Source organism: Spermophilus citellus (assembly GCF_964194105.1).
Source record: "Spermophilus citellus genome assembly, chromosome: 9".
Lineage (NCBI taxonomy): Eukaryota > Metazoa > Chordata > Mammalia > Rodentia > Sciuridae > Spermophilus > Spermophilus citellus.
The window spans coordinates 44622219-44694307 of record NC_138191.1 but is presented as its reverse complement, the minus strand read 5'-3'; positions in this window follow the sequence as shown (position 1 = coordinate 44694307).

The following is a 72089-nucleotide window of genomic DNA, read 5'->3' as shown; positions in this document are numbered from 1 at the left end:
GCCTAGTACAACCGTAAGGCACAAAGTGATAAGTTAAATAAACCTGTTAACAAAAATAAACACCTGTGAATGTATCAAGTTAATCAGAAGCACCTAGATGCATGGGCATCAAAATCATATTGGCAAAACCAGGCCCGTGAGTTAGTTAAACATATCAGACCACTGAATAAAGCAACCCTCTCAATAGAAGCCTATAAAAGGAAGAGTCACTTCAGACGTGGAAGTACGTGGACCACCCCATCACCTAGTCCCTTGTCAGGAGCCTGGCCTAAGAAAATTGACACAGCCATGAACTTCTGAATCTCTATCCTCAGATTTCAGCAGAAGATGGTTCCTCCTGCACCTGATGACCATGCACAACCCACTCTAAGATGACTTTCTAACTTTCCGAAACTGCCATCCATTCAGAACTTGGCCAAGAATAAGTTCCTGTGTTTTGATGTCCCTTCAAACTGAACAAGTATGTCAGCTGGTTTATATCTTATCTAACCAATTAGTGACATTGCATTTGTATTTTCTGTCTGCCTTTTTATTCAGTTTAGCCTCCCCAAATTCTATAATTGCCTTAACTCCTTCTTAGCTTTTCTGTATGTATGTGTGTGTGTGTGTGTGTGTGTGTGTAGTCAGTAACCTCCCATATATATTTATGTATTTGTGTGAAATGTGAAGCTTGATTTGAATGTTATAGATATTAAAAATTAAGGTTGGAATAAAAGAACCTGTGTTTGCCTAATTTAGGACTACTAGGTGATCCATAAGTATTCAGTTAAGTACCATTGATTAAAGTAGTAAAGCCTGTAAATTTATTGTTATTCGATATATTCAGACAGGTGAATAGAGACAAATGTGTTTGGTCTATGTTAGTGACAGAGCTTCCTCACCAGAGATAGTATCAAAGGTACTGTCAAAGGACCATGAGATAAGGAGATTAGTATGGATAGAAGAAAGGGAAATACTATTCCTCAGGACAAAGGAAGGCATTTCCAAGACCATGGACCTTTGAGGCTGAGATTGCCTTCCCAGGCCAAGATTGCCAGGACATTGAGGTCAGAATGGTGACAGGAGAGGGGCCCAGGACATTCACGGAACTTGGAAGCTTACTGACTAGGATTAATCAACTTTCTGCTCCACACATTTCAATACTCTTTAGCCACCCCAGTTGGAATTTGGATCACCATTCTAGAGGGAACAAATGGTAAAATCTTGGCTGGATCTATGCAGTCCTAACTGCAGGCAAGCAGAGTGTGTGAGCTGTGGAGATGAGGCTGCCTACCCTTAGATTTCAAAGGATACCTTGGAAAAGACTTGTTGCCCAGGCAGAGAACTGCCAGAGGTGAGGCACAGCCATAGAGACCTCACTAGGACAATGCCTAGTGGAAGTATGGTGTTAGGATCACCATAGCGAGTACTCACTAGAGCAATGCTTAATGGAGTTATGGGAGCATGGATGCTCCCAGGTTCCCAGATCTGCACAGCCACTAGACTTCAAGGCCAACCAGAATCAGAGGTAACCAACACCAAACCCTGAGAGCTGCTGTGTATAGTAATTTAGATGTCAGGTGTCCCCCAAAAGTTTATGTGGGAGACAATGGAAAAAGATTTGGAGGTGAAATGATTGGGTTATGAGAATCTTAACCCAATCAGTGAATAATCTCCTGATAGGGAGTAACCAAGTGGTAACTGAAGACAGGTAGATTACGGCTGGAGAAGGTAGGTCATTTAGGTCATTGGGGGCATGCCTTTTGGGTTTATATTTTTCCTCTCTCCTTCCTGGTTCCTTGTCCTCAGCTACTTTCTTTCTCCACACATCTTCCACCATGATGTTCTGTCTCATCTCAAACCCCAAAGAATAGAAGTGGCCATCTATGTACGGACACCTCTGAAACCATGAACCCCCAAATACATTTTTCTCCTCTGATTTTTCTCATCAGATCCTTTGGTCACAGCAGCAAAAAACGCTGACTAAAAACCATGTGTTTTGTGCCCAGCAAATCCAGGGGAGGCAAAGTCTCCCAAGACTTCAGAGTCCCAAGGTCTGCTCCAGTTTGTCCAGAAGGTGGACTATGGATGAGACAGAGATTACCCACAGGGACAAAGAGCAAATGTATTCCTGTACCTAAACTCATGGATTTATAATCATTAAGATAGCATTGTTTTGTCCTCTCCTCTCCCACTGTAATTCACAGCTTGTTAACTAACAAAAATCTACACATATGCTTTATCCACCTACCTCCTTTAAACAAACTTACTAGTTTTAAAGATCAGGTGAGTAATGTGGGCCAGAATGCTCTTGCCAGGACTCTCCAAGGACAAATAACAAAAACAATAAGAACATTGAGAAACCACCAGAAAGGCAAATTCCCAGGGCCATTAAAATGGTACATACCATGATTTTTATTGACTTCCATTTTCCACTTACGTGTCCCCTTTAACAGATAAAGCAAATCACCTATATTAAAAAACAGATCTGTTTATGGAATAAGCAGCAGGTATATGAAAAAAAAAAACCTAATAGTTATTACCAGTTGACCTACTGACCATTTCTTTCTCTGAGTTAAACTGTTCCCAAACAAACAAACAAAAAATACACCTGTGAAACATACCTAAAGCCAATTGATATTCCTAAACCTTATTTTCCATTGCAAACAGCCCTTTCTTAGTTTGAAGAACCAGCCTGACATTCTCCTATAGGTGCCGTGTATCCATTCTTTTAATAGAAGCCCTAATAAAAGCCTTGCCTGTGTGTTTGCTGATTTTGATCCTGATGGGGGTCCAGAAGGGATCCAGCCACTTGACTCTCAAATGAAGAATTGAGCAAGACACACAGAAATAAACAGGCAGAGTGTAGATATATTGAAAGTGAAAGTAACACTCCTAGAGTGGAGTGGGCCAAGCAAGAGTGGCTCAAGGACCCAGTGTCTGGGTGAGTTTTGTCTGATATGCTGAGCTGTGCTTTGTTCCCCTACCCTCAGGACCAGATTGAAGATTTTGCACAATTTGTTCGCATTGATTACCTTATTTTCACCTAATTAGCATACAGTTTCCATTGATTACTTTTTTTTACTTAATTAGAATACAGAACCTATCGCAGGAGTTGTCATGGCAATAAGTTTTCAGTGGCAAGAGTTGTCCTGGTGATAAGCCCTCATGGGAGGTGTCATGGTTAAACTGGCTTTTCTACTGTTATAATCATGGTGGGCAGGTGCATTTGTCTTACAGCTCTCTCAGCTCCACAGCAGGCCACACCTGCTAGTGTTACCATCTAGCATCGGACTGATAGCAATTATTTTCCAGGTTTTTACCTCTTGAAATCAAAGAATAAAATCCACAGACAATGGAGAGTGAGTGTCAAAGAATAAGATTTATTCAAGTGAAAAGTAAAGAAACAGCTTTTGCTTAATGAGAGGGGCCTTGATAGAGGTTTGCCAAGAAAGGGTACCAGTAGGGACATTGCATTAGATTCATGCTAATCAGGAGATTGCTTAGGCTATGGGTCCTAACTTTTATGATAATTAAGAGTCTGGAAACTGACTTGATGTGGCCAGTGTCATTCTGATTGGTTAAGCCCTTTCAGTTGTTGAGTTTGAAATTTTCCGTATCTCCTACTCAGGTCCACGTTATTTTCCCTTTTCCACTTGGCTGGATCAGAGGGTTTTGGCGGTGGTTGGAATATTTGAAAAGTTTCTACAGAACAATCCATTTTGAGTCTATTGCCCTAACTACCTGCCTATGTCTTACTACCTGACTATCTTATCTACTTAATGATAATTGGGCTTACTGTAACAGGGACAAGATAACCCACCTCTGCCTTGTATTGCCGCTGGCCCCTGCTTCTACTTTCTTGACATCCCTAAACCACTATTTATTTTTTTAAAAATATTTTTTAGTTATAGTTGACACAATACCTTTATTTTTATTTGTATGTGGTGCTAAGGATCGAACCCAGAGCCTCACACATGCCAGGTGAGTGCTCTACCATTGAGCCACAACCCCAGCCCCTAAACCACTATTTCAATTTGAGTTATTTTTGTTCCTACTGAAAGGTTAATAAAATAGGTACTTGTCACTCCCTTTTTCTGTATGCTTAACAAAACACTGTTGAAATCTTGAGAACTGTTTGCTAATCTTGTTCCCAGAATGTGCTGTCCCCAACTGCCAATCTGCAGAATGCACTCCCTCCCTCGGTTGCAGGCAAACCGCCCACTCGCCCTGACCCATCAATGAACTTCCCTCCCTGCCCTCTCCAAGAAAAGTATATAAGCTCTGCTTAAGCTGTTCTCAGGGCTCTCTCTTCTCTATTCAAGTGAGCTCTGAGCCCCAGCATGCTGGTCCCCCAGTAAACCCCTTGCTGTTGCATGAGACAGTCTCTTGGTGGTCTCTTCCTCCGACGCTCGCCTGACATTTACTCTACCATTATCAAGTGAATATTTCCATTTCCAGCATCATGGAGAAGATTATTGTCAAGGCTAAAGCTTTAAGATTGTTTGCTTCCCTGGTGGCACACACCTGTTATCCCAGCAATTTAGGAGGCTGAAGCAAGTTCAAAGCCAGCCTCAGCAATTTAGTGAGACCCTAAACAACTTAGTGAGACCCCGTCTCAAAATAAAACATAGAAAGTGCTGAAATGTGGCTCAATGGTTAAGCACCATTGGCTTCAAACACTGATATTTTTTTAAAAGAAAGAACAAAAGGAAATTTAGTGCCACACAAAGTAATGATTGGAAATCTCAGAAAGTTATTGAGTTATGAGGTCAGATCCCTGCCCCGCAATGGGAGTGGAGCCCATATAAAGGGTTTGAAGGAATAGTTTTTCTCTATTTTGCTCTTGTGCTATATGAAGACCCAGCATTCTTTCCTTTCTGTCTTTTCAGCCAGTTGAGGTCAGCATGAAGTTTCTGGTGCTGTGATCCCGGATTTGCCAGTCCCCAGCACAGTGAGAAATAAGTTTCTTTGTTTATAAATTACCCAGTCTTGAATAATTTTGTTATAACACCATAAATAGACTAACAGATCCAAAACTAAGATTAGCAGATTACTAAGTATAGTTTTTAGTAAGATATTTTTAAACATCTGATTTAAAAACTGAATTTAATCCCTCTTCTAACATTTGTCATATCTACAACGGTAGAAAGTGAATAGGAGAAAATAGTCAAGAAGTTGTAATTTTCATATACATTTAGAGCAGCTAAAAGTTAAATTGAATCAGTATAATTTCTGTATTCTCTTCTTGGTTTAAAGTCTATCAATAGGACTATATTTTGAATTTTGTATTATTAATTCTAGTCAAGACTTAAGAAATGAAATATCCGCATATAATGCTTAACATTAGTAAAGTTCAAATATTTTATCACTTTAATTTTACAATATAGAAGTCAAAAGAAATAGCAGAGATTATCTTAAAACATACACACATATTTATATGTGTGTGTATGTGTGTGTGTGTGTGTGTGTGTGTGTGTGTGTGTATACATATATATGAAGCTGAAGTCTAAAGAGAAGAAATTATTTTTCTAAGGACCATATAAGCAGCAGTCGAAAAACTCTATCCACTGGGAACATCTCCTTGTTTCTACTATTTTGAATACCCCCCACCATGTAGTCCTTTTAGGACTGTTGTGAGGGGATATAACAGGGCTTTCTTTTGTTCTCATGTCTCAACATAAGATATTAATTGCAGCTTTAGTAGACATTTATACCAACTAACTTGTTATTGAATGAAATGGTACCGTTACAGAGCATGGGCCTTTCACAAAACTGAGGTAGTGCGGAGACCCCTCTTCCTCTGATACTTAACAACCAGATTAGAAAGATTTCAAATATGTTTCTCACCATTAATGGGCATGAGAATGTCCCTCCTGCCCTCCAGTTTTACTGGGATCCCAGGGAAATTTCCAGAGTTCCAGCCAAGTCCTCCTTCTGATTTTTGACTGACAGCATAGAAACTTCTTGGACCTCTTTCAAAGAGATGGGGTGGTGTTCACAGAGAAAATTAAGACCACTCTACCTGGTAGGGTGTGATACTTTTTTTTTTCTGGGGGCAGGGGTATCAGGGATTGAACTCAGGGGCACTCAACCACCGAGCCACATCCCTAGCCCTATTTTGTGTTTTATTAGAGACAGAGTCTCATTGAGTTGCTTAGCACCTAGCTAAATTGCTGAGTCTGGCTTGCAATCCCCCTGCCTTTGCCTCCTGAGCTACTGGGATTACAGGCATGCACCTCTGCACCCAGCAGTGTGATAGGATTTTGAAGCAATCTTTTTCCTCAAGGTGATGTAACTATGGCTGGGGAAGATTTCAACATGTCGTTTTTTTTCTCCCCTGCTCACCCATTCATGGCTGACTAGTTACCTAACAATAGTATTAATATTTCTATTTATAGTGCCCTAAATATTTTTGATTTGGAGCAAATAATTGAAAAAAAAACCTGATCATCTCAAAATTTTGATTTATGTAACAATTGGGATGTTCCTAAAAAGGAGCCTCCCCTTAGACATATACATTTTTCCAAAAAGTCCCTTAATATTGAATATTTAATTCCTTTATTTTATACAAAGCAATCTCTGCAAAATAGAAATAGGAACATAATTACGTGCTGACATTTTTTTATGTAGATAAAAATTCTGAAATATCCTTAATACTTGCAATATCAGTCATGTTTAGTATCAAATTATCAAATTATTACTTAGGACAAAGCTTGCTGTAAATTAAAATACTTTCAAGAAAATTACATGTAAGTTCTATCATTCAAACTCTTTCACTAGCTTCTATGAATGTTGTGTTAAATTATTATTTGAATATCAAAGAACACATTTTCTCTATTTACACAGTATATTAAGATCCATAAAGAAGCTCTGATTCCTTGGTAATAAACAAGGAATACATAAAATGAGATTGTTGCTTAAAAAATAAAAACAATCATTCCATCACATTTATAGTTCTAGCAGTTCATGCAGCAAAGGTTGAAAACTTAGATTCTCAATATCTCTTAAAATAAATGGTAGAGGAGATATTTTATAACTAAAACCAGATGAATTTATTTTCTCCCAAACATAGGGAAGTGTTTTATAAAGAAGAAATTCTTCTTTTAGAAAACACAGGGAGCATTCTCATTTTTCCACTCCTATTTCTTTCATTGAAATTCCATAGTTCTTGGAAAGTAAAAAAAAAGTCTTTAAACCATCACTTATCTGAGTTTTTATATGAACTCTCTCCATTTTATTGGAAAATGAGTTTAACCTTCAAACATTCCAATAATTTTTTTTAAGGTCCACAGTTTTGTTTAAAAATTGGATGTCAGGTATCCTGGATTATAATTTTCAAATACACAGTATGCTATTCAAATATTTTCAAATCCATTCTCTTTCTGTTCCTCTGTTTTGTTCAAGCACTCTGATCATAAGTATAATAGATCTTGGTTTCCTAGCCTCAATCTTGCTAGCCGCAGATAGCTTTGCCAACTTCAAAGAACTCCCTCTACTGTTGTTCTAGGTATTTCAGACATATGCTATCATGTGTTCTAAAATTTTCTGGCTCTTCCCTACTTTTTTTTTCTTCTTTTTTTTTTATTGATTGTTCAAAACATTACAGAGCTCATGATATATCATCTGTCATACATTAGACTCAATTGGGTTTTGAACTCCCATTTTTACCCCAAATACAGATTGCAGAATCACAACTGTTACATACTCACATTATTACATAATGGCATATTAGTGACTGTTGTATTCTGCTACCTTTCCTATCCCCTACTATCCCCCCTCCCCTTCCCTCCCCTCCCATCTTCCCTCTCTACTTCCTCTGCTGTTGTTCAATTCTCTCCCCTTTTTCCCCCCTCCCCCTTGCCCCTCATAACCTCTTATAATTTTGTGTATCATTGAAGGTCTCCTACCATTTCCATATGATTTCCCTTCTCTCTCCCTTTCTCTCCCCCCATTTGTCTTTGTTTACTGTTAGTCTTTTCCTCATGCTCTTCCTTCCTGTTCTGTTCTTAGTTGCTCTCTTTATATCAAAGAAGACATATGGCATTTGTTTTTTAGGGCTTGGCTAGCTTCACTTAGCATAATCTGCTCTAATGCCATCCATTTCCCTGCAAATTCTATGATTTTGTCATTTCTTAGTGCTGCATAATACTCCATTGTGTATAGATGCCACATTTTTTTTTATCCATTCATCTATTGAAGGGCATCTAGGTTGGTTCCACAGTCTAGCTATTGTGAATTGTGCTGCTATAATCATTGGTGTGGCTGTATCCCTATAGTGCGCTCTTTTAAGGTCCTCAGGGAATAGTCCGAGAAGGACGATAGCTGGGTCAAAAGGTGGATCCATTCCCAGCTTTCCCAGGAATTTCCATACTGCTTTCCAAATTGGCCTCACAATTTTGCAGTCCCACCAGCAGTGTACAAGTGTACGCATTTCCCCACATCCCCGCCAACACTTATTGTTGTTTGACTTCATAATGGCTGCCAATCTTACTGGAGTGAGATGGTATCTTAGGGTGGTTTTGATTTGCATTTCTCTGATTGCTAGAGATGGTGAGCATTTTTTCATGTACTTGTTGATTGATTGTATGTCCTCCTCTGAGAAGTGTCTGTTCAGGTCCTTGGCCCATTTGTTGATTGGGTTATTTGCTATCTTATTGTCTAATTTTTTGAGTTCTTTGTACATTCTGGATATTAGGGCTCTATCTGAGGTGTGAGGGGTAAAAATTTGTTCCCAGGATGTAGGCTCTCTATTTACCTCTTTTATTGTTTCCCTTGCTGAGAAAAAACTTTTTAGTTTAAGTCCCATTTGTTTATTCTTGTTATTAACTCTTGGGCTATGGGCGTCCTATTAAGGAACTTGGAGCCCGACCCCACTATATGTAGATCATAGCCAACTTTTTCTTCTATCAGACGCAGCGTCTCTGATTTGATATCTAGCTCCTTGATCCATTTTGAGTTAACTTTTGTGGATGGCGAGAGAAAGGGATTCAATTTCATTTTGTTGCATATGGATTTCCAATTTTCCCAGCACCATTTGTTGAAGATGCTATCCTTCCTCCATTGCATGTTTTTAGCCCCTTTATCAAATATAAGATAGTTGTAACTTTGTGGATTAGTCTCTGTGTCTTCTATTCTGTACCATTGGTCCACCTGCCTGTTTTGGTACCAGTACCATGCTGTTTTTGTTACTATTGCTTTGTAGTACAGTTTGAACTCTGGTATCGCTATACCTCCAGATTCACATTTCCTTCTTAGAATTGCTTTTGCTATTCTGGGTCTTTTGTTTTTCCATATGAATTTCATGATTGCTTTATCTATTTCTATAAGAAATGCCATTGGGATTTTGATTGGCATCGCATTAAACCTGTAGAGAACTTTCGGTAATATCACCATTTTGATGATGTTAGTTCTGCCTATCCATGAACAGGGTACATTTTTCCATCTTCTGAGATCTTCTTCTATCTCTCTCTTTAGGGTTCTGTAGTTTTCATTGTATAAATCTTTCACCTCTTTTGTTAGGTTGATTCCCAAGTATCTTATTTTCTTTGAGGATAATGTGAATGGAGTGGTTTTCCTTATTTCCATTTCAGAGGTTTTATTGCTGATATACAGGAATGCCTTTGATTTATGCATGTTGATTTTATATCCTGCCACTTTGCTGAATTCATTTATTAACTCTAGCAGCTTCTTTGTAGACCCTTTTGGGTCTGTTAAGTATATTATCATGTCATCCGCAAATAGCAATAATTTAATTTCTTCTTTTCCTATTTTTATGCCTTTAATTTCTTGTGTCTGTATAATTGCTCTGGCTAGTACTTTGAGAACTAAATTGAATAGGAGTGGTGATAGCGGGCATCCCTGTCTTGTTCCAGATTTTAGAGGGAATGCCTTCAGTTTTTCTCCGTTTAGGATGATGCTAGCCTGAGGTTTAGCATATATAGCTTTTACAATGTTGAGGTAAGTTCCTGTTATCCCTAGTTTTTCTAGTATTTTGAACATAAAGGGATGCTGCACTTTGTCAAATGCTTTTTCTGCATCTATCGAGATGATCATATGGTTCTTGTCTTTAAGTCTATTGATGTGGTGAATAACATTTATTGATTTCCGTATATTGAACCAGCCTTGCATCCCAGGGATGAATCCTACTTGATCATGGTGCACAAGTTTTTTGATATGTTTTTGTATTCAATTCGCCAGAATTTTATTGAGAATTTTTGCATCCAAGTTCATTAGAGACATTGGTCTGTAGTTTTCTTTCTTTGAAGTGTCTTTGTCTGGTTTTGGGATCAGAGTGATGTTGGCCTTATAGAATGAATTTGGAAGAGCTCCTTCTTTTTCTATTTCTTGAAATAGCTTGAAAAGTATTGGTATTAATTCTTCTTTGAAGGTTTTGTAGAAATCCGCTGTATACCCATCCGGTCCAGGGCTTTTCTTGGTTGGTGGTCTTTTGATAGCTTCTTCTATTTCTTCCTTTGTTATTAGTCTGTTTAAATTGTTTGTGTCTTCCTTTCTCAATCTGGGCATATCATATGCCTTAAGAAATTTATGGATATCTTCCCTATCTTCTATTTTATTGGAATATAGGGTTTCAAAATACTTTCTAATTATCTTCTGTATTTCTGTAGTATCTGTTGTGATATTGCCTTTTTCATCCCATATGTTGGTAATTTGAGTTCTCTCTCTTTTTCTCTTCGTTAGCATGGCTAAGGGCCTGTCTATTTTATTTATTTTTTCAAAGAACCAACTTTTAGTTTTATCAATTTTTTCAATGGTTTTTTTTTGTTTCAATTTCGTTGATTTCTGCTCTAATTTTAATTATTTCTTGTCTTCTACTACATTTGCTGTTGTTTTGCTCTTCCTTTTCTAGGTTTTTGAGGTGTAGTGTGAGTTCATTTATTTGTTGGTTTTTTCTTTTTTTAAGGAAAGAACTCCAAGAAATGAATTTCCCTCTTAAAACTGCTTTCATTGTGTCCCATAGATTCCGGTATGTTGTGTCTGTATTATCATTTGTCTCTACGAATTTTTTCATCTCCTCCTTTATGTCTTCTGTAACCCATTGATCATTCAGTAACATATTGTTCATTTTCCATGTGATGTAGGATTTTTCCTTCCTTCTTTTATCATTGATTTCCAATTTCATTCCATTGTGATCAGATATGGTGCATGGTATTATCTCCACGCCTTTATACTTACTAAGAGTTGCCTTCTGGCATAATATATGGTCTATCTTTGAGTAGGATCCATGTGCTGCTGAGAAGAACGTGTATCCACTTGATGGTGGTTGATATATTCTATATATGTCGGTTAATTCTAGGTTATTGATTGTGCTGTTGAGTTCTATAGTTTCTTTATTCAGTTTTTATCTAGAGGATCTGTCTAATGGCGAGAGCGGTGTGTTGAAGTCACCCATAATTATTGTGTTGTGGTCTATTTGACTCTTGAACTTGAGGAGAGTTTGTTTTATGAATGTTGCAGCTCCATTGTTTGGTGCATACAAATTGATAATTGTTATGTCTTGTTGGTGGATGGTTCCTTTTAACAGTATATAGTGTCCTTCTTTATCCTTCTTGATTAACTTAGGTTTAAAGTTTATTTTATTCAATATGAGTATGGCCACTCCTGCTTGCTTCTGAGGGCCATGTGAGTGTTATGATTTTTCCCAACCTTTTACCTTCAGCCTGTGTATGTCTTTTCCTATAATATGAGTGTCTTGAAGGCAGCATATTGTTGGATTTATTTTTTTGATCCAGGTTACTAGCCTATGTCTCTTGATTGGTGAGTTTAGGCCAGTAACATTTAAGGTTACAATTGAGATATGATTTGTATTTCCAGTCATGCTTCTTTATTTATTTATTTTAGTTTGGCTGGTTTTACTTTTTGGTTATTTTCCTCCCCCTTTACTGAGATACCTCTTGCTGTTAGTTTCGGGCACTATTTTTCAATTCCTCTTCTTGTAGTATTTTGCTCAAAATGCTTTGCAGTGCTGGTTTTCTTGCTGTGAATTCTTTTAGCTTTTGTTTATCATGAAAGATTTTAATTTCATTGTCAAATCTGAAGCTTAATTTTGCTGGGTACAGTATTCTTGGTTGGAATCCATTATTTTTCAGCGTTTGAAATACATTGTTCCAGGATCATCTCGCTTTCAAAGTCTGTGATGAGAAATCAGTCATTAACCTAATTGGTTTACCCCTGAATGTAATCTGCCTCCTTTCTCTCATAGCTTTTAATATTCTCTCCTTGTTCTGTACATTGGCTATCTTCATAATTATATGTCTTGGAGTTGGTCTATTATGGTTTTGAATGTTTGGGGTCCTGTAGGCTTCCAGGATTTGGCAATCCATTTCATCTTTCATCTCTGGGAAGTTTTCTAGAATTATTTCATTTAATATGCTGTCCATTCCTTTGGTTTGAGTCTCTCTGCCTTCTTCTATCCCTATGACCCTCAAATTTGTTTTTTTTAATGACATCCCATATCTCCTGAATAGATTGCTCGTGGGATTTAAGCATCTTTTCTGTGTTGACTATATTCTTTTCAAGTTGATAAACCTTGTCTTCATTATCTGATGTTCTGACTTCTACTTGATCAAGTCTGTTTGTAATATTCTCATTTGAGTTTTTAATTTGGTTTATATTTTCCTGCAATTCTAGGATTATTGTTTGATTTTTTTAAGATTTCTATCTCCTGGTAGAGCTCGTTCTTTGCCATTTTAATTTGTTTGTTTAATTCATTTTCAAAATATACTTTTATTGCTTGGACTTGCTGTCTCATGTCTTCCCTGATAGTCCTTTCAATTCGAGTTAGGTATGCCTTGAGTTTTTTCCCTATCCCTGCTTCTGATGTTTCTATGTCCTCCTGTAGAATTAAGTTGTCCTGCATTGTTTGTACTCCTTTTTTCCCTTGTTTTCTCATGTTGTCCACATTACTTTCTAGCTCAATTTGATTGCCGTGTTTCCGCTCTCTTCTATAGATTTGCTTTGGTTCTGTATTACTCTGTTGTTTCTTCTTTGTGTTGTTAAACTGTGCCTGCTAACATGGATTCTGCTGGGAAGGAATTCCGACGGCCGAGCTCCAGTGACGTCACTACTCTGCTATGACGTGCCCCAGGCTCCTTGCTGGGGTGTCCTAATGGGGCTGTGTGACTGGACTGTCTCTGTTTGGTTTCAGCTCCCCGTCGAGGCAGGCGGGCAGTCTCCAGCCACCCAGTATCTCAGGCAGCCGGCGGGTGATCAGTCGTGGCGGGGGAGTGGACTCCGGCAGCCCAGTCGCGCGGGCAACGGGCCGGCTGTCGCCGGTGGGCGGGCAATCTCTAGGCACCCAGTCCAGCGGTCGGTAGGTGGCGGGCAGGCGTTCTCCTACCGCCCAGTTACGCGGGCAGTGGGCGAACTGTCGCCGGTGGACCTGCGGTTTCCAATCGCCCAGTCGCGAGGGCCTGGCCTCTAGTCCCCTGGTTTCTTCTGCTAGTCTTGGTTTCTCCTGCTAGACCAGATTTCCCCTGAGTGATGGCTCTCGGCAGTTCAAACTGTACTCTGGACCTGCCATTTGTTGGGTGTGGAGGGTGTCTATTGGGAACCCTGGCACTCTATTGTTTTGTTTCCGTTGTGGGGGACAGAACTGTATGGCTTCCTTCCCCCTCTGAAATCCCGCACTCAGCTCGGGGGTCAGTGCAGGCTCATCCAGCATGATTCCACAGAATTGCAGCCACTTTTCTCCCTGCTTGCTAATTAATCACTTCTCTATGGCGCCCCACCTTCTGTATCCATGGGAAAGGCCGGGCGAATCAGTCAGCCCGGATCCCTGGGGTCGCACAATTGGCTATTTGGATCCCTGGCACTCTATAGTTTTGATTTTTTCTGCTTGCCCCTCCCCCAGCGCTGGCTAGACAGGTTTCGTTTTGCCTGTTGATGGGAGGGGGAGTTGAAGGTCAGGTGTCTCTAGTTTTCCCTTAGTCTTTTTTTTTTTTAAGAGAGAGTGAGAGAGGAGAGAGAGAGAGAGAGAGAGAATTTTTAATATTTATTTTTTAGTTCTCGGCGGACACAACATCTTTGTTGGTATATGGTGCTGAGGATCGAACCCGGGCCGCACGCATGCCAGGCGAGCGTGCTACCGCTTGAGCCACATCCCCAGCCCTTCCCCTAGTCTTTATGTGGGCTCACTCTGATACTCCCTCCCCTGGAAAGCCTAGGAGAGGTTTTATGCAGATTCCCCGATGTATGGGGGATGGGCTGAGTGACACAGACCTGTTTTATTGTTGCAGTCTCTCGGACAGTGGCGGTGGATACTTCAGCTCTCCAAGATGGTGTCCGCTGATTTCCTTGGTGGAGTTTCCGTTGTGGGGGACGGGACTGTATCGCTTCCTTCCCCGTCTGAAATCCTGTACTCAGCCCGGGGGTCAGTGCGGGCTTGGCCGGCGGGGTTCCACCCAATGACAGCCACTTTCCTCCCTGCTTGCTAATTAATCGCTTCTCTGCGGCGTCCCGCCTTCTGTAGCCGTGGGGCAGTCCGCGGGAATCAGTCAGCCCAGATCTCCGGGGTCGCACAATTGCCTATTGAGATCCCAGGCACTCTATCATTTTGTTTTTTTCTGCTTGCCCCTCCCCCAGCACTGGCTAGACAGGTTTCGTTTTGGCTGTTGATGGGAGGGGGAGTTGAAGGTCAGGTGTCTCAATTTTCCCCTAGTCTTTATGCAGGCTCACTCTGATACTCCCTCCCCCGGAAAGCCTAGGAGAGGTTTTATGCGGATTCCCTGATGTATGGGGGATGGGCTGAGTGACACAGACCTGTTTTATTGTTGCAGTCTGTCGGAGAATGGTGGTGGATACTTCAGCTCTCCAAGATGGTGTCCGCTGATTGCCTTGGTGGAGTTTCCGTTGTGGGGGACGGGACTGTATCGCTTCCTTCCCTGTCTGAAATCCCGTACTCAGCCCGGGGGTCAGTGCGGGCTTGGCCGACGGGGTTGCACCAAATGGGAGCCACTTTCCTCCCTGCTTGCTAATTAATCGCTTCTCTGCGGCGTCCCGCCTTCTGTAGCCGAGGGGCAGTCCGCGGGAATCAGTCCTCCAATAATTTATCTATATTTTATGACCAGCTGCTTCAAGAAATGCTTAAGATTTATTCCAAGTGCTGTGGTCAGTCACCAATGCAGCACAAATTTTATTGAGTACCAAGTGTACAGATAAAGCTATTTTAGGTATTAGCTTCCTAGTGGAGATGTTAAACATTAGGATTGTGTTTCAAAGTATTTTTTACATATTTTTAGTACTCTGCCTTTAATTTCTTAGAAAAATAATAATGCCTTTAGAAAAGCATATGGCTATACATTTTGTGAGACCAGTGAAAGTATTTATATCAGTAAAAGTGTATTTCTTGAAACAGTGCTATCTTAGCTATTAATGCTGACAGAATTAGTGGTGAATTTTATAATTAAGTTATTATACAGTGAAAATTATATTTATATGTGTATATGTGTGTGTATATATATATAGTGTGAGTGTATAGCAATAAATAGCTATTTGTGAATTCATATTGTCAGTTCTTATTATATATCTTATTATATTATATGTCAATTCTTATTAGTTTTAACTCTCTAATTTAATATATATATATAAAAATTTAAAGTTTGATAAGAATTTCTGTGCAAGTCCACATGGATGGCTTCTTTTGCCCTTTATAAGAAAAATCAGATTTTTGTTTTGAAGAAAGAAACCTCCTCATAGGTGTGACCTTTATGCATGCTATAAAGCGGTAGATGCAGGGCCCAGAAACACATACTGATACCTCTTGGCCTCGTTAGTGAGTAAGGAATATGTATGTCGTAAACCCAGTTGGGCTACATCAGCAACACTACATTAAGCAGCATATACAATTTATACCTTTATGGACTAATATATTTAGCATTTATGAAGACTCATTTTTCTATTGCCTGAAAAGAAACAATACTAATAGTGTGTGCAATTAAGACCTCCCATGAATAATGGAAAAATTGTTGACCCGTAACCATTTTTAATACTATGAGCTATCTTGAAAGCATAATGAATCCCTCTTTATTCTCTTCATAGAACATCAGTTCAGATACATAATCTACCAGACTTCAGGAATAACCCAGGAGATTATAAAAGGACGGTGAATGAATGGGGTAACCACTAAATTTGCAGCTATGCTGCCCTATATATCCCCCATACCACCATTCACTCCACTTGAGAAGTCCAACAAATTCTACAAAACAATTTATTAATAAATTTCATCTCTGATGGGAGAAATAAAAATAAATAGGAATCTTTTATCTTCAGGAATAATAAGGCACACTGAGGAAAAAGGGCATACACATGGTAAAGTTTATTAGCTACTCAAAAAAACATAGAGTTAAGGAGCAAACTGAATGGTGTAAATAACACTTAAAAGGCAAAATAAATATGCACTCAATGGGCTATATAGAAGTTAAGGAATTTTTAGAATGGACTAAGAGCTTGAATATATATTAGTATACAAGTATAAAAATAATGGGTGGGGAAGATACAATGAAACTGACTAAACCTGACAATAGTCAAGACTTCCTTGCACAACCCTGAGTTTATTATATGTTCCTCATTTAGACAAGTGGGCCCTTCCTTTTCAGTAACAATTGACTCATTAAGCATTATACTTCAAAAATCAGGAAAAGAGAAAATAGAACGAGTGGGATTCTTGTGTTGCAGTGGTGCCTGGAACAAGCTTTGTGTCTTAGGACACAGTATAAATAGAGGCATTCTTCCTCATAGGTTAAGGAAAAGAATTCTCTAAGAAAGTGTCTGCGTGGGAATAGTACAAGCTTCTTTTTTTTTTTTTTTTTTTTTTTTTTTTTTTTTTTTAGTTCTACAAATAACATTTCCCACATAAGTTCATTGCTTAGACATCGCTTTTTCCAGTGTGGAAGACACAATTCTAAAATAATTTTAAAATTATAGGAATTAAGAAAGACCATCCCTTTCCATATCCTAATTATTATTAGAGTAAGTTTTAGGATCAAATCTCTGCATTGTGTGGTGTAGGGTTTGTTTGGTTATTTGTTTGTTTTAATGTTAAAATCTTATTCCCTCTTCTGTGACCACAATTCCCTGTCCTTCCTGCTCTTCACACTTCATTGTTTGAACTTCAACCACTCTCACTATCTTATGATACTTCTATTTTGTTCAACCTTATTAGGACTACTCCTGTGTTCACATCTTTCCTTACATAACCATCAATGCTGTATTCTTCTATTAATCACTCTCCCTCAAACTTTGAAAAGTTCTTTCATCCTCTTTTCTTTTGTGTTTCCAGACTTGGATTTACATAAACTTTCAGTTTCACCATACTTACAGTTGGCAAGTCGGACAGCTGCAAGTAAAATTATATGCGATATTCAATTTCAAATGGACTCAATAGCTCTAATTTTTTTTGACTTGGGTTAATTTTATTTCCTGGTATGCAAATTTGCTATATAAAACCTGCTTGTTCTTAAATATCCTACCATCCCTTCAGATCATTCACTTTCAACAACTGACATTATCTCCTATAGAACATAGACTAGTGAAACTGGGTAGAAAAAAACCTCAGTCTAATGACTGGCAACCCTATAATTATCTATTAAATACCTATTTGTATTTATTTATTTCCTTTTTCTTATGAAGTGCATCACCTCCATTTCCCACTAAATTCTGTTTATTTTTAGCTGTTTTTTTTTTACCTTGCTTACTTCTTTTCTGTATCTTCAACATCTTTTTCTCTGCAACTGTATTTCCTTCAGTGAATTTATCTATGAACTTCTTTTTATTATTTTTAATTTTTTAATTTATTTTAGCTACTACATCCTGTATATCACACAATATCAAAGATTGACGCTATTTCCTGAAATCTCCATATAATGTTTAATGTTCTTGTTTGGTTTTGTTCTTTTTTTTTTGGTAATTTTTGTTTGTTTGGTATTGGGAATTGAACCAGGGCACTATATTATGGAGATTCAATCCCACAATTCTTTATTGTAAATTCAGAGACATAGTCTGCTAAATTACTGAGGCTGTGCTTAGATTTGTGATCCTCCTGCCTCAGCCTCCCAAGTAACTGGGCTTACAGTCATATGCTATTACACCTAGATCCATACAAATCTTCATGATATTCAAGAACATCATATACTTCCAAAAAGGGCCACAATTGAGATTGAAAGAAGGTGATATTAACAAGGAAACCCAAAACTGTTCACCACAAAATCATATATAAAGCCATTTAAATAATGAATCACTAAATTTACCTTTATATTACAAACGACTAGACTATGTAGAAGTATCTGGTTTGCTTACAGTTTGGTTCCCAGATTGGCAGAATAACTTAGTTTAAATAAATAGTTAAAATCAATACTAAAATAATTTTAAAATGTCACCACATTTTAGGTAGTTGATTAAATTGAAGAGAGTACATAGGTAACTCCCAAATAAATAGGTAGCTAGAAATTTTGTGTATAGTAGGAAAAATATTTAGTTCATAAAGAATAGAAACTATGTTATGTTAATTTATGAGGAGATTTAAGTGTGTTGTTTTACAAAATCAGAGAAAATAATCCAGATATTCTATTTATATCATGGAACATGAAACAATGGTTTGATCTGAAAAGTTGACAAATTTGTTTTGTTTTCTTTTTGTATGAGTACGAAGCAAACTCTATGTAGTACAATTCAATTCACCTTCATTTCTTTTCAGCTTGTTTTTTGAGCTTAAGTCTTATCTTTAAATTGTCTTGCCACTGTATAAAAAGTATTATTACACCATTTATACAAAATTGTGTTTAGTATTGTTTGTGTAGCAAACTTGGTTTCCCAGCTATAACCAACAACACTTGTACTGGATCTTAAAATAATTACAGTGTCACTAAATGTATCTTTACAAAATCATAAGATTTCACAGAGAAAGGCACAGAAAAAATGTACTTTATTTTTATATCTCCAACTGAGAAGTATGGTGTTAAATCAAAAATGACTTTTGATAAAGCCCATTTAAGAATGAGAGAAGGGAAGATGGCGGCGATGGGAGTGCATCACCCCAGTGCGCCGCGTCACTGTGCGGGAGAAAGATGAGGTGAAACGGCTGAAGGCTACCTTGTTGGGAATTTCCAGTGAAATTGAGGTGCTCCAGAATCTAGAGGACGGATTTACACAACGCGGGGTTCGGCTGCGGGGGCTCGGTCGTGGGCGATTTCTCCGCACGGAGGGTACCAATGCCTGGTTGGCGGACCGCCCCGCGGATGGAGTCCGTGGCACGCGCTGGGTAGCGGCGAGGTACTGGAGCGGGAGTACAGCGATGCGGATTCTGGGGGCTCCTGCCAACGGTGCAATGCCCATGCTTAGTGCTGAGTTCCGGCTTTGAGACAGAGGAGAGAAGCGGTCCAGTTCGATTCTCGACACCGGTCGGACCACGGAGGAGGACAGCAGCCGCCATCTTGGAGAACTGATGCAATCATCCCTGTTTTCTACTGATCTCAGCTCATTCAACTACGGAACAGGTGATTTCAGGCTGGTGTTTGCCTGCGTCTCGCAGACAGATCGCTCAGGCTCGGGGCTGGAGAACCTGAGGAGAATACTCCTCGGGGCTCGCTCCTGGCAAGGCGTGCGCCGGGCTTTGAGCGGCTGGATTCTGGTTCCCCGGGCTGCTTTGGCCCAGGGCTGGGGAACCTGCGGGGACTGCATGCTGAGGCCAGCTCCAAGTGGAACGTATGCTGAGGGGCGGCTGGGCTCTGACTCCCAGAACAGTTTTGGCCCGGGGCTGGGGAGCCCGCAGGGACTGCGTCTTTGAGCCTGCTCCTAGCGGAGCGTGCACCGAGCTGGGAGAGTTTGGAGCGGCTGGGCTCGGGCTCCCGGGGCTGCTTTGGCCTGGGGCTGGGGAACCCGCGGGGGTCACTCTGTGGAGCCTGCTCCTAGCGGAGCGTGGCCGGGATCGGAGAGGCCGGGTTCTGGCTCCCAAAGCTGCTTTGGCCCAGGGCTGGGGAACCTGCGGGGACTGCTTCTCGGTCCGGGTCCTGCTAGGTGCTGTGGGGGCCTGGGGGGCAGAATGGAGCTGCCGCCTGCGCCCAGAGCAGGCCAAGTGACCTGCCGGCGTGGTATCATGACACCCAACTGCAGCTGGGGCCGAGGAGAGTAGCCGCCCACGCCTGGAACAGGACCAGCGACCCGACGGCACGGTAGCCAAATCACCCCATTTGGAGTGGGGGCTGTGCAGAGCCGCCGTCTGAGCCTGCAAGGTAGGCAGACCTGCGACCCACAGGCAGGACAGGCCCAGCAGCCTACCAGTGTGGTGGACAAGTAGCACCGAGGCAGTCACGTCACACTGGTTGGAGTGGGGGTGGAGCAGAGCCGCCGCCCGTGTCCGGAAAAGGCCCAGCGACCCATTGGAGAGGCAGTCAGGTACCCCCACTGGGAGTGGGGGCTGAGCAGAACTGCCGCCCAAGCCCGCAAGGTAGGCAGAACTGCGACCCACCAGCGGAACAGGCTTAGAGGCCAACCAGCGTGGTAGACACGTCACACCAATTGGAGTAGGGGCGGAGCAGAGCTGCCGCCCACATCCGGATCAGGACCAACGACCCGAGGGCGTGGTAGTTATGTCACCACAATTGGAGTGGGGGCAGAGCAGAGCCGCCACCCGCGCCCGCAGGGTGGGCAGACCTGCGACCAACCAGCGTGGTAGATAGATCACCCTAATTAGAGAAGGAGCACAGTCACTACCCACCCTGCAAGGGAGATCTCCCAACTATACAAGAGCAATATAAATAAATAGGGGGAAAATTTCAAAAACACAACAGTTTCACCAAGCAGAAAGAAACGCGAGCAGTATGAAAAGACAAGGAAAGAAAGGACCACAAGCAATGCAGGTCAACTCAACTTTAGAAGAGGTAATAGCTGCAACAGATGGAATGTCAGATAAAGAGTTCAGGATATACATGCTTCAGATGATCTGGAGTCTCAAGGAAGACATGAGACAGCAAAATCAGACAATGAAAGATCACTTTGACAAGGAACTACATAAACAAATACAGGAAGTAAAAGATCAATTTCACAGGGAGATAGAGGTAATAAAAAACAAACAAATAGAAATCCTAGAAATGCAGGAAGCAATAAACCAACTTAAAACCTCAATTGACAATACTACCAGCAGAGTAGATCACTTAGAAGATAGAACATCAGACAATGAAGACAAAGTATTTCAACTTGAAAAGAACATAGACAGCTCAGCAAGTCTGCTCAGAAACCATGAGCAGAACATCCAAGAAATATGGGATAACATTAAAAGACCAAACTTAAGAGTCATTGGGATACAGGAAGGCACAGAGCTCCAAACCAAAGGAATAAACAATCTATTCAATGAAATAATACAAGAAAACTTCCCAGACCTGAAGAATGAAACAGAATCCCAAATCCTAGAAGCCTACAGGACGCCGAATGTGCAAAATCATAAGAGATCCACACCTAGACAAGATGCCCAACATAGAGAATAAGGAGAGAATTTTAAAAGCTACAAGAGAAAGGAAGCAGATTACATTTAGGGGTAAACCAATCAGGATAACAGCTGATCTCTCAACACAGACTCTGAAAGCTAGAAGATCCTGGAATAACATATTTCAAACACTGAAAGAAAATGGGTTCCAACCAAGAATTGTGTATCCAGCGAAATTAAGCTTCAGGATGGAAGATGAAATTGAAATCTTCCACAATAAACAAAAGTTAAAAGAATTCGCAGCTAGAAAACCATCTCTTCAAAAAATCCTTGGCAAAACATTACAGGAAGAAGAAATGGAAAATAACATTGAAAACCAACAGTGGGAGGTAGGACAGTAAAGGGGGGAAAGTAATCAGAGAGGAAAACAAATCAGGTTTAGTAACAGTAATAAACAAATATGGCTGGAGGAACAAACCATATCTCAATAATAACCCTAAATGTAAATGGCTTAAACTCACCAATTAAGAGACACAGGCTAGTTGAATGGATCACAAAACAAGACCCAACAATATGCTGCCTACAGGAGACCCATTTGATAGGAAAAGATATACATAGACTGAAGGTGAAAGGTTGGGAAAAATCATTCCACTCATATGGACTGCGGAAACAAGCAGGAGTGTCCATACGCATATCAAATAAAATAGATTTCAAGCCAAAGTTAATCAAAAGGGATAAAGAGGGACACTGCATACTGCTCAAGGGAACCATACACCAACAAGACATAACAATCATAAATATATATGCCCCAAACAATGGTGCAGCTATGTTCATCAAGCAAACTCTTCTCAAGTTCAAGAGTCTAATAGACCACCATACAATAATCATGGGAGACTTCAACACACCTCTCTCACCACTGGACAGATCTTCCAAACAAAAGTTAAATAAGGAAACTATAGAACTCAATAATACAATTAACAACCTAGACTTAATTGACATATATAGAATATACCACCCAAAATCAAGTAGTTACACTTTTTTCTCAGCAGCACAAGGATCCTTCTCAAAAATAGATCATATATTATGTCACAGGGCAACTCTTAGACAATATAAAGGAGTAGAGATAATACCATGCATCTTATCTGATCATAATGGAATGAAACTGAAAATCAACGATAAAAGAAGGAAGGAAAAATCATGCATCACTTGGAGAATGAACAATAGGTTACTGAATGATCATTGGGTTATAGAAGACATTAAGGAGGAAATTAAAAACTTCTTAGAGTTAAATGAAAACACAGACACAACATATCTGAATCTATGGGACACATTGAAAGCAGTTCTAAGAGGAAAATTCATTGCTTGGAGCTCATTCCTTAAAAAAAGAAAAAAACAACAAATAAATGATCTCATACTTCATCTCAAAATCCTAGAAAAAGAAGAGCAAAACAACAGCAAAAGAAGTAGAAGGCAAGAAATAATTAAAATCAGAGCTGAAATTAATTAAATCGAAACAAAAGAAACAATTGAAAAAATTGACAAAACTAAAAGTTGGTTCTTTGAAAAAATAAATAAAGTCGACAGACCCTTAGCCATGCTAATGAAGAGAAGAAGAGAGAGAACCCAAATTACTAGCATACGGGATGAAAAAGGCAATATCACAACAGACACTTCAGAAATACAGAAGATAATCAGAAATTATTTTGAATCCTTATACTCCAATAAAATAGAAGATAGTGAAGGCATAGATAAATTTCTTAAGTCATATGATCTGCCCAGATTGAGTCAGGAGGATATAGACAACCTAAACAGACCAATAACAATAGAGGAAATAGAAGAAACCATCAAAAGACTACCAACTAAGAAAAGCCCAGGACCAGATGGGTATACAGCAGAGTTTTACAAAACCTTTAAAGAGGAATTAACACCAATACTTTTCAAGCTATTTCAGGAAATAGAAAAAGAGGGAGAACTTCCAAATACATTCTAGGAGGCCAACATCACCCTGATGCCTAAACCAGACAGAGACACTTCAAAGAAAGAAAACTACAGACCAATATCTCTAATGAACCTAGATGCAAAAATCCTCAATAAAATTCTGGCGAATCGAATACAAAAACATATCAAAAAAATTATACACCATGATCAAGTAGGATTCATCCCTGGGATGCAAGGCTGGTTCAATATATGGAAATCAATAAATGTTATTCACCACCTCAATAGACTTAAAAATAAGAACCATATGATCATCTTGATAGATGCAGAAAAAGCATTTGACAAAGTACAGCATCCCTTTATGTTCAAAACTCTAGAAAAATTAGGGATAACAGGATCATACCTCAACATTGTAAAAGCAATCTATGATAAGCCACAGGCCAGCATCATTCTGAATGGAGAAAAATTGAAGGCATTCCCTCTAAGATCTGGTACAAGACAGGGATGCCCTCTCTCACCACTTCTGTTCAACATAGTCCTTGAAACACTGGCCAGAGCAATTAGACAGACAAAAGAAATTAAAGGCATAAAAATAGGAAAAGAAGAACTTAAATTATCACTATTTGCAGATGATATGATTCTATACCTAACAGACCCAACAGGGTCTACAAAGAAACTATTAGACCTAATAAATGAATTCAGCAAAGTAGCAGGATATAAAATCAACACGCATAAATCAAATGCATTCCTGTATATCAGCGACAAATCCTCTGAAACGGAAATGAGGACAACTACTCCATTCACAATATCCCCCCAAAAAATAAAATACTTGGGAATCAACCTAACAAAAGAGGTGAAAGACCTATACAATGAAAACTACAGAACCCTAAAGAGAGATATAGAAGAAGACCTCAGAAGATGGAAAAATGTACCCTGTTCATGGATAGGCAGAACTAACATCATCAAAATGGCGATATTACCAAAAGTTCTCTATAAGTTCAATGCTATGCCAATCAAAATCCCAAAAGCATTTCTTGTAGAAATAGATAAAACAATCATGAAATTCATATGGAAAAATAAAAGACCCAGAATAGCAAAAACAATGCTAAGCAGGAAGTGTGAATCAGGCGGTATAGCGATACCAGACTTCAAACTATACTACAGAGCAATAGTAACAAAAACAGCATGGTACTGGTACCAAAACAGGCGGGTGGACCAATGGTACAGAATAGAGGACACAGTAACCAATCCACAAAACTACAATTATCTTATATTTGATAAAGGGGCTAAAAGCATGCAATGGAGGAATGATAGCATCTTCAACAAATGGTGCTGGGAAAACTGGAAATCCATTTGCATCAAAATGAAACTGAATCCCTTTCTCTCGCCATGCACAAAAGTTAACTCAAAATGGATCAAGGAGCTTGATATTAAATCAGAGACATGGCGTCTGATAGAAGAAAAAGTTGGCTATGATCTACATACTGTGGGGTCGGGCTCCAAATTCCTCAATAGGACACCCATAGCGCAAGAGTTAACAACTAGAATCAACAAATAGGACTTACTCAAACTAAAAAGCTTTTTCTCAGCAAAAGAAACAATAAGAGAGATAAACAGGGAGCCTACATCCTGGGAACAAATCTTTACTCCACACACTTCAGTTAGAGCCCTAATATCCAGAGTATACAAAGAACTCAAAAAATTAGACAATAAGATAACAAATAACCCAATCAACAAATGGGCCAAGGACCTGAACAGACACTTCTCAGAGGAGGACATACAATCAATCAATAAGTTCATGAAAAAATGCTCATCATCGCTAGCAGTCAGAGAAATGCAAATCAAAACCACCCTAAGATACCATCTCACTCCAGTAAGATTGGCAGCCATTATGAAGTCCAACAATAACAAGTGCTGGAGAGGATGCAGGGAAAAGGGTACACTTGTTCATTGTTGGTGGGACTGCAAATTGGTGCAGCCAATTTGGAAAGCATTATGGAGATTTCTTGGAAAGCTGGGAATGGAACCACCATTTGACCCAGCTATTCCCCTTCTCGGTCTATTCCCTAAAGACCTAATAAGAGCATGCTACAGGGACACTGCTACATTGATGTTCATAGCAGCACAATTCATGATAGCAAGAATGTGGAACCAACCTAGATGCCCTTCAATAGATGAATGGATAAAAAAATGTGGCATTTATACACAATGGAGTATTACTCTGCTTTAAAAAATGACAAAATCATAGAATTTGGAGGGAAATGGATGGCATTCGAGCAGATTATGCTAAGTGAAGCTAGCCAATCCTTAAAAAACAAATGCCAAATGACTGCTTTGATATAAGGGGAGTAACCAAGGACAGCGTAGGGATGAAGAGCTTGAGAAGAAGATTAACATTAAACAGGGATGAGAGGTGGGAGGGAAAGGTAGTGAGAAGGGAAATCGCATGGAAATAGAAGGTGATCCTCAGGGTTATACAAAATTACATATAAGAGGAAAGGAGGGGTAAGAGAAAAATAATACAAGTGGAAGAAATGATTTACAGTAGCGGGGGTAGAGAGAGAAAAGGGGAGGGGAGGGGAGGGGAAGGGGGATAGTAGAGAATAGGATAGAGAGCAGAATACATCAGTCACTAGAATGGCAATATGTAAATCAATGGAAGTGTAACTGATGTGATACCGCAATCTGTATACGGGGTAAAAATGGGAGTTCATAACCCACTTGAATTAAACTGTGAAATATGATATATTAAGAACTATGTAATGTTTTGAACGACCAACAATAAAAAAAATAAAAAAAATAAAGCCCATTTAATTTAGGGGAAAAATTATATATTCATATACATACTCATCTTGTAGTTAGTACCAAGATAAATTCACAGTATTACTACTTATTCAGGTGTAAATTGAGTGATTAACTTGAAGGATATAAATTGAGTGATATGTGAATGTGTATGTGTGTGTATAATATTAACATATTTTAAATTTCTTCTACAAGAGGGATTGATTTAAGAAAACAGAGGTTTAAAACAGAAATCAAAGAACATTAGATTTTAAAATAATTTTCTTGAATAAATAAATAATAAATGGAGACTTTAATTCAAGATAAAGTGTGAAATAAAGTAAGTCATGTATATTTTCAAATGGTATTACTAAGATTGTACAAGTAATAATATAAAATGAATACTTACATTGATAATCTGTTCACAAATTTTAAGTTATGAGTTGTTATTAATAATATTACTGGCATTTGAGTATATATACGTGAGGATAGATTGGATGAATTATGTTGCTGGAGCAATGATTAACATGAGCTGTTGGTATTTAGCTCTGATGTTTCTGTAACTTTAGAAAAATGTAAAACTTGCATATATCACACACACTTCCACTGTAGGTAGTTAAAAGATGCAATTATGTAACATAGTATCCCAAATTTTACTCTTCAGAAAATATGCAAACAGATGTTATGTATTACTTTTTGTCCTCACTTAAATAGAGATGTTCAATTCCTGACAGAATTGAACATCTCCCTCAGAATATGACTTTGTTTGGAAACATGAACTTTATAGAGGTAAATCAGAGAAAAGGGAAGAAATTAGGTTGACCATTAACCAAAATGACTGATGTCCTTTTTTCCAAAAGGGGACATTCAAGCACATAAGAAAGCAGATGGAAATTAGAATTATGATGTCACAAACCAAGGGCTATTTGGGTTCAAAAGCTGGAAGCTGTAAAGAAGGATCCTATCTCTACAGGTTTCGGATGGAACACAGGCCTGCCAATATCTTGATGTCAGATTTCTAGCCTTCAGGACTCTGAGAAAATGCATTTCTGTTCCTCTAAGCCATGCCATTTGTTATGGCATCCCTGGAAAACTAATTACAATATGTATTAAGATGATAAGAAAATAGTTTCATTGTTAACATAGAGTAAGAGGGTATGCATTTCACTTAAACCAAGGGAAGTGAAGGGTATCTCAATTACCTTACTGTATTTTTGTTTTCATGCTTCTCTGAGGAAACTACAAAGTTAAGTTTTTTCTAAAAATTTTGTTGGCAGAGGAAACATTTTCCTCATTGATCATGTCACATAACTACTGCTCTGTGGAACCTCTTTTGGTAAATGTAGGCATAGTGTGTCTGAATAATCACCAAAATACTTAGAAAACTGAAAATTAATTATTTTCCCCAAATTAAGACACAATGCAGTTCTTCTAAAACTGGTTGTTATTTTCCATAACTTATTTCAATTTTGGTTAAGTGTGTGCAGAAAAACAGTTCAAGATGACTTGGTATTGGTTCAGTTATCTGAACCATGCAGTGTCCTGAGCAATGGGAGCTCAGATCAGCCTTTGGTGGTGAACTAGTGCCCAAGTCCTCAGTAGGGAACTTCTGGAGAGGCACAGGGGAACCCATATGCCTTCAGGCAGTCTGCAACCTTCAGGTTTAGGATCAGTGAACTCAGGAGCTGGAACAATCCATTCACCCTGAAATTCCTTCTTTTTTAAAAAGAGAGAGAGAATTGTTTTAATATTTATTTTTTAGTTTTCGGTGGACACAACATCTTTATTTTATTTTTATGTGGTGCTGAGGATCAAACCCAGCGCCCCATGCATGCCAGGCGAGTGCACTACCGCTTAAGCCACATCCCCAGATCCCTGAAATTCCTTCTTGTTCACAGATTTTTTAGCAGTAGCTTGCTCTTCCTTTTCAATCTCTGTGGAAATAGAGATCAGACATGACCTCCTATGGATGTTCACAGGAGATGTTGATGTACATGCACAGAATTTCTCAGACCAGCATCCCCCACATCAGACCCACAGAGTGATCTCCCTTGCTGTTCCAAGGAATTGCAATGTCAACATAGCGCAGAGGAGAATCTGGGTTAAAAAGAGCAATAACAGATAGAGGAAATGTAAGAGGGTTCAAGGACAACCCTGGGATCAGTAACCCCCAGAAAATGGAGCTCTGGAAGACTGCCTGAATCTGGTTGTTGAAGATTCCAGGAGGGAAGGATCCAGCAATAGGAGTGGGTCCAGTGGCAGTAGCAAACTTCAGCACAACCGACTGGCCAGTATTCCTGGAAGCTATGAAACAGACCTCAGCGTGGTTTTCAATAGCAACAAGGCAGGAAAAGCTTCTCTCAGGTCCTCTTCAAATTTATGGTGCAGGTGTCATCACTTTTTCTTTTGTAGATATATTGTTCCATCTGGAAATCAGGTTGCAGCTATTGAAATGGGTTCCCACTACAGGGAATGGAGGACATACACTCCTCCTTCATTTGTAGAACCTCAAGGACTTCAAACATTGTGACAGTTCCCTTGATGTTACCATGGAAATCGAGAACAACCACCTATGGACCCTTTTCTGGGTAGCACGGAAAGGTGCTTTAATGCTGCTTCCCTGAAAGCAAGACCTTTCTGTAGGTGTCTATTGTGTTCTTCAGGGTGAGTTTCAGTCTGTAAAATTTTCCTTGCAAGCAATTTACAAAACCAGATGCTCAGATTGTTAAGAACAGCTGCAAGAACACAAGACAACATTACTTTCAAGAATCTTCCTGCCAGGTAAACATAAAACAACACAGAATGCAACAATTCAGATATTTGGTTGGGCAAGATTGACACATGAATCACTCCTTGTATATTACATAGAATAAGCAAAATAGCCACAGCTTTATATTTTAAACTGAAAATGATTTAAAAACCTTACTCCTTAAAACAGTTCTATAATTATGTATCCATAGTACACCTCACTCTAATGTGCAAGATTTGATTTTCAATTTTATATAGTTACCCTATGTTTATTTTATTGTGTTTATTATTTGACCTGATAGACATATTATTTCTTTATTAAATCCATACCCACTTCTAACTACTGCTCTAAATGAGTGCTAGCCCATGGAACATGAATAGTAGGGTAGCAAACCAATGCAAGCTAAGCCCTTGAAAAGGTGCCCAGAATGTTCTTACAGAGAGATTACTCAGGAAGATTTTGTACAATGCATGTGGAAATGACTGATTCACATTGTGTAGAAGGAGAATCCTTGAATAATTATTTGGGTAGGAACTTTTGACTTAGGACACATTTATCAAACTATTACTTATGGAAAGTTAATTCACTAATAGCTTAGGTATCTTTATTGTTATAGATTTTGTTACTTTAAAACCATTGTCTTTTATTGTGATAATCCAAGTCCTATTTAAAATTTTTTTTGTTTCTAAAGTCATTTCTTAAAATTTTCTATTCATAATGTGTACTGAACATGTACATGTGTCATCTAAATCCTCACAGGCAAAGTAATAAGCAAAACAAAAAAAATATTCCTGAAATTTCTATTCACTGGGGTTTGGTGTAGCTGTTTGGTTATAACAAGGCAAATTAGCATATAAAATACATAGGGACTAAGTGCTGTAAATATAGTAGAAAACTAAAACAGGTCACTCTTCAGGCAATAAAGCTGAAAGGAAATATTACATTTTGTAAAAAAGACTTTTAAAACAAATTAGTCACAGAAACTATGAGACGGGAAGGAAAACACTTGAACATCTTCAGAAAAACCATGTGAATGATTAAATATCATGGGCAAAATTCCTAAGAAATTATGTCTAATGTACCCAAGGGCCAGCAAAGTTCTATACAGAGGTGTAACAGTGATGGCAGTTAGGATCTGAGAGGGAAGCCATGAGAACTAGGAATTCCAGGACCCCCTAAGCCATTGCTGCTTCAAGGGAATGGCCTTTAGTCAGGAAGATGAGAATCCACAGAATCTTTGAGAAGGAAAATTCACATTTATCTTATTGTTTTCAGAGGACTTTGACTGCTTTTTTTGAGGTTAGGCCGGTAAGGTAAAAGAATAAATCATATAAATTCAAGGAAACATTCACACAGGAAAGAGATGGTTGCGACTTGGGCCAAGATCTCAACAGTTAATATGAACATTAGGTGGTCATATTCCAAATATGTTTTGGAGATAGAGGTATTAGGATTTTCCTAGTTCTGATATGGTATAGGTGAGTAAAAGAGCCACTTGTTATTCTGTAAAGTGGCCTGAGTAGCTGGAAGTACGGTGTTGTGATATGCTGAATGAATCAAACTGAGAGAAAATAATGTTTGGTAGGGAAAAATTGGGAGTTCAGTTTTGAGCATGTCAGTTCTGTATCATCTGTCAGAAATACAACTGATACAGTACAAGGCCATTGTAATTGTGAAACAAGTGTATAAGGGGTAAGCTGGACCAAAAAATATAAATTTGGAAGGTTTATGTACCAAGATATTTAAAAATATGTGACCAAGCTGTGTGAAGTAAGTTTTAGGAGCAAAAGTGGAAGATGAAGGTATAATAAACCTACCCAGTATATTTGACGCATGGAGTAGATATTTTTAATATCTACTCCTTTATACAATAAAATTATTTTCAGTACAAATGATAAAGTGAAATAAATAAAACCAATCAATGTACAGACATTTTATTCAGAGACTATTAAATTTTTATTTTACTGAATGTATAATATATATCTATGGATGAATTATATTTTGTTATTAATACATATGTATATACATATGTGTATATATTCATATACATATACATATATTCATATATATGTATATATATTCCATTTTTTCAGATTGTGGCTTTATTTAGAGATTGGTTATATATATATATTATATATTATATATATATATTTTATGTATAATATATACTATCTATGCATATGTAATACATTTAAAACAAATTCATTAATGTGGGTCTTAATTCAATATAAATGGCATCCTTATATAAAGTAGAAATTTGAACACAGTGATAGATTAAAAAGAGAGGATAATCTGAAGAGTCACTGGGTGTCATAAGGAGAGAACTGTCATATACAAGCCAACAAGAGAGGCCTGGAACAGACTGTGCTCACAGCCATCATATGCACAAACCCTTCCAAAACCTTGACTTTGGCCTTCCAGCCTCCATAACTATAAGACAATGAATTTCTGTTTTTTGAGTCAACCAGTATAAATTTTAAAAAGCAAATAAAAATTGTATAGCACATATTTAATAAAATAGTATATTTTTAACAATCTGATGTTTAAAAAGGCTAGATATATTGATCCATCACAATCATTTATAATACTATGGCAGTTTCTGTTTTCTTACTTCATTCTTTATTTTTACAATTTTTTGAAGACAAATGTACTAAATTCCAATATTAAAGATATTGTTCATTTTTGGTAGATATAAAACTGATATGTCACAAACAAAACCATTATACATTATAAAGTGCTCTTTATTTCACTGTTTTGTATTCTACATACACACATACCCCCTCACACACACACACACACTCCACATTTAACATAAAATGACAGAATTGAAGTGACTCATAATAATATATTTCTAAATCTTTACAGTCACTGGTGCATCACTCTGATTTGAGTCTCTTGTTTAAAAGCAATATCCCCAGAGGCTGGAAGTACAAACCACTCTAGAAAGTGGAGCTCGAACCATTTTGAGTTGTCACAAACTTATTCCAAGAAATAAAGCTTCTATCAGAGTTTCTGCAGAGTCAAAAACTCAATGATTCAAAATAAATTTGTAAAATTCTATAGGATTTGGGCTGGGGATGTGGCTCAAGCGGTAGCTTGCTCGCCTGGCATGCGTGCAGCCCGGGTTCGATCCTCAGCACCACATACAAACAAAGATGTTGTGTCTGCCGAAAACTAAAAAATAAATATTAAAAAAAATTCTCTCTCTCTCTTTAAAAAAAATTCTATAGGATTTATAGTAATTAAATATCAGCGTGAAAAATTATCTTTTAATTTTTGGAAGAAGTATTGCTGGCAAATGGTGAAATACAAACAGCATTTTAGTAGCTTGTGTTTTCATTTTTAACTTCTCTACAAACAAAAATCTATAGCTTTTTGACTGTTCCTGGAGCAAACACCTACTCTTGGAAAGCAGAGGTGAGGTGTTATGAAAGTCAAATGAAGAGATTACCTAAAGAAGAGGTTGAAATCAGTTCTGTCAAATTCTTCTGCTGGTTAATTATAAAAAAAATCTAAGATGAGCACTGAGAATTACTTGTGGTGATTGACAATAAGGAAGTCACTGGTGACCTTGACCAGGGCAGGTTATGTTGATGGAGTATGAGAAAGCTAGACCAAAGAAGGCTTAAGAGTATGAAAAAAAATAATAATGCAGATTTGTGAGTATAGAAAACATCTGAGGAAATCATGCTCTAAAGGAAAGAAAAGAAATCCTATAGTAGGAGAAGATGTAGAGTGGGGAAATACATGGGAAATACTATGTTTCCATGTTCTCGGAAAATCCAGCAGCGAAGTTTAAACAGGGAGGGGATCCTCCACAACAGAAGGAAGAGTGTACAATTTTAGATTAAGTGATTGATCTATCAGACCAATGGGTTGAATTGAGTTAGCAAAGTCGGGTTTAACAAAATTCAAGCTTTTGCCAATGGAAGTAATTGGGTAAAAGAGGTAAAAAGGAATAAGGAGATATTCTTGAAAAGTGGAATATATGAGTGAGAGACAATGAAAATGTGGTATCCATGAACAAATAGTCTGCAGCATTATACTTACTTAAAATATTTGTATATAGTTGAAGATTTGAATAAGTTAAAGTAAGTGTCTAAAAATTACATGATGTATTATTCATATGGAAATATAAATATACAGGTCTTCTCTATAATGAACACTTTGTATGGGAAAGATTCAGCATTAAAATTGTGAAATGGGGTTTGCTTTAAGAAGAAAGGGCTACAAAAGTTATTCTCTTAAAATAGTTATGTAGCAAAGGACCATTAAAGCATTTATTTAAATAATTAACAAAAAGTCTATTGCATCTCAGTAACTATGTTAAGCATAGGAGACAAAAAGGTAAGAATTTTTTACTGCATATGAAATAAATTGGCCTTACGCTTTAAGTAGAAGGTACTAAAATAACCAACTATACTAGGTGATATGAGAGCACAAAGAAGAAACAGTCCAAAGTATCAGATTTACAGCATTTAAAGAGAAAGTCCTGGAGAAATCCAGGTGTGGTCAATTGGAGCAGGAAGAGAAGAATGACAATATTCCAAGAAGAGGAACATCGTGGGTGAAACCATGCAACTGTGAAAGCACATGATGAATACAGGTAACAACTTCAGTGTGCATGGCGGGTACAACACTCATGGCTTAACAGTGTGACAGGAAGCCAGCCAGAATAAGACCCAGTGGTTACTATGCACAAATCAGAGAAACCAGTTTGTATCAGGAGGTGATAGATTATTCCTTTCTTATGTCCTATAAAATGGGCCAACACACACCACAAAGATAAGAAAATATTTCTTCTGGAAAAAAAAAGTTTAATCATCTCCATTTAATAGGAAAATAAAAATACAACAGATGTCATAACATGAATATTATTTTTTGTGAAATTGCAACAAACAAATAGAATTTCACTCTTCTGAAAACAGGAGGCCACATACTGAGTTCTTAGAAATTGTAAGGCTTACGAATTTGTTGCTAGGAGCTGTAAAATAACCTTCAAATTCCCTGATTCCACTGATGAAAGGTCAGGGTCTGTCAGCATGTTCTCCATCCATCTGAGAAAGGCAGAATTGAAACATCCCTAATATGCTGGAAATAAAAGGCAATGTCCTGATTTTACCTGCTGGCAGCCAAAGTCCTCCAGTAGATTGGTGTTTGTCTTCTCTTGGGAAATCACCAGAATGCAACTGCCCGCATCAATGTTCCTTTCCTGCTCCTCTTTCCTACTGCCATGGCTTAGTGACAGGCCTCCTGAAAGATGGTAATGTAACAGGACTGTTACAGAATTAAAGTCCACGCTGTTTCAGCCAAGCAATATATTCAGTTAGATGTCCTGCCTGCTGCAGTAAAATAACTTGGAAACAAAACATTGATGTTATAGGAAACAGTCTCAAAATTGGTAGGTCAAGAAGCCATGGTGATTAACTTTGCTAATGTAATATTCCATTAAAAAGTATATGGAAATATGGTTAACATTTCTTAATATCCAGTACATAAAGAGATTATTTATCTTATAACAATAATAATGCAATTATTATCCTACTAACAATGATTCAATATATACTTTGGTGTTTTAAAAGGGATACTCTTTTCAAAGTGTGGTAATCACTTATTAATTGTAAAGTCATACTGGAGCAGAAAAACAGTAGAAAAGAAGCTCTAGTTTTTAACACTATGCTCTTAATAAAAGTTAATAACTTCAGTGACTTAATATCTGAAATGCTGAATACGTTCTGAAGATTAATTTTATTTAAAAGTATTCTTTAATCATAAATAAGGCTCATTAGGCATTCACACTTTAGAACATGTTCTGTTATTGTTTTGTTTTGTTTCAAATCTTTATGGTAGTCCCGGGAAACAGGAATAATTTCTAATCATTTTTCCATATTCTTGTATCTGAAGCTAAAATCCTGAGAATGACTCTTCAAAATGCCTCTCTGAAAACATTTCAGATTTTAAGGGATATATATAAACTGAAGACAATGGTTAGGTCTCCAGATATCTTCAAATACTTCTTGACTTCTTGAGTCCCATACATTCATTTTGTAGATTCAGCACTTGCAGAAAAATGTTAAATTTCCAGCATATGTCTTTTTTTTTTTTAATTGGCCTTTTGTCAGTTCTTTGGAGAATTACACTGTGGCTTCTCTCACGAAGTGAGAAATGCGAATATAAGTTGGAAATATATACGTCCCCTAAAAGTTAAACTATAAAAAATTATATGTTAATATCCAAAGAAATCATCTTAAGGAAACAAATCATCTTAAGGAATAAAAATTAACTTTTTTTTGTTGAATTGACACAACTGATGGGAAATAATGGAGTTGTACTAATCATTTTTCTGAATACTTAACAAAAACAACTTAGGGGAGGAAAAAGTTGTTATTTTTAAAGAGAGAGAGAGAATTTTAATATTTTTTTTTAGTTTTTGGTGGACACAACATCTTTGTTTGTATGTGGTGCTGAGGATCGAACCCGGGCCACACGCATGCCAGGGGAGCAAGCTACCACTTGAGCCACATCCCCAGCCCAAGAAAAATTTATTTTGGACTCATGGTTTCAGTGGTTCAGTCCATGGGCAGCATCCTCCATTGCTCTAGGCCCAAGATGAGGCAGAATATCACCATGGAAGGGCATAGTGAAGGAAAGCCTTTAGGCACCAAATAGATGAAAGTAGAAAGAGAAAAGAATCTCGACCAGATATACTCAGTTACCTAGGTATGGGTTTATTATTCAGCATGCCCCACCTACTTAGAGTTGCCACTAAGCAGTCCATTCAAATTTTAATTCATTAAATTAATCCATTGATTAATAATTTCTTCTGATTGATCATTGATGAGGTTACAGTTCTCATAATGCAATCATGTCCTAAAAGCCCTACTTCTGAACCTTGCTTACCCCTGTGGATGATGTTTTCAACAAAAGTTTTTTTGGGAAATTCCAGGTTCAAACCATAACAGGGGTAATGGAGAGAGGTTGGGTAAGCTGATCAAGCTTGTACTTAAGAGCAAGAAAAAAGTCAAAGACTTCAGCAAAAGTAAACTACAGACTAAGATAAACAATCAAATAAATAATCCATATTATATGAGGCCTTCTTAAGGCAATATTTCAGACTTTTCTAGCAATCGTGCGTGATTTCAGTTCTTTAATTGTTCATGCAAACAGCTGGCTTCATATGTTCATTTAAAATTAAAAAAGTATTATCATTTTGTGGAGAAATAGCCAAATTATATCAGTTATGAAAATTTCATTAGAAAACTATTAGTGAAAGGAAAAACTATATTTTATACAAATTGAAAGATGTTAAATTGTCACCAATTACCCACATAATGCAAAATATTTCTAGTACTATCAGTGATCAAATAATTCAAGATTTAAAAAACTTTATATTTTACCTTTAGATGAGTTGTGAAAGATAATACATACTGATCAATTAATGGTTCAGTTACATTTTTTAAGGCCTTCCAAATTTTCAAAGAAATGCCCATTTTTGGACTATAAAATTTTATTTGTAACATACATCATTTTCAAATAATTTATATATGCCAACTACAACTTTCTGATAGCTGAAATATGGCATGGTGGTACACACCCAGTGACTCTGGAGGCTGAAGCAGCAGGATCACAAGTCCAAAACCAGCCTTTGAAACTTAGCAAGACCTCTTTCATAATTTAAAAAAGAAACAAAGAAAGACTGGGGATGTAGCTCAGAGGTAAAGCACCTCTAGGTTAAAACTCTAGTCCCAGACCACCCAACCCAAATCTGGATTTAAAGAGTATGTTCCAGTTCGGACGGATTTTTCAGCTCACTGTCTGATACTGCACTTTGTATCACTGAGAGAAGATGAATTTACACACCCAAAAATGGAATTAACCGTGACTCATCTGGGCCCAACAAATACTGAAATATAAAAAACACTGTTGAGCCAGTTATGGTGGTGCATGCCTGTAATCCCAGAGGCTTGGGAGGTTGAGGCAGAAGGATAACAAGATCAATGCCAGCTTCAGCAAAAGCAAGGTACTAACCAATTCAGCGAGACCCTATCTCTAAATACAAAATATAAAGTATGGCTGGGGAATGTGGCTTAGTGGTTGAATGTCCAGAGTTCAATCCCCAGTATGGGACCCACAAAAAACACTGTTAAAACTGAAACTATGTTGTGTTAGCTAGGTTTCTGTTGTTGTGGCAAATGCTTGAGAAAATGAACTTAAATTGGGAAAGATTGTTTGGCTTATGATTTCAGAGATTCCCTTCCATGGCCAGATGGTTGTATTACTTTTAGGTCTGTGTCGAGGCAGACCATCAGAGAGGAGCAGGTGGGGCCAGAAAAATAGAGAAAAAAAAGATTAATTTTATACAAAACATCACTTCCAAATCTTACTAAACTATGAATCCCTAAATTGATTAATCTATTCATGGGATCAGAGCCCTATGATACAATCACATCCCAAAAATCACATCTCTGAACATTGCTACGTTGGAAACAAAGCCTTCAACACATGAGCTTTTGGGGGACATTTCAGATCCAACAATAACATACATATTACAGATAGGATTCTATGCATTTGTCTAGTGTGAATCAATATTCAAAGAATTTTTATCATAATCCACAAAATCATACACTATGGCTGCAAAAAAATTCTGAACTTTGTAGATATTGGTATTGATAAAAGTTTCAGTTGCTCATTTCTTTGAATTTCATACATATATCCCTTTGAAGTTAATGCATGTAACACCAAGCTGATAAAAGAATAAGAGAAGTTGTGTGATTTGAGCATATGTAGTTTTCAAAAGGATATGCTTCTGTTTCAAACAAATTATGCTGAAAACGAAACAAGATTTATCAATAGAATACAGCTTTTGCAATAAAGAGTATTTTTTTCATGCTTGGCTCACTTTTTAGAAAATTGACATAAATTTGGAAAATATTTAAATTCAGATGCTCCTACTATTTTAACTCTACATCTTATGATTTCTATATAGAGTATATTTGTAATATAAATTTAGAGTCTGAATTATGATATAGGTATAAAATGTTTTATCTTCTCTCCCCATTTGAACCATTTTTCTCTGTTTCCCTGATGTCCAGAGCTGAACACCTTTATTCTACCATGTCTTTCCACCAACATGTTTTGCTTCACCCCATGAAAAGGATGATCATGGATTCAAACCTCTGAAGCCATTAGCCAAAATAAATCTTTCTTCTTCTAAGTTATTCTTGTCAGATATTTTGGTTACAGCAATGAAAAAGTGTCTTTGTGTATTTGGTTTACATTACAATTGTATTAAGAAACACTGATACAGAATACCACTCTCTCTTCCATCTATTTTGTTACTGTGAATCAATTATATAAACTTGACATGTTTCAGCTAAATTTTTTACATTATTGAGCCTATTATTTACAAATAAAATAGAAGCTCATAAATGTCAAGTTTTCATATATATATATATATATATATATATATATATATATATATATATATATATACTGTGCTCATTCCAAATATATTTGTTGAATTGATTTGGATAGTAGACGTGTTTATCAGATAGTAGCAGAAGTTTGCAAAAAGGAAGAAGGGAGTAAAATTTTATTTTAGATGCAGAAGTTGTACCCATGCTTAGTAGAGACAATGTCTGGTCATCAAAATCTGATTGCATCAGGGTCCTCATTTAATAATTAAATAAATATTTATTAAACTCTATCATGTTCCCAATACTGAATTAATTAAACGTTCCATACCATATAATGTCACTCCTCAAAAATTTCATCTTGCAATAGAGGAAACTCACAAATGACAAAGTAAATTCAATGCAGTTTGATAAAGTCATTTTGAGAGTATGCCAAAGACACTATTAAATCTCACACATAAACCCACAGATGGAAACTAATTTGTTCTGAACATCATAAATTCAGAACCTTGGGAACACATGATTTAAGTACAGACAAAAAACTAATCACCTAAGAAGAAGGCTAAGAATAATGGACCATTAGGATGGAAGAAAATATGCAGCCTGTTGGGAAAGCCAGAGGAGCCACTGCTGACGCTAGGCCAAGTATTATATAAATTAAAGTCTTCACATTAGACAAAACAATGAGGATTATCGACGTTACTACAACAGATTGTAAAGATGACATCTACAGAGTTGGTTGGCAGTAGATTGAGAAGAAATGAAGAAAAATATAAAATTGCAATGAGTAAGGATAACTTCATCACAAGACTAAAACGAGAGAGGAGAAAGCACTAATTCGAATGGGGCACGGGGTTTGCTAAAGACTTTCATAAGGTAACATTTTAACTGCTGAAGGGAAAGAGTCAGCAAAATATATCATGAATAAACAGAAATGAAAAAAAAAATAAGCTTATGGAACAAAACTTTGGAGGAATTTGAACATTTTGATGTATAAACATTCTGGTCAGAAAAGAATGTAGAGGGGAAAATACAGAAGTTTGAAAGTAGATAATATTTCAATTTTTTAAAATGTACTTGTTCATGGACAGAATGCCTCTATTTTATTTATTTTTATGTGGTGCTAAGGATCAAACCCAGGGATTCACACATGCTCGACAAGCACTCTGCCACTGAGCTACATCTCCATCCCCCAAATTTAAATTTATGAGACTCTCATAATGAATAGAAAAAAAAAGATTGCAGAAAGAGTAACTGCAACAATTAAAGCTTTGGTAAACAAAAATTATTCAAGGAATGATGATAAGAAGAAAAGTCTGTACTTGTTCTGTATAGACACACCCATCATAGGTCTAACTACAGTACATAAAGAAGACCAAAGTGACCAAAGAAAGATCTGTGAAATGGTATAGGCCTCTAGAGGGCATGCCCCCACATCCTTCCATTTATGTAGAGAAAGTATAATGGTCATTTAGAGGTAAATTTAAGTTTTGCCTTTTGGAACTTGCCTGAATATTTCTTCTAATATTTTTGATTTGTGGTTGATTAAATCTGCACCTGTAGCACCTGGAGATACAGAAAGCAATGGTAATGAAGCATAATGGAAGTCAACTTATAGTTTTAACAAGAAATTAGACACACTGAAGATATAATTATTACATGGGAATACATATTAAAAGACAAGAGAAAAACTTTGAGAATGAAGATCAGAGACAAAACAAAACAAGATAAAAGAAAAACTAAGGGAACTAAAGAAGAGAGGGAAAAATGCATAGGGGATATTATGAAGTTTATCCTACATAAAAAGGAGAATCCTAGGGAGCAAAATACATTATGGATAAAAGGGCTAAATGTAAATGTATCCCCTTGATATCTTAAAGCATCATTTATGTTACACTTATAAAATATGAAAATGATACAAAATTTTTAAAATGGCAAAAAATATTGCATCAGTTAATAATCATAATACAACTACTCTTGTCATACTACAGTCCAAAAGCAGTTTGGTTTTGTATTTTTAATTCCCCAGAAACCTGGAGCTAATGCTTCAGAAAATGCAGATGCCCACTCACTTTCTCAAGGGCCACAGTGGACTCCATAAAAGTGGAGATACAGAAAGCAATGGTAAGGAAGCACAATGGAAGTCAACTTACAGTTTTAACAATGGATTAGACACACTGAAGAGATAATTGTATCAAAAAGTAGTGTGAGAAATAAAAAAAGAACATGTCATAATTTTACAAGGTTAAAATCATCAGGAAAGTTTAACGTTTGCCTACAACTAGTTGCATAGCCTCAAAATATAACTAACAAAACACAGATCCACATAAAATTAAAAATAGATACATCTACATTAAAAGTAGGAGAATTAACATAATTCACTAATAATTACATAAAGTAATTACACAAAAATCACTAAGGACATAGAAGGTTAGAAAAGAATAATTAACCAAAAGATCTAATTCAGAAATATAGAATACTACTTCCCAGAAGTCAGAACTCATTTTCTTTTTCAGTACATTTGGAACATTTTCAAAATTAAGTGTATGTTGGGTCATTAATTAAATCTTTGAAAACTTTCAAAGGATGAAAATTATACAAAGTCTCTGACCACAGTGAAAGTAAATTAAAAATAGTCACAAAAAAGATAATTATAAAATATTATTTGTAATTAATAAATTTGGATAGAAATCACACTGAGTGTAAAAAATAATGTTTTTGAACTGAATGATAATGTAAATGACATGTAGCTGATTTGAAATTTATAGGGAAATATATAGCATTAAATATAAATGTTAGAAAAGAATCTGTTTTAAAAAATAATAAGTATTTGTTTTAATAAGTTGTAAAAATAGCAGAAGAACCAAGCCTATGTGATAAGCAATTTGCTTATCTTGGTGTTCATAACCTGGGCAGTGCTACCTAATTATAGCTAGTGTTTACAAAGTTTAAAAAATATTAAGCTATGGGTTTGAAAATAAGAAGTCAGAATCTCTTAGAATTCTCAAAAACATTCTTTTCTTTGAGGTGGTGTTGATAGATAATCTGTCTATTGAAGAAAGTTTCTTACTATTTTTCTAAATGGTATCCCAAGAAACTGTGCATGAATTCTTAGGCACAATTGGTGTTGTCTTTCTTTTTGTCTAAATATATGTTCAAGATGTCTATGAAATGCAAGGATCAATGATGCTTTACATTGGAGTGTACATATCTGACAAGCTAATTGATTATTTTTATCTCTCTTAAAAATATTTGGATCATTCTCCATACTTTTTTATAAATAATAAAAATTAATAAAGAAGAATTATTAATTTTAACAGTTTTTACAAAGAACTGTAACCTCTACTGAATAGCTCATTCACGGCATATCAGAATAACAATCAAGATCTCCTGCAAGGTTTATAGCACTACACAGAATCATGCGTCAAAGTTATGGAACTAAACAACTTGTTTTATTCTAAAACATTTTTTTCTTGGAATACCATGCATAGGATTTACATAAAGCATATATGCCTAGCAAAACTGTTATATATACACACATTCACTGGCCACAGATAAAAGCAAAACTAATTAGATCCTGACAGCTTCTTCAACATGCTCCTGTCCCTGTTTCCAAAAATGGCAATCTTAACTCTTGATTCCACAAGTCATCATTTCCTGCTCCTGTTTTCACTTTACCTCAATGGATTTCTTCAAATCGATAAGTGGCCAGTTGTTTAGCTTTCATCCTCCCATGAGTATTATACTTGATGGCATTTTTGTAACTTGTGATTGATTGTGTGTGTGTGTGTGTGACTTCAAATTTGGAAAGGCACTGCATTTATAAGAAAGGTTCCACTTTCAACTCACATGATTTCAGATAGTGTTGGGCAGAAAGCTTCAGTCTGGTGCCTGTGGTATGACTTAGATTTTTATAATTTTGTTAGTTTTGCAGTCTTGAGGCAGTCAGCCTGGTGTCAGAGACTGAAGAAAGTGAGCCTCAGGACAAAACAGGAGAAATAAAGGTTTTCCCTAGGACACCAATCAGACTGTGTCTCATCTGCCCATCACCAGCCTTCTCCAGTGAAAGGCTCTGTGTTACCATGATAGCCCAAAGGATCAGGGCTCACAATTTCCAAGACTAAGAATGATATCTCTGCCTTGGATATGAGTTTCTACATCCTCACATTGCCACCCTAAAAGCTACTGTGTATGTGCCTGTGGCCTAGTAAATGTTCTTGCCTTTATTTCATGGGTCCATTTTCCCATTTCTTGACGTTGCCTTAGATACATGAACTTCATAAATTTACCTTGGATCCATGAGCTTTATAAATTATCTCTTGGACATTGCTCCTAGAATCCAATTAGTGAGATTATTTTTTAACTGAGCTTGCCAGTGACCATATTATTCAGTAAACTAAACAGCATTCTATTAGGCTCTCTCTTGACGTTACGCTTGATGATGTTAATCCATTTAAATTCACCAGTGGAAGGGAGCTAAACTTGCACATTTTCATGAGCCATTATAAATAGAAACAGATAACATTCTGCAAATGAGAAAAAAAAAAGAAGCACATTGCTGTGTGAATTGAAGATAAATGATAATAACACAAATTAATAAATAAAAATAAAGAGACCCCTGGATCACCTTGTCTGGTTCTCATCCTCAAAATTAATTTTTTAACCATAAAGCACAAATTTTCTAACAAAGATAAATTTTACCTTTGACTTTGGGAATACTGATATATTGAAGGTACTGTAAAAGCATTGGCAGAAATAATACTTCAATAAGAAAATTTATTGTTATTTTTTATAGAATGGCTAATTGTTAACAATATTTCCTAATTTTTTGGAGCAAATATTTCTTGCATTTGTTTTTATATCTGTGAATCAGTCATTCAAAAGTCTGATCTTCCTTGCAATCTGTTTTTCATGAAAATGATTCTTCTCAGAATGCTTTTCTCAATCTTGTTTTATAGGAATAAAGGTGAAATAATATGCCCAACATAATAGTACTTCAAAATACAAAACAAGACTCAGAAAATTCCTTCCTTTTAATAGAAATAATCTGTGAAATGCACACTATCATTACATATTTAGTAGAGTGAAATCTCTGAATTAATAGTGGGTTTAAATCTTACCTTTATTTCCTTCTATCTCTGTATCCTTTAGTAAATGACTGAGTCAGCCGCATTATCTTCATTACTAACAGGGGGTTAATAATAGTATCCCATTTATGAGATGTTTAAAAGTGTTAAAGGAAATAATACATATAAAACACTTAGAGTCTTGTTTATTAAGAGACAATAAATTTTAGCTGCAATGATGATTAACCCCAATTTTAAATTATCATGTGGAAAAAATTCTTCCACACTTACCTTTTTATAATTCTCACCTCTTTTGAAAAAGAAATAGCACTAGGAAAACTCATATTAAAATAACTTACAGATTAAATGGTATTCATTTGTTCAACAAAAGTTTTTTGGTCTAAAATAGTAACTACTTCAATGAGTAGTCAATGAATTTACTACTTAACAATCAATTTATAACATACTACAACTGTCATACCGTAAACTGGAGATATGTGCCATAAAAAATTATTATCATTAAATGCATTTCTAATATTAATAAAACCACAAATGATGACATCACTGTTAAATAAGAGTAAATTTTACATTAGATTATGTTTCCACAAGGGACATGGTCTAAGTTTCAGATAAATCACAGTGCATAAGATAAAGATAGAAGAATAGATATTTTATCCTCATCCACAAAAGAAACATTATTTGAATTGTAATCCTTCTGAAAAGAATTGAATGATATGGAAAATAATTCATCTTTTAAATCAGAATGTGATACTATGCTGTCAGAACTTATTTTAAAATGATAGATATTTGGTATAACTAAGTAATTTAAAGTCAGAGAACAATAGAAAGTATTAAACACAAACAAAAAAAAAATCTTGCCTGTTATGGTAAACTAACCTTAAAAAGTTCATCACATACCAACCACCCCTAGAGAATTCTTTTGATATATAGATATAGATAGATAGATAGATATAGATATATATAGATATAGATATCTGTGTGTGAGTGTGTATGTATTTACGTTTGTTGTAATACTTTCTGACTATTTGAATGTGGAGGCAAAAAACAAAAAAAAAAAAAGAAAAGAAATGGAAATGTAGTCTTTGCAATACTCCCATAGAAAACTTATGTTTCATAAAATGAAGAAATGAAAATGAAATGAAATGAAAAAAAATGAAATAACCTTTTTTTCTCTATCACTAAAGACAATTATGCTAGTTTTTATGGTTTGAATATGATTTCGACCTCTTTCAAACTCATGTTGACGTTTAATCTCTATTGTGAAGTATTAAGTGGGGGAAAATGAATCTGACCCTAGTATTTAAAGGTGGGCCTTCATGGGGCAATTAGGATTAGGATTAGATAGAGCCCTGAGAGTGGATCCCCACGTGAATCCTGGGGTTTTTATTTATGGAAAGGGAGGGAGAAGAGGACATGTATGTGAGCTTCCTTTCTTACCATGTGACCCCTAGCACTGCCTCAGCACTCTGCCAGCAAGAAAACCGTCACCAGATGTGCCACCTCGACCTCAGAACGGAATCATGAAACCAGATCAATCTCTTTTCTTCTGTTATAAGCAAACTTCTAAGTATCATCGGAAAAGGACAGGGAAGGAAAAGGCCATCTTGATTTGTTGGGATTGTAACGCTTCTAAAATCTTATTCATCTCTCCATCTCCCTCTCTTTCTCTCCTTCTTGGTCTTGTTGCTCTCAATTTGATTTCAGCCGGTGGCAGAGAAGTTCTTTGCTTGTATGGATAACAATTATGAGAACTCACATTTTGGGGCTCTGTACCTAATGGACTTAGCTTCCAAAAAATTAACTATTCATCCTTGCAAAGGATAATGGTAAGCTTTTCCCAGGAATATAGTTCTGAGACTGGAGTATTTTTTTAGAAAGTCCTATGTGCACATAATTGAGCCTTTCTATTTTGTATCAACACTCATCTGAGATGAAGATTCTTTTGATAGCTCAGGAAAATGATACAATAAAGTTACTACATTTAAGAAAAACACTGATGCTCAGAACAGACTCTATGCCCATTTCTTTATTGAACATAGTTATTGTACTTCTTTAATTCATCAGGTAAATTTGGGTGCATAGATGTCATTACTTCAGAAAAAGTAGCATCATAAGCAACCCAAACATTTCAAAAAATGCATAGCTTTGTTTTATAACAAAACAAAGTCAGTCATCAGCTGACTATGACTCTGCTACCATAAATCCATCATCACTTCAGAAAAAAAAAAGAAATGAAAGAAACAGTAAGTATAAAATAAAGAAATCTAAATACACTGATAGGAGATATTACTTAGTCTATAGAAATTTTAAAGTGAATACTACAATATATTGCAGAGTCAGTAGTAAGACTGGATGTCTTAATACATTATTCAGAAATTTCATTTGATTTCATAATTCTGTTAATAACTTGTCTTGAGGAATTTATTTACCCTACTTGAGTTTTAATTTTCTCATTTGAGAAATGAGAATGAGAATTTTGACTGGAAAAGTTTGAAGTTTTTTTTTGTTTTTTTTTTTTTTAATTTAGGACACTTGTCATAGTATCTGTCATGTAAATAGACATTCTATAGATGTGAATCACATTTTGTGCTTTTAATAATGGTTGCTGTAATTGTCTGAATAGTCATACAATTATCTTTTTATTTGGTTATATTTACTAAGAGAAATATGTTTGAATTTATTGAACACATTTAGTAAAATTAACACATTTGTTCCTGGGAAGGTGTTTGACCAGATCTACAATGTACTTGTTCCTTTTACTGCTCCACACTGTTGTGACATAGAAACATTCATTGTACCCAGGTGAAAAAATTCTTTCAGGGATTGATCATTATTATATCACCCATATAGCAGATTTAAGTTTATCATGTTTTTCTCCTTAAAATATTGTTAATAATAAGGTATGCTACTTTACTCAGAGGGTGGAATTCATTACTTTTGGAATGATGAGAACCTATTATTTCAATTACAGTTCTTGTCAAATAATTAGACTATCATAACAATTGTGTTTTGCCAGATACATCCTTTCCTCAATATTTTTGTTTTCTTTCTTCTATTTGGTATTGTTTAAGAGCAATAATCAACTACATTAGGAGGAAAGTACTGGAACACTTTTTTTCAAAAGAGAGCCTCTGGCCATTTACATCAGTATTACCTAAATTATTTTAAAAAATGCAGACCCTGGGAGCTGGGACTGTGGCTCAGCAGTAGCACACTTGCCTGGCATATGTGAGGCACTGGGTTTGATTCTCAGCACCATGTATAAATAAATAAGAAAAAGGTCCATCACCAATTAAAAAATATTTTTAAAAAACGCAGACTCTGGAATTCAACTCAGAACAACTAATTAGAATTAGGATCGGGTGTTGCAGAAATATGCACTTAAAAACATTTTAAAAGGTTTATAAGAGAATAATATGTAAAGAAGTGTTGTCTTGGGGCTGAAGATGTGGCCCAAGAGGTAGCGCGCTCACCTGGCATGCGCGGGGCGCTGAGTTCAATCCTCAGCACCACATAAAAATGAAATAAAGATGTTGTGTCCACCGAAAACTAAAAAATAAATATTAAAAAAATTCTCTCTCTCCCTCTCTCTCTCTCTCTCTCTAAAAGAAAAAAAAGTGTTGTCTATTCCTCAAATCCTTCGGGTGCCATTGGTGCCACTTCAATTGAAGCTATTATGTGCCTAGGGGCTGGGGATGTGGCTCAAGCGGTAGCGCACTCGCCTGGCATGCGTGTGGCCCAGGTTTGATCCTCAGCACCACATACAAAGATGTTGTGTCCGCCGAAAACTAAAAAATAAATATTAAAAAAATTCTCTCTCTCTCTCTCTCTCTCTCTCTCTCTCTCTCTCTTAAAGAAGAAGAAGAAGAAGAAGAAGAAGAAGAAGAAGAAGAAGAAGAAGAAGAAGAAGAAGCAGCAGCAGCTATTATGTGCCTAAATTGTGCTTGGTTCTGGAAACTTCATGACCTCTTTCAGCCTGATGTGCTGTGACATTACACTATACTCTGGACGCAATTATGAGGATTTCTTTTAGTCACCCATAAATTTGCTCAAACCTATTAAGTGAGCAGCTAAGAATAAACCAAATAATGAGGATTACAAGGAAGAATAGAATAAAGGTCTAAAATCTTAAAATCCATTAGAGAAGAAAAGAAATCCACAGCTAACAATGACATGTTCAAATGGAACAGTGTCTAAGCCTGTTCAGGTTGCCATGACAAAATAAAATCAAGCACCACACAACCACATTTTCATCAATGACATACTACATAGATATTCAGGAAGACTATATCAGATATGGAAGTTGTTCTAGTTTGTATAATCACACTCTACAATGTTTGTACAATGATGAAATCCCCTAATGCTACATTTCTCATAATGTATCCAATCATTAAGCAACACAGGACTGTAGCATAAACAGAGTGACTTAAACAACAATGTGTTTTCTCACAATTCTGGAGACTAGAAGTACCAAATCTAGATCTCTGATTAGCTCTCTTCCTGGCTTGTAGATGTAGTTGACTTCTTACTGCTTCCTAACATGGTCTTTCCATGGTGCCTGAGTGTAGAGAGAAAGATTTTTTTTCCACCTCCACTGTGTGTGTGTGTGTGTGTGTGTGTGTGTGTGTCTGTGTCTCCTAAATATTACAAGGTAAGATATCAAGTTGGATTAGGGCCCTATTTTATGACTTCTATAAATCTTCATTACCTCCAAAAAATCTCTGTCTACATGTAAAGTCATATTGGGGGTTAGGGCTTCATTATTTGAATTTGGGAAAGAAGGAGACACAATTTAGTAAATAGTGGATAGGTCACAGAAAAGAGGCAAAACTATAGTAACAATACAAAAGATAAAAGTTCAAAGTAATCTGAATGAAGGACCTTAAAAACTTTTATTGATTAACATGGTATTAGATTTGTACCCTGAATTAGGCAAGACAGTGGGGGCATGACAGGAGAATAAAAGTATTGAATCTCTTTCAATGTGAATACATGAGGTACCCAATCTTCATCTCATTTATTTTCCTTCATTATTTTACAAGCTCAAGTTTTCAGACATCTCATATTTTCATCACTGTAATGTTAGTATCCTAAAAATGCCTGGGGGTAAGCTGTTGTTCCAGATATTATTTAAGTAAAACTCTCACATATGAGTCTCAGAGAAAGAATCTTTATAGATCTTAAGTTTAAAACTTTAAAGTATTAACAAATTCTTTATCTAAGGATCAAAAATCCTTTGAAGAGCTATGGGTAAAACACAACTGAGACTTTGGATGCTTCAGGGACTAGAACTCTGTCTGTGGCTGATTATTGTTTCACCTCTGTATACAGATTTAAGTCTACCACATTCTTTATAAATAGCACCTATAATTCAGATTTTACATATGAATCTCAAACGCATGGATTCTAAAATATAATGGTTATATTCAAACCACAGGTATTTGTGAAGTATCTGTATGATCCTAAAAGAGCATCACTAGAAACTTCAATTAAATGATATTATTAAATCCATTCCTACTAGCAATTTACATTCTTCAATTAATTTGCATGAACTACATTCTAAGGAAAATATGCAAATCTGAGTAGAAATAAAGCACAATAATTAATTTTATTGATGTTAGTGTGCAGAGCTGATTTGAATATTGAGAAAAGGAAAAACACATAGAAGTACAGAATCTCAGATTCGCAAGAGAAAAAATTTATAAGAATTGCCCTAAACAACTTTTGATGTTATAAATTTAATTGAACTCAACAACTTAAATCAGTAAACTAATAAAGCCTTCAGTCCCTTAAATAAATTAGTTTATGATTTCATGTAAAAAAATTACAGAGGTAGCCAGTACAGGGCCAGTAGGGTGGCTGCACACCACCTGTAAGACCTAGAGTACTTCTATCTTTCTCATTGTTAACAGTTTCTATATTCAGGAACACAAAATTGTTACTAAAATCTCATCACTGTGGACAAGTCGCAGGAAGCACTCAAAGTGCCATTTCCAGTTCAGAAAGTCCCTTTTAAAAGGATTTTTCTAGAAATGTTAGGTCCATCTCTTTGCCCAACCAATGTGAAATCATGACTGACATAAAGAGGTTCTTTTGTTTCTGCTAATTTCTTTTCATTTCTCCATTCAAATAAAATCACAAAGGGAGACAGGAAGAATACTTTCTGTATACACAAGCAGTATACCCCATCTTAAGTGGTAAGGAGGTTGAAATTTTATTAAATCTACAAGATCAAATATGTCAAAAACTTATCTTACTGCCAAAAAAAAAAAAAAAGACTAAAAAGCACAGCTACTCTGAAGTTCACTTATGACCATATCAAAACTAGCTCCAACTGTGATGTATCTAAAACATGATTTCTGGTTATGATGTATATTCAGTTGAAAATGTCTTTGTTTTTGACATTATTTCAACATATTTTTGTTTCTTGACTTGTTCCAGTGCAGGTGGATTGCTTTGGAAAGGAAAAATTTCACTTAAAATGCTCACAGTATGTATCTGTTGATTGTTACCCAGAAAATTACTATATAGTTCATATATTTTACTACAAATTATAAGAAATAAAATTACTTGGAAAAAAAGAAAAACCACAGGATTGCTTTAAGCCAAAATGATTCACAGTGAAAAGAAGACGGCTAGCTTCCCTATGCAACTTAGAATAACATGGTCATAATTAATTAATATAAAAATTACCTACCATAGAGACAGGTAAAAACCAAGGAGGAAAAAAGGACAGTTACTTTTCCTACAGTCACTTTGCAATACATATTTTTTCTAGTGTCCATGATCCCATAATATACAGACTTTAGGTCATAAAGTGTTAATTTTAATGGTAGTATCAAATCACGTGTGTACTTAAAAAATAATATGTTGTTATAAAACACATTTATTGACATTGCCCACATCTATAAATGACTCGAGATAAAAACATTTAAGGAATGAATATGTATACATTTTTAACATGATACTTTATTCCATCTTTTAGCAAGAATGGATTAAACCATGAGATGAAAATAACGGTGTAGAATTAGCCCAAGCAATCTATATTGTTTTAAAAAGACCATGAATTTTGTCAAAAGCTTTTTCTGCATCTATACAGATGATCATATGATTCTTATCTTTAAGTCTATTGATGTGATGAATTACATGTATTGAATTCTGTATGTTGAACCAACCTTGCATCCCTGGGATGGACCCCACTTTCTGATATGTTTTTGTATTCAATTTTCCAGAATTTTATTGAGAATTTTTGCATCTATGTTCATTAGAGATATTGGTCTGCAGTTTGCTTTCTTTGATGCGTTTTTGCCTAGTTTTAGAATCAGGGTGATATTGGCCTCATATAATGAGTTTGGAAGTGTTCCCTCTTTTTCTATTTCATATTTCATAAAGTAATTTGAGAAGTATTGGTAGTAGTTCTTCTTTGAAGGTCATGTAGAACTCAGCTGTGTATCCATCTGCTCCTGGGCTTTTCTTGGTTAGTAGGCTTCTAATGGCATCTTCAATTTCATTGCTAGAAATTGATCTGTTTAACTTGTGTATATCCTCCTGATTCAGTTTGGATAAATCAGATGATTCTAGAAATTTTTTGATGTCTTTGATATTTTCTGTTTTATTGGAGTACAAAGTTTCAAAATAATTTCTAATTATCTTCTGTATTTATGTAGTTTCCTTTGTGATATTTCCTTTTTCATCCCGTGTTTTAGTAATTTGAGTTTTCTCTTTCCTTCTCTTCTTTAGCATGGCTAAGGGTTTATCAATTTTACTCATTTTTTCAAATAAACAACTTTTTGTTTTGTCAATTTTTTTCTTTTGTTTCAACTTCATTGATTTTTGGCTCTAATTTTAATTATTTCCTGTCTTCTACTGTTTTGGGTGTTGATTTGTTTTTCTTTTTCTAGGGCTTTGAGGTGTAACATTAGATCATTTATTTGTTGACCTTTTCTTCTTTTTAAGAATAAACCTCATGCAATGAACTTTCCTCTTAGTACTGCCTTCATAGTGCTCTAGAGATTTTGATATGTTATATCAGTGTTCTTACTGACCTATAAGAATTTTTTTAATCTCATCTTTGATGTTGTCTGCAATCCACTGTTCATTCAATAGCATATTATTTAGTTTCCAGGTGTTGGAGTAGCTTCTGTTTTTTTTTTTAATTTTATCATCACTTTCTAATTTCATTCCATTATGATCTGATAGAATGCAGGGTAATATTTCTTTCTTTCTTTTTTTTGTATTTGCTAAGAGTTGCTTTGTGGCTTAACATGTGGTCTATTTTAAAGAAGGACCCATGTATTTCCAAGAAGGAACTGTATTCATTGGTTGAAGAATGAAATATTCCATATATGTTTGTTAAGTCTAAGTTATTGATTATATTATTGAGTTCTATAGTTTCTTTGTTTAGCTTCCTAATCCATGGAATCATTAATACAATTATTTCTTTATACCATTAACTCATAGGGAAATTTGTTTTAGAGTGATAAATAACCAAAAATATAGTATTTGAATATTTTAGTGAATCTAATTTTATCATTGACATTAATAAAGTATGGCAGGATTTCTTTACTCTTGCTGTCTCTGGATTGCAGCAACCAATTTGCACTTGTTAGCAGTTATTTTTAGAATACACTGACCTCTAAAATTAAAATTATTTTGAATGAGGATATCACTTTGTAGTTATAAGGTATATACATGTGGTAGGCAAATTGATGAGCCTCCAAAATGTCCATGTCCTAAATCCCAGAACCTACATATATGCTACTTCATATGATGCACTGGTTTCCTGTGCCTGACATACAACAAAACACCATGAAGTCAGTGGCTTTAAAAAAAATCACTTACTATTCCACAGTTCTGGAGAACCAAAGAATGAAGTCAAAGCAAAGATAGGACAGTACTCTCTCTGAAGTTCTTGACAATTTACCCTTGCCTCTTCAACCTTCTGATGGCCCCATGTATATTTTGTCTTGGGTCTGAATTCTTCCAATCTCCACTTGTGTTTTCACATGATTATTATTTTGTGTTTTTTTCTCTTTCTCTTCTAAGGACACTTACCATTGGCTTAGGCTCCACCTTAATCCATAATTATCATATCTCAAGATTTTTAATTTAACATCCACAAAGGCCATTTTTTTCCCAAATGAAGTCATGTTAATGGGTTCCATGCAGACTTATAAACTGCACTATGCACCTCAGTACCTGTAGGAAAAAGGAAATTAAGATTACAGATGGAATTAAGATTGTTAATCATTTCATTTAAAAATTGGAAGAGTATCCTTTTTTTAATATGGTCAGTTCCCAAATCATCAGAGAAAAAGGCAAAAGTGCAGGTCAGAGATATGCAATGTGTAAGGGACATTTGTGCCATTTAAAATAAAGGAAAAAATCCAGAAGTTGAAGAATGTGGATATTCTCTAGTTGTTGGAGAAGACAAGGAAGCTTCTCCCCTAGATCCTTCAAAAAGAATACAGTTCTTTCAGCACCTTGATTTTAAGCAAGTGAGATGTTTCAGATTTTTGACTTATAGAATTGAAAGATAATAATTTTATGTGATCTAAAATCACTAAATTTGTATTGATTTGTCTCATTAGTACAAGTATATTAATATACACAACCGCCTCCTTTCATTCATGAAGTAAAAGTTATAAATTATAAAAATGCAATAGCATAATCATTCTAATAATCTTTCCTTTAAATAGTTTTTTACTGTGCACACATTCATTTATTTATTTCACTAATACATCAATAAATATATACCAAACATATAATACTGTATTGCTGTGATGATGGTGTGCAGCAAATAACTGTCACTTTTCAATGGTGCATGACAGTGGTTATTATTTCTCAAGTATTTGCACATTGGCCAGAGTAGCTATGCCTCAGGTGGCTTGTTAGGTTCACAGCTCTCATTATGCTCCTTCGTCTCTGATGGCAGAGTACAATAGAATAAAAAGAACATGACAGCCTCAAGATTTCAGCCAAATTTTGTTGAGCAGAGTAAATGTGATGGCTAACCCTAATATTAAAGGAATGGGGAAGTATAGTCATTCACCTGTTAGTGTAAAAAAAAAAAGTCCAAGATAATCTACTTAAAAAAAAGAAGTAAAGTTTATGTTGGCTCTCAGTTTGGGAAGTTTGAGATAGAAAAGGCTAAGGAGTGGAGAGTAGGGAAGGGACAGAAAAGGTGGACAAGAGGGCAAGCATGAGGACAGCCACTTTAACATGCCCTGACATACTATAAGACACTTCCTGTTTCTCAGAAAGATATTGCAAAAATGATTGCATAATCCAAATTCTGGCCCACCCACCATGGGACAACTGAAATATCAAAAAATAAAATCAAGAGAAGCTTATTAATTTCTTCTTATATGCCTTTAAAAGGAGGAGTGCTATAAGAATTAAAGGGCACCCTGCTGCTCCCAGGCACAGAGAGTTCTGAATCTTTCTCTCACTTTCCATTTCCATAAAATTCCTGCTCACTTGCTTAACTTGGCTGAGTTGGAGGGTGTTCATTCTTTAACTCCAGAGTACAGGATCCTGACTCCTGCCAGTAACAGTTTCAGTTTTGGGTTGGTTGACCTGTTGCTTTTGAGCCTGTGAAAAGAGAGTAGTATATCATGGTGGGAACATGTGCAGAACAAGCCATTCACTTCATGATGTGAGGAAGCATGAAAGAAGAACAGGAAGAAGCTGAGGTGCCCATGTACCTTTCAAGATACGCTACCAATGATCTAACTTCCTCCCATGAGACCCTACATCTTAAAGGTCCTTCCAGCTCGCAACAGTAACATTAACTTGGTATTAAGCCTCTACTATATGAGATTTTGAAGAATATTTAAAATCCAAACTATAGAAATAACAATGAGAAAAAGAGATGAAGCATTTTTTATGTGTGTTGAAAGCTATAGGTATAAAGAAAATCTGTTAACATATTCATGTAATATATATGCATAAACATATATTAAGCAAAGTGAATAAAAAACAAACATTATTAAAAGTTTAATATAAACAATAGAACAGAATATAAGTGTCAAATTAAGCTAGAACACTCAAAATTTTTAAACTTGAAGATTATTTTTAAACATAATACCAAAGTTAACATACACTTCTCCAGTTCATTAGCTCTGAAACATTTTATCCTGTAAATTATATCCTTCTTGACACACTTTCTTTTCTTAGGTAACAATGAGTGACCTTTTCTCTTACCATTTTTTATTGTTTTTTGTCATTTATAAGCTATGTCTTTTACTCTAAGAATTTACAATTAAAAAATTACTGCCAAGAATATAGAACACCTTTCTAAGAATGAACTAAAGGACAACCCCAAGAAGAAAATAAATAAAAGATGATTAATTATGTGTACAATTGAAATTATGTCTACTTTTGAATATTGGGGGGAAATGTAATGGTGTATTAATACATTAGAAGCTACTCTGGAGGGAAGGAGGCCATGGCTTCTATGGTGATTTTGCTCCACTGTTAATAATACCCACTGTTCAATGCCTTACAATCTTACTTTTGACTTAGGACAAAATTTTTATAGTGTTCTTCCGTTTAAAGGACATAAGAAGAAGTTAATAAGCTTTTCTTGATTATTTTTTGAAATTTCAATAATAGCATGGAAACATTAGTGGAAAAGGATGGTCAAAGGGTTTTTAACAGAAGTTCATATAAGCTGCATATCATATCCAAGTTACGTTTGTTTAAAAAGTTTTGCATATTAAATTCAACCAAGTTTAACTGAGCATAGTAGGATTTGTGAACCTGGAATTCCCTACAAGCAGAATGAATTGGGAGTAAAGGCAGTGCTGAACCACATAGCTGGGTAACACTTTTTGACAGATAAATTGAGGTGAGGTCCTGGTGCCTTATTTAAAACAGGTTTGAATTGGCTGCCTGTGATTGGCTAAGAGTTGTCTGCTTGTTAAAAGTATAGGTTACAATCTGTTTACACATCACATTAGGTTATAGTTCACTATGTACAAAGAAACCTTTAGGTCAAATCTAAAATATGCATAGAAGCAATTTTAATCCAAACTTAATTAAATTTAACACATGCTATTGGTCAGAGTTTAGACACATTTTCACCCTTAGATAAAAGGGCTGGTAAATATTAGCATTCTTTGTTGTCTTTGTGCCTTGCTAAAATTTTTGTTACCATAAGAAGAAATAGGGAATTGTTATTGAGAACATGCAACTTCAAGAATGTGAGGTAAAATTGAAAGTATATAAAGTATTATAAATAACACTAAAATTTGGAAATACTGCAATTTTAAAATGGAGAGTAAAAACTACAATATAAATGAATAGAAATGAGTAAGAACAATAGAGTAGTTAAATAATGCTTCAGTCAGCTATTTCACTGCTGCTATTAAAAGACTCAACCAGCCCAACTATAGAGGAGAAAAATTTATTTGGGGGCTCAAGGTGCCAGAGGTCTAAGTCCATGGAAACTGACTCCATTACTCAGGGCTCAAGGTGAGGCAGGACATCATGTCAGAAGAGTGTGGCAGAGGGAAGCGGCTTACATGGTGAACAGAAAGCACAGATAGACAGATCTTTGCTTGCCAGATACAAAATATATACCTCATGGCCACACCCCCAATGAACTATTTCGTCTAGCCACACCCCCACCTGCCTCCAGTTATCAGTCAATTAATCCCATCAGAGATCGATTCACTGATTAGATTAAGGCTATAACACAATCATTTCTCCTTCAAAATTTTTTGCACTGTCTCACGTGAACTTTTGTAGGGCACCAAATTAAAACCATAACAAATAATAAATATAAATGTAGTACAAAAAAATCAGAATGAAAAAATCAGAGGAAAATTATCTTAAAAAAAAAGGTTTACCATGTTAGAAACTATGGCATTTAGCATAGAAATAGCAAAGAACAGAAGGATTTTGTTCTTGTTGTTATTATTTTTTACTGGTATCCTACCCTCATATTCTACTAGCAGATAAAACTTACATAATGTTGGAATACAAGACACAAAAATCTTAAGGGAGAATTGACTGCAAGGAAATAAATTCTTATGAACACTAGATAATATCTCTTCACGTAATGAAAGAGAACACTCCACCCGAGGATAAGCATGCAAACATGTGAATGAGAATTCAAAGGTCATTTGGCCCCAATAATAGCAGAGTGTCTGAACTTAAAACTCCTCCTGGTCAGATTAGAATAAAAGGAAATTGGGGATTCAAGATGATGGATTAGAGGAAGTTTACATTTTCAGTTGCTCCATGGCTCCAGATTTGAGCAATAAGACTACAGCTTTTCAACAAAGTGAGTGAAAGAGGGATTTCACTAAAAATCACTGTTGGCCAGAGTATCTTAGAGACTCAGGAATTTGCACTGAACAAAGAACAAAAAAAAGAGTATGTTGGAGCCAAGCTCCTTATGGCAGCAGCAGCAGGTTTACCACAACAGGGAAGAATAACAAAATATAATGGTCAGATTTGGCAGAAAAAAAAAAAAAACCCTTTGGACCGGAAAATAAGCCTGAACTTAGATGATCCAGAGGCTGGACTGTGAACTGGTCTTTGAAAAGTTCTCTTTGTTTCTCAACGGACAAATGGAGAGCTGAGGCAGGAGCCATCCTGAGTGAGGCAGCCATGCTGCAGGAGATGACGTCAAGCGTCACCATACTGCCCCTAACATGGAGAATGGCTCCCTTGCCCCATCAGTGGAATTCTTGAGAGGCTGGCAAGATAAAAATTCCTAGCAGAGATACACTTGGGCCTCATCCAGGCCCTAAGGGTCTGTTGATTTAACTTTCAACAAAGAAATCACCTAACAAAGCCCCTAAAGCCTGATTAGACCCAAGCCTCAGTCATTGGAGCACCCACAATAGAACTCCGCACAGTCCCATCCTGGGAGTGCATGGATCTGCTCTGGGCAGACAAAACCCCCATGCACACCATTTCCTACTCCATCCTACCTTATGCTATTGAGAAGGGAAGCTGAGAGCTATTTCAACCCAAAAAGTGGAATGAAGTACTGTTGCACATAGCCGTGACCATCCATTCTTGTCCACTATTTTGTTCACCTCTGGGGAGAGGATTCTTTCATTTTTTGATTGAGATTAATTATTTTCTTCTGGTGCTAATTGGTTCATTGACATATATACATATATGTTTCTTTTTTTCCTTATTTTTAGCCTTTTTTATAGCAGCTATTTTTTCCTTGCCTTGTCTTTTGAAGCATAGGGTTTTTTTTTTTTCGGTTTATTTTTATTTTGTTTTGTTCTTGTTTCTCTTTCTCTCCTTTATTCTACTAACAATCAACTTCCCTTATTCTCTTTCTCTCTCCCTATGTTTTTCTTATTTTTTCCACCACTTTTATTGTCATCACTTGCTACATCTTTTCTGCTTCCTCTCTGTTCACATTTTAAACATTCTAAACTCTCCAAACTCTACTTTTCTATCATATTCTTTATTACCAAATGAACTTTATTTTTGGTATCTTTTAAAACTGGTGTATATATGTCCTGCTCCCACCATTCATGTTGTTGCAATTCCTAGGTCTGTGAATGACATAGCTGACACCTGCCATTAACTTTAATGCCAGACCTAGTTCATGGTTTTTATTGCTTTGTTGTTGTTGTTGACAAATGCTGACCCTACCATTCCTGTTTTTGTGGTAGTTAATGTTGTACACATCATAGTATGCACTGTGCACGTATTATAATACTGTATGTTGTTTGCATCTGTTGTTCTATAGTTCATTTCTCCCTATCTGTGAAGTGCTGAGAATCTACAGAGACACCTCAAGTTCACAGGGTAGAGATTCTGCTGCTGACCTAAACTCAGCCAAACCACAGTACACCTCGCCCATACACACATTAATGAATCTCAAACTTCAGCTGTATTTTAATATAAAGAATAGAAGAGTCATCTCAAACCATTTACCAGGCCTCAAGTAGGAATGACTAGGTGTGGGCCTTCAAATCCCATTCGAAGACATCTCCTACTAAAGCAAAAAGAGAACTAACACAAAGACTGTAGATAGCACACCTATGAGGGGGTCTTAATCTAAATCACTCTAGGACACTTTGGCAAGAGAAGACTATGCCCTAAAAAGGCCCACACATAAGCATGGAAGAGAAATTCATCTCAATAGATACATAAAACCCAACACAAGAAAAAAAATTTATATAGATACACACACACACACACACACACACACACACACGGAAACACAACACCTCCTAAAGTTCATAATTTATGAGCAACTGACTCCAGGGGTATTGAAGTGGATGATATATCAGATAAAAAATTAAAAATAGTTAGAAAAATGATCTATGAAGCCGAGCACAGAGGTTCATGTCTATAATCCTCGTGGCTTGGGAGGCTGAGGCAAGGTGATCACAAGTTCAAAGCTACCTTCAACAACTTAGCAAGACTTTAAGTAACTTGGTGAGACCCTATCTCTACATAATTTTTTTTTTTTACGTATTGGGCATGTGGCTCAGTGGTTAAGCACCACTTGATTCAATCCCTGGTTCTGAAAATAAATAAGCAAATAAAATAAGTAAATTTCAAGAGAATATAGAAAAAAATGAATGAATTACAGATGTAATTACAGAATATGGGTGAGAAATTCAATAAAAAGAGATATTGAAGTGAACCAAACAGAAATCTAGGAAATGAAAGATGAAAAAGTTCAAATAAAAAGTCCAGTTGAAAGTCTAATAGAGTAGATCATGCTGAAGACAGAATCTCAGATCTGGAAGTCAAAGAATTCAGCCTTGAACATTCGGACAGTATTAAAGAAAAGAAAACAAGTAATCATGTCCAGAATATGCAAGAACTCTGGTGCAAAGTTGAAGAGACCAAATTTAAGAATCACTAGAATTGAGACAGGCTTTGAGAGGCAGGCTTATTGAATATATAACCTCTTCAGGGAAATAACAACAGAAAAATTTCCAACCGTTGATAATAAGATGGACATTCAGATATAGAAGTCATTCAAAACCCCACACAGACAAGATCAAAAAAGAACCTCTCCACACTACAGTATAATTAAAATGCCTAACAGAAAACAAAGATTGAATGTTAAAAGCTTCAAGAGAAAAACATCCAAACACATTTAGAGGAAGACAGTCAAGATTACTTCTATTTCTCATCACAAACTCTAAAAGTCAAGAGGGAATATTGTGTTCCAAGTCCTACAAGAAAATGTCAACCATGATTGCTAGAAAAAACACAGGGACAATACTCCAACACATAGGTTCAGGCAATGACTTTTTCAATAGGACCCCAAGAGCTCAGGAAATAATACCAAGGGTTGATAAATGGAATGACATTAAAATTCTTCTGCTCAGAAAAGAAAACAATTAAAAGTGTGAAGGTAGAAACTATCGAATGGTAGAACATTTCTGTTAGCTACTCTTCTGACAGAGGATTAATATTGAGAATATAAAAATAGCTTTAAAAAGTTTAACACACTAAAAACAACAGTTAATAATAGGCAAATAAAATGAACAGACACATCACAAAAAAAGAAATGCAAATGGCCAGTAAATATAAAAAAAAGTTCATCATCATTAGCAATTAATGGGGTAGGAATTATGGTGGAATGAATGAGACATCATTACCCTCAGTACACGTATGAAGACATGAATGGTGTGAAAATACTTTGTATACAACCAGTGACTTGAAAAATTGTGCTCTATATGTGTAATATAAAATGAATTGCATCCTGCCATTGTGTATAACAAATTAGAGTAAACAAATAATATAATAAAAAAAGAATGCACAGTAATAAATGCCTGAGGAAAGGTGGAGATAAATGACTATTTTACACTGTTGGTGGGATGGTAAATTAGTACAATCACTATGAAAATCAGTATGGACATTCCTCAGAAGACTAGAAAGGGAACTACTATATGACTCAGGTGTCTTTGGTATTTATCCTAAAGAATTAGAATCATAATACTATATCAATGCATGCATACTCATGTTCATAGCAGCACAATTCACAATAGTTAAGCCATGGAACTAGCCTAGGTATCCATCAATAGAGAAAATGTGGTATATATACACAATAGAATTTTATTCAGCCACAACAATAAGTGAAATTATGTCATTTGCAGGAAAATGAATGGAAATCAAAGAAAATATTCTGTTAAGTGAAATAAGCCAAACTCATAAGATGAAGAATCATATAATTTTTTTTCTCATATATAGAAGCAAGAGAGGAAAAAGAAAATGAAAGTTGAGGGGATGTCTCATGAAAATTGAAAGGAGATCAGTAAAGTAGAGGAAAGGGACCAGGTGGAGGGAGGACCTGAAAGAAAAATAAAATACTGGGAAATGATACTGACAAAATATAATTGTTATATTTTATGCATGTATAAATATTTAACAACAAATCCCATCATTATGCACAACTATAATGCACCAATAAAATATGGAAAAAATGAATAAAAGGCAATTATCCCCACATGACATTCCTCTTGAACATTCCATTTCTGATCATCTAGAAATGACTCACATAAGTAATAGAAGAATTCAAGTAGTGATCTTTTCAGATTTTTTTCAGGGCAAGAAGTAAATTAAATATTGCTATCATTGTTCCCATTATAAATTATTCCTGGAAGCTTGTAACAGAAGGGCAACATTTGAAACTATCATCTTCACAGATATAAAGACAACAGCTAACTATGATAGAACTGATTTTTATATTCAGAAGTTAAATAAATGCCAACGTTAATTATAGAGACATGGTACAAAAGATGACTACCCATTCAAAAGAGGTCACAGAAGAAAAAAAAATGCCTTTCCTGTGTGTGGGAAAATAATAAAAGATAGGTGTAGTCATCCTTCAGTATTCATGGAGGATTTGTTCCAGTACCCTTGTGGATGCCAATTTCTGAGATTTCTCAAGTTTATTATATAACTTTAGTTCCATGGTATTTGCATTGAACCTGTGCAACCCTCCAATGTACACAATTTAAATGTTGTTTAAATTGTTAGTATACTATAGTCTTTAGGGAATAATGACCAAAAATTTTTTATGTGTTTCATTCAAATGCAATTTCTTTTTTTCTTCTTCTTCTTTTTTTTTTCTTTTTGGTACTGGGTATTAAACCCAGGGGTGCTTAACCAACCACAAAGTCACATCCCCAGACTCTATTTATTTTTTATTTTGAGACAAGGTCTCACTAATTAATTACTTAGAGCCTCACTAAATTGCTGAGGCTGGCTTTTGAACTCGTGATACTTCTGCCTCAGGCTCCTAAGTCGCTTGTCAAATGTGTACACACACACACACACACACACACACACACACACACACACACTCGCGAATGTATTGTTTTCAGTCCATATTTCATGGAATCTATGAATGTGGAACCCATGATATGCACAATCAACTGTATAAAAAAGTGAAATAAAATTCAGCTTCTATTTGAGCAAATTAACACTGTGTATACAAAATTAATTATGAAGTATATTCCCATAATATTTCAAATATATTTATTTTAATATGCATAGTACCTGATTTTAGTTTTCTGAATATTTTAAGTTATAGTTTCTACTTATCTTCCCAGGATCAACACACTCCATGTCAGATGCCATCTTTCAATCAATTGAAGGTTTTCCTCAACATGTCAGGAAGTCTCCAACCTTTAAGACTTTCTACTTGCTGCTCTCTCTGCCTCCATTGTTCTCTAGTACTCTTTTCCATGTTTTTGCCACTGTAATGGTAAATAAGATGTATAGGGAGAGGAGAGGATTAAACAAACAAACTGAATCAAGCCCTATTTTCCACTGTGGCCTATTTCAAGCTATTTACTTGAAATAGAATTGATGCTACCAATTCCAGAGCTGGAAAGTGGCACATACAATAGGCTTTCTCAAGCTGGTACCAACCTCACCAGCTGTCTCCAATGCATCATACCTTCAATACCTCCTTTGAACTGTTTTAACTTTACTTATTTATCCCATCATAGGCTGGGGAAGTGGCTCAAGCGGTGGCGCGCTCGCCTGGCATGCATGAGGCCCCGGTTCGATCCTCAGCACCACATACAAACAAAGATGTTGTCTCCGCCAAAAACTAAAAAAATAAATACTAAAATTCTCTCTCTCTCTCTTAAAAAAAAAGCTAATTACTTTGGATATAGTCAGTTTTGTATTACTTATGGGATACAAATATCAATCATATATAAAAAAACTTCATGAAGCAGGAAGTGATTCAATGATAGAATTCTTAGACTCTTTCACAAATTTTTAAGCTACATTTGTGTGTCTGGTGGTCTTCTGCATGCTTGAGGCATTTGGCAGCATAATGCTTAATGTTCCCTTCTAACCAAACAACAAAGCATTATGTTTTTAATGAAATTCGGTGTTTTAAGCAAGTGTTTAAAATGACACTTGCATTGTTTAAATTTTATATTATTGCATTTATTTATATTAAAGAATACAACTTAAATTGAGCCTAAATTTTCTTTATTAAATGTGTTATTTTAATACACAGTTGTTGATCAGCTAATGAATTTGTAAAGAACACATTTAAATCCTGATAGTCTTATTAATAAAATCTAAAAATGACTCAGAAGACCAATTACTAAGACCTTTAAGGCTATTAAGAGGCACTTAAATTTGCCAGTCTGCCATTTGGCACTGCCATCCAATGCTAACTGCCCTCCTACTTCTATTTCAGGCATATCACCCCTTCCACCAATCTGTGTTTCTAAGCCTTCCATGTTGTAATTGGCTGTTATTTATGTATTGATTCTATCAAGGCCAAAATTGTAGCAAAAATTGTGAAAGCTATGATGTCATTGCCTGTGATCCACAATGGGTAAATCACATTTTTGTAAATCTAAAGAATACAATAAGAAGAAAACAGATGTAGAATGTATTCATCAGCATAGAAATATTGAGATTCATACAATGTGTGTGTGTGTGTGTGTGTGTGTGTGTGTGTGTGTGTATCTGTAGTTTTGTCCCTAAAGATTTTAGACCTTGGGGGGAAAAAGAAGGTTAACTATTGGAAAGATGTTTGCAAAGAAATTAGGCAATTATAGTGCAAAGGGCTGAGACAATGAAACAGAGCTTCTAGAAATCCCCAGAAAATTCAGTGTTAAGTATTTAAAGACAAATAGCAACAAATTCTCTACTTGAGAGGATCTTGTGGTTAATTTCAAAGACAAGAGTCCTGAGAGTGCAAGTAGGTTATATGAAAAGGAAAATACAGCATATCAAAGAAATCAAAGATTTTAACTTAATATTGTAGTTTGATTTCCATTTTTAATATTCAACAGTATTCTAAGGATCACATACTGATATTCAGTAGTGAATGTGATTCAGTACAGGAATAAAACAGTCCTCAAAGAAACAATGCAATCAAGTGAATGTTAATCTAATATATTGCTAATCTATATTTTCCCAAATTCTCATCTACCTATAAATATATAGTTTAAATAAAGTGCATATGATCTCTTTTATTATATATAAATATTTATCAGGGGATTTATTTATTACACGTATATCCTGTTGGAACATACAATCTGATGGAGAAAACAGAATATGCACACAAAAGGTTACGTCATACATAATATAGGCCATAGTGAGGTGTCAGGTTAAAAATCTTATGAAAACAGGACTATTTCTTAAGGATTCTCTGAATCCCTTGTGGCTTACATGGGCAGAAGCACTATGGTCCTCTATATCATTGATTTCATCATTATCAATAAGAAATACTCTTCACAAGCACTTTACTCTTTGCATTTTCAAATAAAATTCTGTGAGGCAGATAAATATAACCATGTGCATTTCACTGATATCCCATAGAAATTTCATAACCCACCAAGATTATAAAGCCAATAAATTGTAAAAATCAACATTTGAAACAGATTGATAAGGAATTTGGGAGTTCTTAACCATTATATTCTACAGTATCAATAAACATATTGAATTGAGTCAATTAAATTGAATATACAAACTACTTAACTACAAAAAAACAGGAAAGGGAGATGAGATTAATTTTACTGTAGATGAAGCCTAATGGGAGAGTTTGCTCTCCAATGCCATTTCAAATTTGAAGCACCATAAATGAAATATTTCTTGTAATTTCTTCAGAAATTACTAATTTCAATATATCACTTTGACTCCAAATTCCTATTCTTCTACCACTTTAATTCCTTTATTCCACGTCACCTTTTATTTGATCTTTTTGTTGAACCTAACACTTTTGTCAGTGTTTTAATTAACAATACCACATGTTTATAGAAAATGAGCGAATGATCAGCCTAATAAATGGTACAGAGACAGGAATGAGCTCTGTTAACAACCACCAGGTAATATTTCATTTTAGTCAAAGTAAAACTGAAGCCCTTAAAAATTCTTGAAGACTTCCACCAAAGCTCTTATTTCGCTGTCCTGTCTCCTGCAACATTCTCGTGCTCCAACACCACTGACATCCTTTTTTCATTAAACACTGCATGCAAACCTTTGCCCAACTCTTCCCACTGCTTGAAATACTTATTTTTAAGCTGATTTTTTTAATTGGTTGTTCACAACCTTACAAAGCTCTTGACATATCATATTTCATACATTAGATTGAAGTGGGTTATGAACCCCCAATTTCACCCCAAATGCAGATTGCAGAATCACGTCGGTTACACATCCACAATTTTACATAATGCCCTATTAGTAATTGTTGTATTCTGCTACCTTTCCTATCCCCTACTATCCCCCCTCCCCTCCCCTCCCATCTTCTCTCTCTACCCCATCTACTGTAATTCATTTCTCTCCTTGTTTATTTTCCCATTCCCCTCACAACCTCTTATATGTAATTTTGTATAGCAATGAGGGTCTCCCTTCATTTCCATGCAATTTCCCTTTTCTCTCCCTTTCCCTCCCATCTCATGTCTCCGTTTAATGTTAATCTTTTCTTCCTGCTCTTCCTCCCTGCTCTGTTCATAGTTGCTCTCATTGTATCAAAGAAGACATTTGGTATTTGTTTTTTAGGGATTGGCTAGCTTCACTAAGCATAACCTGCTCTAGTGCCATCCATTTCCCTGCAAATTCTATGATTTTGTCATTTTTTATTGCTGTATAGTGCTCCGTTGTGTATAGATGCCACATTTTTTTTATCCATTCATCTATTGAAGGGCATCTGGGTTGGTTCCACAGTCTAGCTATTGTGAATTGTGCTGCTATGAACATCGATGTGACAGTATCCCTGTAGCATGCTCTTTTAAGGTCTTCAGGGAATAGTCCGAGAAGGGCAATAGCTGGGTCAAATGGTGGATCCATTCCCAGCTTTCCCAGGAATCTCCAAACTGCTTTCCAAATTGGCCGCACCAATTTGCAGTCCCACCAGCAATGTACAAGTAGACCCTTTTCTCCACATCCTCGCCAGCACTTGTTGTTGTTTGACTTCATAGTGGCTGCCAATCTTACTGGAGTGAGATGGTATCTTAGGGTGGTTTTGATTTGCATTTCTCTGACTGCTAGAGATGGTGAGCATTTTTTCATGTACTTGTTGATTGATTGTATATCCTCCTCTGAGAAGTGTCTGTTCAGGTCCTTGGCCCATTTGTTGATTGGGTTATTTGTTCTCTTATTGTCTAAGTTTTTGAGTTCTTTGTATACTCTGGATATTAGGGCTCTATCTGAAGTGTGAGGAGTAAAAATTTGTTCCCAGGATGTAGGTTCCCTATTTACCTCTCTTATTGTTTCTCTTGCTGAGAAAAAACTTTTTAGTTTAAGTAAGTCCCATTTGTTGATTCTTTTTATTAACTCTTGTGCTATGGATGTCCTATTAAGGAATTTGGAGCCTGACCCCACAATATGTAGATTGGAGCCAACTTTTTCTTCTATCAGGTGCAGAGTCTCTGATTTGATATCAAGCTCCTTGATCCATTTTGAGTTAACTTTTGTGCATGGTGAGAGAAAGGGATTCAGTTTCATTTTGTTGCATATGGATTTCCAGTTTTCCCAACACCATTTGTTGAAGATGCTATCCTTCCTCCATTGCATGCTTTTAGCCCCTTTATCAAATATAAGATAGTTGTAACTTTGTGGATTAGTCTCTGTGTCCTCTATTCTATACCATTTGTCCACCCGCCTGTTTTGGTACCAGTACCATGCTGTTTTTGTCACTATTGTTCTGTAATATAGTTTGAAATCCGGTATTGCTATACCGCCTGATTCACACTTCCTGTTTAGAATTGCTTTTGCTATTCTGGGTCTTTTATTTTTCCATATGAATTTCATGATTGCTTTATCGATTTCTACAAGAAATGCCATTGGGATTTTGATTGGCATTACATTAAACCTATAGAGAACTTTTGGTAATATCGCCATTTTGATGATGTTAGTTCTGCCTATCCATGAACAGGGTATATTTTTCCATCTTCTAAGATCTTCTTCTACTTCTCTCTTTAGGGTTCTGTAGTTTTCATTGTATAAATCTTTCACGTCTTTTGTTAGGTTGATTCCCAAGTATTTTTTTTTTTTTTGAGGATATTGTGAATGGAGTGCTTTTCCTCATTTCCGTTTCAGAAGTTTTGTCGCTGATATACAGAAATGCCTTTGATTTATGAGTGTTGATTTTATATCCAGGACTGGATGGGTATACAGCGGAGTTTTACAAAACCTTTAAAGAAGAATTAATACCAATACTTTTCAAGTTATTTCAGGAAAAAGAAAAAGAGGGAGCTCTTCCAAATTCATTCTATGAGGCCAACATCACCCTGATTCTGAAACCAGACAAAGACACCTCAAAGAAAGAAAACTACAGACCAATATCTCTAATGAACCTAGATGCAAAAATCGTCAATAAAATTCTGGCGAATTGAATACAAAAACATATCAAAAAAATTATGCACCATGATCAAGTAGGATTCATCCCTGGGATGCAAGGCTGGTTCAATATACGGAAATCAATAAATGTTATTCAGCACATCAATAGACTTAAAGATAAGAACCATATGCTCATCTCGATAGACGCAGAGAAAGCATTCGACAAAGTACAGCATCCCTTTATGTTCAAAACATTAGAAAAACTAGGGATAACATGAACTTACCTTGACATTGTAAAAGCTATCTATGCTAAGCCTCAGGCTAGCATCATTCTGAATGGAGAAAAGTTGAAGGCATTCCCTCTAAAATCTGGAACAAGACAGGGATGCCCTCTCTCACCAATTCTATTACATTTAGTCCTTGAAATACTAGCCAGAGCAATTAGACAGACAAAAGAAATTAAAGGCATAAAAATAGGAAAAGAAGAACTTAAATTATCACTATTTGCGGAAGACATGATTCTATACCTAGAAGACCCAAAAGGGTCTACAAAGAAACTACTAGAACTAATAAATGAATTCAGCAAAGTGGCAGGATATAAAATCAACACGCATAAATCAAAGGCATTTCTGTATATCAGCGACAAAACTTCTGAAACGGAATTGAAATACTTTTCCCTCTAAGCCTGTGTTCACCTTCTTTGAGACAGACTCTGAAGGCACAGTTTAGCACTGCAATCCTTCCCCACCACCTAGCCAGAACAACCAAACATCTTGCTTCACTGTGCTTTCTTTTTCCTTCTAGCAAATATCATCTTCTAGCAAAATAGGTATTTATTATTTATTGTCCTTGACTTCTTGTTATAACGTAGGCTTCAAAAGTTTGGGAGTCTTCTATCCACTAATGCATTTGCTCAATAAATATATCTTGTATAAAGGAACACTTATGAAATATACTGTAAATGTATCTTTTTGCAGGGCAACGTGGGGTTCATCAGGGGCAGCCGCGGCATTTAAATTTAGCTTGGAGACTGTTACTCAAGTTATACTAATCACTTTAAACCAACCTGAAATATGTAAAGGCAATTTTGTTATGAAATGCAGTTTGGAAATCAATAATCTGGATTACCTTTTCAAATCAGTTTCCAAACTGAAGTATCTTCTGTTTTAAAACATGAGAGGATCCACTGATACTGGGTTACTATGGATGACTGCTGTAATTTTTTGATTTCTAAAATATGTATCTTTTTTTTTCATTCCTTCCTTTATTCATTCTATCAGTATTTCTTGCACATACTTAAGAGTCATGTATACTCTATGTAGTGGGAAGATCAGATGAAAGTGCCTGATTACTCACTAAATCAGTCTCTGTACTAGACACAGGGGTGATGAACACTGAATGAGTGTGTACAGAGGGCACTTAAGCCGAAGTGGGTGAAAGTATCACCAAGTCTTTCTGGAGCTTATCTCCTCATGAGCAAAATGAAAGTGCAGAACAAATTTTAACTTGTTCCTTAAAAGTCCATGATTTTATCTAATAAGGGAATAAAAAAAAAACCTACTGAAAATTTTAAAAGCATGGACATGTCTGAAAATGCTATTTGATCAAGATTACTTCCGACAAGGTTTTACAACATGAATCGTAAAGAGAAAGGTACAGTCAGAGATATCACAAGCACAGAAAAACAGAAACAGAGACATACCTACAGAAACTAGAAGCCAGGGAATCAGAAAGAGCTTAGAGTCATTAAAGTCAAGCCTGTGGTATTGAAAAGTTAAAAATATATATAAAAGGGAAAAAAGGTTTTAAAGAAGAGATTATTGTGCGTGGTGTCTGGATATTGATAAGGGAAAATTCTGAGATGCTTTTGCTAATGTCTTTATTATCTGTGCCTCTGCTACAGAGCTGAGTTTGAACATTTTTAAATTATTATTTATGGCTGTATTTACTTGTCCTGACTATCAGACTAGGTTTCAATATTTTTAAGTTCAGGAACAGATTCTTAACACAAAAGTGAAACAAAAAAGGTACTGTTCACACAGCATGAGGTTGAGAAAATAAAATGGAGGGGGAAATCCTAATTAGTACGTAATTTCATATTTTATATTATACTACAATTAAATTTCAATTTTCCATTAAGTTCAAATTATTATACACATTGAATATCTGAAATTTCAATAGCAGTATGCTTTCTGAGTTTGTCCTGGATTGTTCTTTTGTTATTTGGTATGGCTTAAAAAGAAAGACAGGAAGAATCAAAAGACGAATAGGACCTTGATAAATGAAGATGTTTTAAAAACATAAACTGTGACTACCATAGAAATTTTATGAACTAAGTGAGTTGAATACAAGATAATTCCTATTATGAAAGGATTCACATAACTCTCAAGATTTTTCTAAGGAGAAAAACACTGCGGCAAGACTGTTAATTTCCAATCTGAATGAACAAATTAAAGGTGATGTCTAAACACCATGACTTTAAATTTTTGAAGATCTAGTAGTCAATTGAATATAGACTGACTTTGAAAGATGCATCAAAATTCCAGCTCTATGCGGTTTAGTTTATGTGGACAGTGATAAAAGGATTAAAATGTTTGAAATGGAATGTATAGATATAAAAGACAAAAACAAAAGGCCAGTTTATAGCGAGTATTTTGAATTGCCACAATCTCCATAGATTGTGCTTCCTGTCTGTCAGAGCTGGATGAACTGCCTTCCTTCCTCAGACTCTCTAGCAGCTGTGCTCTATATGGAAATTAGATTCCTCCAATTTGATGTACTCACGTGAGATTTAGAAGGCGGAAAAGGTCTTGGCATTTGTTTATGATGTACATAAACACTGCAAGATTGGATTTTCTTCACTTGTGTCCCAGGCCTTTGCTTTTTGCAAGACTGGAAGATATGGTTGAGGTGGGATAACTTCCAGACTCAGGGACAGTGAAATGCCCCTTGAGTCAGAGTTTTCAGCAGTATCCCCCCAAAACCCTGCTTCTTAGTGTCATTTTTCCTAATGGGCCTGTGGTGCTCGAGAGTAATTTCAGGAAAACCTACCTAGCATACCTCTCCCTATCCTCCGTATGATTTTATAAGAAACAAATGCCCTATATTTAAGCTTTCTCCATTAATGTGGATTGAATGGTTTCAGTTTCCTGTGGTTGAATTTAACTAGATCAGTGATTTGAAAACCATTATGGAGAATATAAAATGCTGAAAAATGTTGATGTTTATATAAAAAAAAAAAACCCTTTTGTTGTGCTTTTCTCCTTAGTCTGGTTATAGATTTCCAGACATATAATCATCATACCTATCAGTAGCCTATGGAGAATACATGGACTTTTGAAATAGGAGATTGACAGCACCCAGATGCTTATATGCTACTGCATGAGCACCAAGAAATGATGTTAATCTAAGTCTCACCAATTATGTTACCTAAGTATTCCTTGCATTTTTCCATCTTTGTCCTTTCTTCTCCCCATGCTCCAATCAGTCTTTTAAGTTCTTTTTTATTTTGTGATGTCATCTCAACCACAAGCCAGTCATGACAAGGCAGTGCAGTAGGTAAAAGACAGGCCTGAGAAAGTGCCCAGAGACTGCATGGGAGATATATGATTTATTGGAGAAAGCTTATAAAAGATCAGTGACTGCTCCAAGGAGAGTTCAGTGGTGACAGGCTGACAGATAGCACCACTGTGCTGAGGGCCATTGCCAAGTAGGAATGACGCATCAAAATTTCCTTGCCAGCGTACCCCATGTTAAATGGACTTGCCTTGGAATTTCGCTGTTGACATTGCATGTAAGGTGACCTTGCTCAAGGACCAGGGCGGATCCGGGTTTAGAGCTGATCAGGTTTGAGGAAGTATCCTGGTCCTTGGGTTTAGGGCGTTCCCGGTTTAAGACGGTTTAAGACAATATGGGTTTTAGGGAAGTTGGAGGTTGAAGATTATTGCTGCTGGAAATAGGGCGTTCCTGCTACCTGAGCTCTCCCGTTGAGTTCTCGTGAGATTCAGAAAGTATTTTGGGAAAAGAAAACCTCGTGGAGTAGGTGAATTGGGCGGCAGCAGAACTGGGATTTCCCCAGAACGTGTGTAGAGGCCGGTGTGAGTTCGGGAATAAAGAATTGCTGTTTGAATCTACAAGGTGTGTGGTGGCTCATGATTCTGTGCCCAGCCAAGACATTGGCACCACTGTCCCTCATGGTGTCAAGCACAGTCCCCTCTTCTTCATGGTCCAGTTGAAGCTGGGTAGACAAGTATCCTCTCCATAGTGCCCTCAGTTCTGCACTTGTCCCCACTCAGAAAGGCATAGTATGTGTTAGCTGCAGAAGCAAAGGCATCATCAGCATTAGTTTGCTTAGTCTGCATAGTTTACTTATATGACCAGCATCCCAGCAAGCAATTTTCCCAGTGTACATGCAAGAAAGTCACTTGCTACAGATAGCACTAACTTGCCCTAGTTCCTTAGGAGCTTAAGAGTAAGACAGTTCCCTCCAAGACAATATGTATCTGGAATTTTCAGTCCAGGTTTGCTTTCATTGTTGTCCTAACTTGTCTGGGTTTTGGGAAACAGAAAGGGGGCATTCGAACACATGATGTTTTACTGTCCCCCTTTGTTTCAAGGATGACACAGATGTCAAAATCCTATTCTACTTTAAAAATCTATTTTAAATTCGGTATTATTTGTGGAAACTTCCATTGTATATCCAGCCAGAATGTACATTTTCCCCTTTTATCACAAAGGAACACCATCCTTTAAATCACACCACACAGCTTTTTCCCAAACAGTGTAATTTTAAACCAGCTCCTGACTCCCTCAGTTCCTATGAACTGCTGGTCATCCACTTTGTCAAACAAGATCTACTTCCTTTGTATGTTGCAGCAATTCTTGATCAATTATTTAAGTAAAAATTAAAAAGAAGGAGGAGAAGAATTAAAAAGTAAAACCAAATC